This window comes from Cenococcum geophilum (assembly GCF_001692895.1).
Source record: "Cenococcum geophilum 1.58 unplaced genomic scaffold K441scaffold_5, whole genome shotgun sequence".
Lineage (NCBI taxonomy): Eukaryota > Fungi > Ascomycota > Dothideomycetes > Gloniales > Gloniaceae > Cenococcum > Cenococcum geophilum.
In genome coordinates, this window is record NW_027137563.1 from 544041 (window position 1) to 615553 (window position 71513).

The 71513-nt window shown below is 40.6% G+C and overlaps 8 protein-coding genes across 8 annotated transcripts; 5 read left to right on the forward strand and 3 right to left on the reverse strand.

Annotated features, from left to right (window-relative positions):
* Window positions 1-8570: 8570 nt before the first annotated feature.
* K441DRAFT_703011 (P-loop containing nucleoside triphosphate hydrolase protein) lies at window positions 8571-13785 on the reverse strand (the record flags this gene model as incomplete). The annotated part of the gene is made up of 14 exons (XM_067653441.1): window positions 8571-8926; window positions 9001-9456; window positions 9518-10136; window positions 10190-10305; window positions 10360-10431; window positions 10481-10604; window positions 10655-10990; window positions 11041-11203; window positions 11256-12046; window positions 12095-12328; window positions 12379-12658; window positions 12709-12758; window positions 12989-13517; window positions 13573-13785. 14 exons carry the CDS (start codon window positions 13783-13785, stop codon window positions 8650-8652), a joined length of 4260 nt encoding a protein of 1419 aa, XP_067508398.1. The 3' UTR covers window positions 8571-8649.
* Window positions 13786-15079: 1294 nt separating this feature from the next.
* K441DRAFT_603018 (cytochrome P450) lies at window positions 15080-16919 on the reverse strand. The gene is made up of 5 exons (XM_067645287.1): window positions 16875-16919; window positions 16601-16811; window positions 16244-16549; window positions 15827-16192; window positions 15080-15772 (listed from the first exon to the last, which is right to left on the reverse strand). The coding sequence occupies exons 2-5, from the start codon at window positions 16683-16685 to the stop codon at window positions 15129-15131; spliced, it is 1401 nt and encodes a 466-aa protein (XP_067508399.1). The 5' UTR covers window positions 16686-16811; window positions 16875-16919; the 3' UTR covers window positions 15080-15128.
* Window positions 16920-17882: 963 nt separating this feature from the next.
* K441DRAFT_703013 (uncharacterized protein) lies at window positions 17883-25782 on the forward strand (the record flags this gene model as incomplete). Its single annotated transcript, XM_067653442.1, has 7 exons — window positions 17883-18257; window positions 18313-18339; window positions 18394-18839; window positions 18902-23393; window positions 24783-24820; window positions 25006-25623; window positions 25697-25782. The coding sequence occupies exons 1-7, from the start codon at window positions 18190-18192 to the stop codon at window positions 25780-25782; spliced, it is 5775 nt and encodes a 1924-aa protein (XP_067508400.1). The 5' UTR covers window positions 17883-18189.
* A 2431-nt stretch (window positions 25783-28213) lies between these two features.
* On the forward strand, window positions 28214-31120 carry K441DRAFT_653257 (uncharacterized protein). The gene is made up of 3 exons (XM_067647513.1): window positions 28214-29910; window positions 29964-30449; window positions 30506-31120. Exons 1-3 carry the CDS (start codon window positions 28257-28259, stop codon window positions 31027-31029), a joined length of 2664 nt encoding a protein of 887 aa, XP_067508401.1. The 5' UTR covers window positions 28214-28256; the 3' UTR covers window positions 31030-31120.
* A 489-nt stretch (window positions 31121-31609) lies between these two features.
* K441DRAFT_603024 (branched-chain amino acid aminotransferase II) lies at window positions 31610-33251 on the forward strand (the record flags this gene model as incomplete). Its single annotated transcript, XM_067645288.1, has 4 exons — window positions 31610-31898; window positions 31997-32032; window positions 32092-32205; window positions 32287-33251. Exons 1-4 carry the CDS (start codon window positions 31868-31870, stop codon window positions 33249-33251), a joined length of 1146 nt encoding a protein of 381 aa, XP_067508402.1. The 5' UTR covers window positions 31610-31867.
* Window positions 33252-35145: 1894 nt separating this feature from the next.
* On the forward strand, window positions 35146-35531 carry K441DRAFT_653259 (uncharacterized protein; the record flags this gene model as incomplete). Its single annotated transcript, XM_067647514.1, has 2 exons — window positions 35146-35388; window positions 35461-35531. A coding segment is annotated over one exon (243 nt), but the record flags the coding sequence as incomplete, so codon positions are not given.
* Window positions 35532-50427: 14896 nt separating this feature from the next.
* K441DRAFT_703016 (FAD-binding domain-containing protein) lies at window positions 50428-52449 on the reverse strand (the record flags this gene model as incomplete). Its single annotated transcript, XM_067653443.1, has 4 exons — window positions 50428-50735; window positions 50784-50905; window positions 50968-51941; window positions 51995-52449. 4 exons carry the CDS (start codon window positions 52447-52449, stop codon window positions 50571-50573), a joined length of 1716 nt encoding a protein of 571 aa, XP_067508404.1. The 3' UTR covers window positions 50428-50570.
* Window positions 52450-54599: 2150 nt separating this feature from the next.
* On the forward strand, window positions 54600-55595 carry K441DRAFT_653261 (uncharacterized protein; the record flags this gene model as incomplete). The annotated part of the gene is made up of 2 exons (XM_067647515.1): window positions 54600-55004; window positions 55344-55595. Coding segments are annotated over 2 exons (183 nt in total), but the record flags the coding sequence as incomplete, so codon positions are not given.
* Window positions 55596-71513: the final 15918 nt, after the last annotated feature.

Sequence of the window (71513 nt, forward strand, 5' to 3'; positions counted from 1 at the left end):
GATTGACTGCACGACGTTGCCCATATCCACGCCAACGTCCTCATCTGACACCTCACCGTCGCTCGAATTGCTCTGCTCGTCGTCCTCTACCCCTACCTGCGTATTGACCTCTTCACCTACTCTTTATGCAGCTGCTTTTAAAGCCTTTGAATGAGCCGTTGCTGCCTCAAATGTAATAGTAGATGCCTCTGCCGTCAATTGCGCAGCGATCGCAGGCGCTTTGGCTGACTAAGCTTAAATAGGCAAGCGATAAGACCATCCGTCAAAAGCCCCCCAACCGTCAAAAGCCCATAAGCTACGTTATATAAGCGAGGTGACTCCGTCACTGTCAGGTGAAACCTGAGTAGATAGTTATATAGCCGCAAGGTACGGGCGACTCAGGGGCGACCCAGGGGTGACTCGCCCGTGAGGCACGTGCGCTGCACGTGCCTAGGGAAAACCCTTCCTTTTCCCTGTCTATACAATATACCCTATCTATATCCTTACCTCATAGTCACCTGATAAAAATAATAGTGTATATTATATATTATTATTATTATTATTATTATTATTATTAAGTTTAAATTTTTTATAAGAAAGTTATTATCCGTGGCCTATGTTACGGCTCCGTAACGGATCTAGTCAGGGGGCTCGCTTGAGCCTTGGCATATGTATATAGACGTGTCCTTTTCCACCTTCCGCTCCTCATCTTGATATCCGGGTCCATAGACATTCCAATTGTACAGGCTTGCATACGTTCTAAACGGCGCTCGTGCCTCGATTGACTGAGTCGCTGTGACAGCCTACGTAGCTGCGCCTTGACCACCCACTTGAAGGGTAGGTGGTGGACATCTAAATCGCTAGGACGCCTCAATCGCCAGGGTTTAAAAGAATTGATTATAGCACTACTATAGTAATAATTATAAGTCTTCCTGCTGCTCGCGCGCATTATCCTATTTACTGTATTTATCTATAGAGTTATTAAGAGTCTTAGGCTCTAGTGTTAGTGTTTTAACCTACTTTTTACGGCCTTCTTTTTATTAGCTATTTTTCTCTTTTTAGCCTATAAACAACCTTCTGTAACTGTAATTACCCTAAACTTCTGTATAACCTTTCTAGCATTAGCCTTCTGCTTTTAGCGTCGCTTATTCTTAGCCCTAGTCTCTTTTAGCTGCCATTTAAGAGATCTAAATGCTTAAAGCTAAATCTCTGCCCCGTATATATATTTCTATATAGCCTTATTTAGGTTTTTATTCTCCTACTCCTCTAAATTCTACCTAATATATTAAGCTAGGTCGCTTACCTACCTAAGTATTTTTAGTACTGTAATATTAATAGTTATTAACCATAGGTCCTTCTCTAGTATAGCCTTAGGTAGTAGAGGCAGTTTATTAAGTACCTTCTTTAGGTTAAATAGGTAAAGGCCGGTCCCTATAAATACCACTTTAATTATTACCTTCTTAAATATGCGCTTTCGTACGTTAGAAATAAGGTAAAGAAATTCTATCTTATTAATCTTAAACGTGCTAGTATGGTAAGCCTAGTTTACGGCCTTGCCGTACTAGTGCTTAAATAGCTAAAATATAATATAACCAACTACCGGTACTAAAGCTTACGCTACCTTATAACTTACTACCCTATTTCTTACGATTGTATATCTTACTACTTATTTCTATTACTTATTTCTATTACTTATTTCTATTACCCTTTACCGACTAAGTGGCGATGTCTACAGTGGCAATTATGGATTATCGTTGTTAGCCTTTTATAACTTACCTCGTGTATATATAGAGACTTTAGAGCTACATTTACAATTAAGTCGCTCGTTTAATTCCCATACTGCAAAATGTTAGCGACTTAGTCAACCGAGGCACGAGCATAGCAAGAGGGACGCGCAAGCCTGTACGATTGGTAGTCTATAAACGAGGATCTAAAGCTAAAGAAAGAAAAGGAGACGGAGGGTGGCGCTGCTTGACGTTATATACGATCCTCTAGTTATATAACGGCAACTATTTAGAACTATATAAAACTGTCTGCGACTATCTGCAACTATCTGCAACTATTTACGCCTGTCTATAACTATCTGCTATAATCCACCGATATCTATTAGTTTCCACCAGTGCTGTAATATTACCCCCCCCTTTGAAAAAGCCTGCCCTTAGGCTTTGTACGTCCGTATTATATCTATAGGGTATTTTTGTCTTTATGCTTAATAGGCAGCTTATTGTCTTCGCTATTTTAGTACTCTATTTACTCGTTAAGGTACTTTAGGGGTCTGGGTTTGTTAGGGTAACAACTATAGAATTTCTAAAGCTTATAGGGACTACCTATAAAGTTCTATATAGGGTACCAAGTGGGGTCTAGGTTGTACCCCTTCCAACTAATATAATATTTTAACGTTCCCCTTACAAGCTTACAGGCCAGTATTTCTTTAATTTCCTATTTATTGTCGCCATTGACTTAAATTAGCAGGGGGGGTTTATTCTTTTATCCAGGTAATAGGTTATTTGCGGCTTTCTATAGTTTATTTAAAGAGAAAATAGGGTGAACTTTAATTAAATCTGGGAGCTTTACTTTGTATACGTTGCCTATCTTCTTAAAAACCTTATACGGTCCTACCATCTAATAGTTTAGCTTACGGCTAGGTTGTTCCGTTTTTTAGTTCTTTATTATAACCTAGACTATATCTTCTACGGTAAAGTTAGGCTCTCGCCTATACTTATTCGCCTACTATTATATTAATTTCTAGGCCTTTTTTAGATTTATATGGGCTACTATTTAGGCTTCTTCTAAGCGCTTGGCGTACTACTAGGCTTCCTTATAAGATAGTTTTTTGCGTATAGTCTAGGGTCTTTTTAGTCTTTCCTAGTTAAAGCTTATATAGGGTAAGTAGCCCATTTCTAGCTGGATAGGGGCAAATCCTATAGAGTCGTAAGGTAGGGTCGCTTAGGCGTAGTTTATTAGGGGTAGTAGTTCGGCCTAGTTATTTTAGAAGTAGTTAACAAAGGGCCGAAGTCTCTAGTCTAAGTATTAATTTACAATTTCCGTCTAACTATCTATTTAGGGGTAGTACGCTATAGAAAGCTTTAGCTTAATACCTAAGATCTGGGTAAACTTATTCCAGAAAGCCAAAATAAATTACGGCCTATAATTAGATATAATAGTATCTAGTAGTCCGTAAATTTAGTAAACGTAATAGATATATAGTTGGGCCGCCTCTTTAATATTAATATTTTTATAATAGGGGATTAAGAACAGGCGCTTACTAAAGCGGTTAACTAGGATTATAACTATATTATATCCGTTACGGTCTATAAAGATATACTACTAGGGGCGTTCTGGTATTAGGAGTAGTTTTAATAGTCCTAGGGTCTTATCTTATAGAATTATAAATCTATAGCAGTTATTACAGTTCCGTATATAGCGGTTAATATCTATAACTATTTTAGGCTAGTAATAGCGGTTGCTAATAATCTTATAGGTCTTATTTTTTCTAGGGTAAGCCGTAAAGACCTGGGTATAAGCTTCGGCAATAAGCTAGGTCCGTAAGTTCTATTTCTTAGCTACTACTAGCCATTCCTAGTATTTAAGTAGTCCGTTTTTAAGGGACTATAGGCTAGTAATATTCTTTACCTTTTTACGGTACTCCTATAGAGAGGGGGTTGTTTAGTTAATCTATAGTAGTTTATTAATAAGGTTAAGTTTAGAGGAGTTAATAGGATATATCTTGGCGCCTAAGGAGTCTATACTTAGTTCTGCCCGTATTTAGGGGTTAAGGTATTTTAGTTATAGTAGCGTCTAGGTCTATAATAAGATCTTTATAGCCGTCTAGTTATCTAGGTCTTGCTTACGCCTTATAAGAGCGTCTATATAGTTTATAGCGCCTAGTCTATATATAATTAAGAAGTTAAACTAAGATAGGGTATCTACCTAGCGTGCCTACTAGGCCGTAAGGGCCTTAGTTATTATAAAGTATTCTAGGGCCTTATAATTTAAAACTACCTTAATNGGATTAGGGGTCCCCTCTAGCTATATACACTAGTGCTAAAAGCTAGAGATAATAGCTAGCATTTCTTTATTATAGATGTGGTAGTTTAGCTTAGCATCTATTATAGTCTTTAAATAGTATATAATAGGGTGCTATTCTCTGTCTAGTTACTTCTGGGAAAAAATATTAGCTATTACGCTATCTAAGGCATTAGTTTCTAGTATTAAAGGCCGTTTTAGGTTAAAATAGGTAAGTAGGGGAGCCGATACTAGCCGTTTCTTAAGCTTATTAAAGGCCTGCCTATATATAGCGTCAAAGTAGAAGGGCTAGTCTTTTCTAGTAAGACGGTTAAGAGGCTAGGCGATCCTGCTATAGTTCTTAATAAAGCGTTAGTAAAAGTTGCAAAAACCTAAAAATAATTGTACCCCCTTTACGGTCCGTGGGGGTGCCTACTAATTAATTACAATCGTCTTCTCTAGGTTAGTTTTAATTCCGTTTATACTAATAATAAAACCTAAGTACTTTATACGCTTAATACTAAACTCTAACTTCTTAATATTAACCTAAAGGCTAGCCTTACAGAGCCATTATAGGACTTTATAAACGTGCTCCTTATATTCTAGCTCATTCTTAAAGTAGATTATAATATTATCTAAATAGGCCATATAAAAGTTGTTAAGGTAGTTAAAGAGTATATTATTTATATACCGCTAATATATAGCTAGTCTATTAGTTAGTCTAAAAGGAAGTACCTTATATTTATACGTTCCGTAATAGGTCTAAAATATAGTAAGATCTTTAGACCTAGGGTTTATCCTAATTTAGTAAAAGGCCTAGTAGATATTAAGCTTTATAAAGACCTTAGCTCTACTTATTTGGGCCAGAGTCTTATTAAGTAGGGGTAGCGGATAGCGGTCCTTATAGGTTATATTATTTAGCTTATAGTAGTTAATACAAAAGCAGAGTCCTCTATTTAGCTTTTTAATAAAGAAAATAGGCGAGGCAAAAGGGGCTTAGCTAGGCTTAATAAAGCCCTTATTTAGGTTATTAATAAGATACTATTTTATAGCCTATAATTTAGTAATAAACTGCTTATAGAGGGGGCTAAAGCTAAGGGTGTTTTCCTTACCCTGCTTAATCTTAATCTTATAGTTATACGGTTAGTAAGGTAAAAGTATATTAAATACTACTTTAGAGAATATATCCTTAAATTTCTGGTGTTAATAGGGTAGCTTTTATTCCACTAGCTCCTTATCTATAAGCTCGCTTTCTTATCCGCTATACTTACTTCCCTTTTCCTTAATTATTTAATTAATTTTATATAAGCTTGTTATAAAGGTAACGGTATTAGGCTAAACCAAGTTCTAGTAGAATCCTACGGCACTAATATAGCAGATATTAACTAGTAGGAGGTCTGCTGGTTTCCTTATAGCCGTTTTTTAGACCATATTTTGCGGTCTAGGGTTTATAATCTTTCTTAGCTCCTATTCTATCTTCTATAAGTTATCCCTCTAATTTATTAGTTTAGTATAACGTCTAATATCCCTTACTGTTTTTTATAGCTATATAGGGCCTAAGCTCTCTATAGGGGGCTTTTTTAGGTTACTAATAACTTCCTAGGTCTTTAATGTGGGTAGTATAATATAGGTAGTTTGGGGGCGACGTAGTATACAGATCTATTATAAATTAAGCTATATATCTTTCTTAAAGGCCTAATCCCTACGTATAGCATTGGCCTAGTAAATAGTATTAATCTAGGGCCGTATAAGGTTTTCTATTATAATGCTAATTTCTTTTATAAAGGAAGGGGTTAAGGGTAGGGTTTCGGGCTAGATAAGCCGTCTACTCTATATATTAAGCTATAAGCCTAAATAGGCTAGCTATTTTTACCCTAAGATTATATTATAGCTACCTAGGTCCGTAATAAGGAAGGGGATATTATACTACCTTTATCCGTTAACACGGCGGTAAATTCGTAAGATAGTTGTAATGGGTAGCCCTATCCGCCCATTATACCCGCGGATAGGAATTAGTTTAGGCAGTTCTTTAATAAGTATATTTAGAAAGTCAGCTAGCTTTACGGTATACTAGGTATTTATTAAAGCAAAGGTATTTACTCTAAAGTTAGCTAAAGCAGAGGTTAAAACTTAGTATTTATTGCAGAATAAAGTATAAGGGATAGTGCAGCTTCTTCTACTAACTAGCCAACCTAGATTAATATCTAATATATTAATCCCTTTTAACCCTAGAGAGGAGTCTACCTCTAGGGTTCCTCTTTTTCCAACTCCGTGCTATCCTCCTAGATTAATAGAACCTTGTCCGCTTTTACGCCTATTAGGTAATTTTTTATATAGTAACCTTTCTAACTATAAGAGAAGCAAGCTCCTTAATTACTAAGGGCCTATATATAGGGGTTACTATATATAGGCCGAGCATTTACTAGACCTATAGCAGGACTAGCCGCGCGGCTAGCTACTAAATTAGCGGCGGGCTATATAGGTAGTACTATAGGGGTTGCCGATTATGCTAGGGCATTACGGGCCGTTCTTATATTACTTATAGTCTAATTTAAAGGGTTTCTAGCTTTATACCATTTAGCATATACCTTAATTTGGCGAAGGCCTTAGTTAATAGCTAAGCACTAGTCCGTAAGTTCCTTTAGCGTCTATATAGTAGTAAAAACTAGTAGTATAGCTCGCTATAAGTCTAGGGTAAGCTTATTAAATAGGTCTAGTATTAGATTTTTCTAGGGAATTTAAGCCTAGCCAGCTAGGTGTAGAAAGCAGGTCTAAAAGGCCAAGAAGGTCTCCGTCGTTTTTATATTTAGGCTTTTATAATTAAGTTAGGCGTTTTATACTTTAAAGGGGTCCTTATAAATAGAAGATAGGTATATAATTATCTCTTCTCTAGAGAGGAAGAGATCTATTAAGTCCTATATATATTATAGACGTAGGTACATCTATATATCCCCGCCGGTACGGCCAAAAACATAGGCTATTTTAGCCTAAGTAGTAGGGAAGTAGTCCGTATTAACTTTAAGCTTATCCTGCAATTAAAGCTTCTAATTATTAAATATAGGGTTAGTTCCGTCTATAAGCAATAGGGGGTCCGCGACCTTCGCGGACTATAATAATACTAATGCTATATATTGGGCTAGGGCCTTAAGAACTGTAGCAAGTCTCTAGGTATCTAATAACTCTTTACTAGGTATAAGGGGTTCTCTAGCTTTAAGTAGCTCTTAAAGTCATTTAATTTTAGTATTAGCTGCTATAAGCTTTACCTAGGAGTTTAAGTTAGTTGCTATTTTACTATTAGAGGTATTTAAGGGTCCTATAGCTGCTTTACTAACCGCTATAGTTCTTAGCATAGTAATATGGTTATTAGGGTAACTTCTAGTAAAATTCTATAGGGGTCCTAGTTTGTGCGTATTCTATAGGTCTTATTATTCTTTTCTATTCTTCTAGTTTTATTTTATTCTTTAAGTTCTAGTAATAGTCTTTAGGTCTATTTCTATATTCTATTCTTATTTATAGTCCGTAAATATTTTTTAAGTTCCTTCTTAGGAAGAAGAGTAGATAAGCTTTAGATAATATTAGCGACTTAGTTAACCAAGGCACAAGCACAGCAAGAGGGACGCGCAAGCCTATACAATTGGTAGTCTATAAACGAGGATCTAAAGCTAGAGAAAGGAAAGGAGACGAAGGGCGGCGCCGCTTGACGTTATATACGATCCTCTGGTCACGTGACGGCAACTGTCTGGAACTGTGTAAAACTGTCTGCGACTGTCTATAACTGTCTGCAACTGTCTACGCCTATCTACAACTGTCCGCCATAATCCACCAATATCCATCGGTTTCCACCAGTGCCGTAACACAAAAGCTTACATATAACTCTAGTAAGCAGCTATATCTTATACGTAAGATGCGAGGGAAAGTAGGCTAGTAAGATCTTCTAATTATAGTATTGCGTGAATTCTAGTGTCTTATAAGAGCTGTGGCCGTTAAGAATTAAGAGTCTATATATACCCTTTATCCAGTTTTACGTATAAAGATTAAAGTATTTAATCTATTTAAGCGTAAGCTCATTGTTTATATACGCCGTATTACTAATACTAATAGTATAGCTATTAGAAATTGTTATCTCCAAGTACTACAGTAGTATATCTAGTAGGTCTTGCCTTTAAAGATAATAAAAGGCGGGATAACGTGGCCATCTGCGTAAACTGTCTCTATAATTATAACAGATTTATAGCTAAACGCCTTACCCGCCTTACACTGTATGGCCTTATTATAAATAATAAGTACCTTATATATCCTTATGCTATATTGCATACTTCTTAATATCCCTCCCTAACGCGCTAAACCACTCTTTTATAAGAACCGGATCTTCAGCGGCCTATCTCTTTGCCTCTTTAATTCCCTGTAAAATAGAAGAGCCGGAATGGCACCTCCTAGAGCAAGCTAAAACGGTATATAAAAAAAAATTTATAAAAAAAACCCCCCCTTTATTCCTTGTGAAGGGGAGTAGATAATCTCTAAAATTAACTATAATAATATATACATTAAATACATTATAAACAGGCAAAATAAATCTATGCCCACAACTCCTCGCTATTTATGCAAATAAAAAAGAAACACCGACAATGCACTTATCAAATCTCAAACTCCAATAAAATACTCCTTTCAATGAAGTGAAACCGAGGACAGCAATGACAACACCGAGGTATGCCACGACATCCGGTTCACTCCCTTTTGTATTTGATACATCTCTTTAAAGGCCGAGTCGCGCGCGCGTAGGCGCGCGGGACTGTCAAATTCCACGAGCCGGCCCTGATCTAGCATCGCGACTGCGTCAAAGTCGGTGATGGTGTCGAGGCGATGTGCGGCCGCGATGATGGTGTAGTCGCTGAACTCGGAGCGGATGAGCTCCTGCATCAAGGCATCGGTTTGGATGTCAACGCTGTAGATATTTTGAATCAGCATGAACTCTTTTTTTGGGCCTCATTACGGATGCGCAGTGGGCCAGAAACTTACCTTGCAGTCGCCTCGTCGAGAACGAGAATGGACCCCTTGCGCACAATGGCGCGAGCGAGGCACAGCAGCTGGCATTGCCCGTGGCTAAGCATGTCGCTTGTGAGTTGCTTGTCGAGTCCGCCATCCTCGAGGAGATGGCTCAGCTCCACCTTGTCAAGCGCGTCGCAGATTTCCTCATCAGGGACATTGTGTAAGGGGTCGACATTATCCCGAATCGTACCGGCGAGCACGTAAGGGTCTTGCGGGAGCGCAATTAGCCGACTGCGAACTTCTTGCCTTGGGAGCGTTGCGATGTCGACGCCGTCGATGATAATACTGCCGCTCGATAGATCGAGAAGGCGTAATAGCGCAGATATGAGGCTACTTTTTCCGCTGCCGCTTCGGCCACAAAGGCCAACCTTTGCTCCAGGGGGGATGGTAAAAGAGATATCATCCAGGGTAGGCCGCGCGGATTTTCTTCAGTAAACATGTTAGCTAACCATGCCATCCGACAACAAACACAAAAAAAGGGCCATACTTATGAGATGCAGAGACATTCCGGAACTCAATGGCTCCGTAGCTAGGCCAATGTTCTGGTGGGCTTTGATCTTCACCCGACAGATTTTCTGAGTCAACGGTCGACGTGAAGCTTCGAATTCTTGAAAGGGCACCCATTGAAGTTTCCAATAAAGTCCAATTTGTGATCAGTTGTTTCAGCATCTGGCTGAATCCCACAAGGTTCACGAGCGCCAGGCCAGTCAAGCCTGGGTCCGTTTCCCCCTTGGTCTTCACAGCTATCGTGACGAGAATGATAGCTATGGTTCCCACTATGAGATCTAAGACCAGGTTTAACCATCTCTGAACACAATACAGCAAATAGAAGGGCTTCTGCGACCTCCGAAGCGCTACCAGGAACCGGGAGAGATGTTGGTTCTCCCATTGAAAGGCGCGGATCGTGACAAGACCGCTCAGGAGCTCGAGGAAATGCGTGAAGAGATATGACTTGGTCTCAATGTCTAGAATTCTGAGACGTCGAGAGGTGCGTAAGTAGAATTTTTGGACCATGTAGACGACTGCGATGCTGAATGGCAGCGCTGCGGCGATATACTTTGCCGACGCCATGAGAACGAGGAGCTGTGCAAAAAGCACAAATGCCACTTGATCAAAATCAGCCCGGTCTACATTATGGGAAATAAAATACTGTACGTACTCATAGCAGTGCGAACCAGTGCGACCGGTAGCTCCATATCGATGAGCTCTAGGTCTTGACTAAATCTGTTGGTGGTGATACCAGTGTCTGTGGAAGCAAAGAATGACATGGGGGCACTGGCAGAGAAGAGTTAGCTTGAAAAGGATCATGATCTGCGATAGGAGCCCTACTTCATAACAGTATCGAGCAAACGCTGATGTAGTTTACGCCCTGATTGTGGAACCATTTTCATGATTAGAACCCTTTACACGTCAGCATCTTCGGTCTCATTTGTTGTAAACAGGCACTTACCAACAAGCCAGAATAAGTGAAGCAAGTCCCAACGCGGCCAGAAATGTGTAAATAGATAAGTAGTACGCAACCTTCCTATTCGGGTGCTCACTGTTGTACTGGGCCCACCACTTGACCCAGACATCTAGCATAATTTGTCAGCAATTGCAATGAGGAAGGGAAAGGCACACGCACTTGGAAACGCCGTTCCAAAGCCATATAGACTGCAGAAAAAGGTAAAGATGATCCAGCGTTTCCACCCGAAAGTCCGAATATAGTACCCATAGATAGTCAGGTCCCCTACCGCAGTTTCCTCTTCTAACGAGCTGGAACTCTTTGAAGAAACAAGCGATGCTTTAAATCCTTTTAATGTACTCTTGGTATCGTCTCGCCTGTATATCGAACGGCCGGTCAAGGATAAGCTACTAACGTAGCCACCGAGCTGGTACAATTCGTCAAAAGTGCCTTGTTCTGCGATGTTTCCGTCATGGCTAAGAGCAATAACGTGGTCTGCCTGCGAAAGGCGATGTACTTAAACGGAGGTTAAAGAGGGAACTATATGTCAGGAATGAAGAACATACCTGCGTTGGTAACTAAGATCACAGTCGTGTCTACACCTCTCAACAGACCCTGATCGCCGAGAACTGATTCAAATATATGCTCTTCGGTCGAGGCATCTAAGCCACTAAACGCATCATCGATCATGACTATGCTCTTACGAAAGTATATTGCTCTCGCTACTGCCTGTTTCCGTCCTGTCAGAAATGAACAACCTTCCTGATTATAAGAGACCTACGACACGCTGTTGCTGTCCACCTGAAAGGCTAAGGCCTTTGCTTCCGACGATAGTATCATCTCCAAGCGGCAGTTGTGCGAGGTCTGTCTCCAGATCGCAAGCTTGGATGACTGTGTTGTACCACTTCGGGTCGTATTCTGCATCGTGAATAATATTTTCTTTCAGAGTTCCGTTCACAAGCCACGGAGTCTGACTGCAATAGGCTACTTCGGTCATGAATGATCGGTACAAGCCCTGGGTAGCTGGCGTCTCTCCCAGGAGGGCCTTTAGTAGTGTCGACTTGCCACTGCTTACCGGTCCAACGATCATGGTAAGACTGCCCTCCTTGATCTTGAAGTTGAGATTTTGGAGAACCGTGGGCTTCTCCGTATCCCATCCACAGCTAGCGTTCTCGGCCACGATGCAGTCTCTTTCGAGGTGCGAAAGCGTAACATCGTCTCCTATCTCGATCTCATCAAATCCCACATGCTTCTCATTCTGAAGCGGTGTTTCCTCTGGGATATCTGCAAGCTCGGGTTGCTGCGACGGATTAAGTGAATGTAGTTCGTCCGAAGGGGTTTCTTTCTTGACCTCAGTGATGAGATATATGCGAATGCGCTCAAAACAACCCAGGGCTGTGATAAGCCCTGAGAGTGATGTAATGAAGAAGGCCACCGGTTCAAGGAGAAGATTCATTAGAACCAGAGATGTGAGGGCTCTTTCTGTGTCCAAGTTCGGGTACCCTTTATATTTTGCTAACATAATGTACGATCCTAAGGCAACGACAGGGCTCAAAGATGTGCTTGCAAATGCTGGGCTCAAAATTAGTCTCAATGAAGAGTAGGAAGAGATGAACTTACAAAATGTGGTTATTTTCACTAATAAAGCGCGAAACGTTTCGGCGGTCTGGATTTCATTCTCACGGAGAGTCGTGATTCTCGATGCCAGATGAGGCGTGAGACCAGTCATCTTTATCCCTTTCATTGCTCCTAGCATAGAAGCCGTGGCATCAATTCGGGTCTGGATTCGATCGAGCCAGGTCTTTTGTGAATTTACCAGTTTAGGAGATAGGCCGATTGCTGCGAAAGTACATCCTACGGATTCTGTTAATGGGTGGGTGGAGAGAGGATGGGCTTTGACTGACCAAATATGACTACCAGCGGTGTCAACGCCGCCCAGCTTAGTTGTATATAGAGCAGCCATATAGACAAAGCTATTTCGAAAAAGCTTGCCCATAACTCATGGACTTGGCGGAGTCCAGTCGTTATCCGTTCGACGTCTGCGTTCATCAGGGTCACCGCTTCCGACTCCTTTAGCGCGGAAGAGCTAAGGGTCAGAGTTTTTCGATAGAGAAGGGCCACAAGTGTGCCTCGAAGTTTCGCAATACTTCGATAGGTTCTATGTTGGTGCAGAGCACCAGATAGCTGTTTAATAGTTAGCGAGCGTAGCGACTGAAAGAGGCCGATTCACTTACCGCAAAGCCACAGTATACGAGAACATACGCAGCAATGAGGCCGTAGCCAACTGCCTGGCGGTTTTCATAGTCGTTCTTGGTTAAGTAACTGAGTACACGTTGCAGGAGAAACGGCTGGCTGAAATTAAACCCGGTCGCGCATAACCTTGGTATGATGGCGGATGCAAAACTTCGCCCATGGTGTTTCGCCGCAACCATGAACAAGCTGTTTGGCCGTGGTTGATTTGGTGCTAATTTAGTTAGTGAAGCTAGTCAGGATGTGGAAATCACCATTACATACACTTCTCCCACTTTTCGTACAGAGCAAGTAGCTCTTGCTCTCCAATAAGCGATGACTGTACCTCAAAGAGTGAATTCTCTTGTAGAGGTGTTTTATACCCTCTGAGTAGTAAGGGGTTCAGCCACCAGAAGACCAATCTGTTGAAGAATCCACTCGTAGCCTCCGGTGCGCTGAACTCTTCTTTAGCAATCAACATCTCTCGTTTCTCTTTCAGTTCTAAAACAAGGAGGCTGCTCTTAATCACAGTAGCTATCAGGAGTATGATACCCAGTGGTCGGGCGTCGTCCGTCGCAAAAAGTGTTCGAACTCGAGCGGCATGAAAAACAATAGAAACGGTGAGGTAAATGCCAATAGTTGACGACGGCCGGGCGTTTCTATAATGCTCGAAATAGGACACCAGCGCAAGCATGAATGTCGCGATGAGGTCTACGACCACGCATGCAATTGCTGCTCTCGTTTTCACGGTGTCTGGCATGGACATGGCCCCTAAGGACAGGAGTTGAACCCCCCCATAGAGAGCGTAGCAAGACTAAAACGAAGTTAATAATGGTGAAAGACGCATATATTAGTATTTTCATTCTTACCTGTTTCGAGATATGCCATAGTCGCCCTTCAACTTTGATGCTAGCCTTGTACAATCTAATTAATCGGAGTATAAGGACAGGGAAAACGATCGTGAATGGTATTATCGAAAGGATAATTTCTTCAAAGAACAAAGTAAAGTCAAATCCACCATAACACCATGGGTTCGAAGGGCCGAAGCCCTTCTGGGTATCAATTGAACACCTGAGCGGCATGTTAACGAAAGACTAAGAAAATTGCATTCAGAGAGGAAAAGAATGGAAAAGGAGATGTAGTCCCCACGATGGATTTCGGATTGCAGTTGCCTACAACGCAGGCGATATCACTGTTATCACGGGGGTCCGACATGATTCAGAAGCTCTAAGCCAGCTTGCTGCGCAGTCTAAGCAACGCCCGCAGTCATTCACGAGGTGTACAAGCAAAATTAGAAGTAGGTCATAGCGAGCATTCCGTTCCGTCAGATTGGAGATGTTCGAGAAACATCTGACAGGAAGATTTGACCCAGTTAGAGGACGACATGGATCCGACCTTAGCGATGTTATATTTTCGCAAGTCTCACTAAGATGGGGCTCTAGCGATTATTTTTAAAATAAACGTTAAGCTTACATGTTGTGCATTTAGCGCTGTGCAGACCCCAGCTGCGCCCTGGCCCTGCACCACGCTCCTGGGCCCGCCCGGAAGCTAAGAGATGCGAAGCTAGTCGCCGATCACGGATAGCTTGCAGAAACTAACGATAATCATTTTGATCGCCACGTGGCGCAACCGTCAGCCCTGAGATAATTACCGTGCTATACACCCTCCTGTCAATTCCAGTTGTTAGCGCAGCCACGTCTGCACGGCCTTTTTGTAGGGGAAGTTTGGGTATTTTTGCTGTTTAAGTAAGGCCGTGCAGATGTGGCTGCGCTAACAACCGGAATTGACAGGAGGGTGTACACCACCTTGGCGCATCCGGTTGAAAGCGCGTGTTGATCGGGCAGATCAAACTACGTGGATTTATACCCCAAAATACGTTAAAATACGTCGAAATGGTCGTGCTTATTACTTTAAAGGTATAAAATTGTGCCGTTTGATCAGCGCGATCAACAAGTGCTTATGCGCCAAGATGGTGTATGTACAGTACGTCAATGCTTGCAGCAGGGAGTCGATCTGCCGGCTTTCCCTTTATCAGGATGAAACCTGGCTAGGTTGTGCGTATATTCTGGCACGACTTGCCTCATCGAAACGTCAGGCCGCGCCTTTACAATTGTACCCGTCGATCTGGAGAACTCGTGTATTGATTGATCTATGAAAGAAAAGAGACTATATATACATGATGTCGGTGCAGGACCAGCGGGGGGGTACGTAATAGGGAGTAGGTGATCGAGTCAAGCAGGGGTAGGTGACTGAGTCGAGGGGTAGGTAGTTGATTTAGGTCGACAGTACCATAATATTTTCTTACACGTAGTAATCAGAAAATAGTTCAGAAACGGATAATTTTTTAATAGAAGCTAAAATACACTAAAATACACAAGCAGATCTTAATTAGGTAACAGTATTTCTTAAGATATCCTAGGATATCTTAAAATGCGGCAACGCGGAACCGAAGTACAGGACCCTCCTTTGCAGCAGTCACATGATCCCTCAACTGGAACTCATCCGAGCGGTGCCTCCCATACTCTGCCCCCGGTCTACCTCCCGCGCGGTCACCAGATGCCAATTTGAAGTCTAATCTGTACAATACGACAGCCATCGTAAGCATCATCTCCACCAGAGCCACGCCCTTCCCAATGCAACTACGAGGACCAACCGAGAACGGATTGAAAGCCGTGTTTTGGTCCATCGCTTGTTGAGTTGTCCTATCTTTAATAGCCAGCCATCGGTCAGGATTATAATTGAAAGGATCGGGGAAATAAGCTTCCTTGTGTTGTATGCTGTAGATTGGGACTCCCACATCGCAGCCTTCAGGGATGAATTCTCCATCCACTATCGCACCGCCACTCGGTACTTCGCGAGAAAGAGATTGACCAACAGAGGGTGACATGCGCATTGCTTCGTCGATACAGGCGCGAAGGTAGCGGCAGCTGCTAAGCTTGGAACCACCCTTAATTTCCTCAAGATTTTCAAATGTCGACCGCACTTCCGCCGCAGCTCGTGCGTATGCATCTGGATTTCGGCTCAGGTAAAAGAAGATAGCCGCCATGGCAGTAGCAACGGTATCAGCCCCTACAGAACGCGTTAGAATCTACTGATGTGTAATCAAATACAAAGGTGACAAACCAGCAACCACCAAAGTGGTACTTTCGGAAATTATTTCCTCTTGGTTGAAGCCCAGTCCAGTTTCGGGGTCCTTGGCCTCCGTGAGGATTGCGAAGAGATCCTTGCGCTTCGAGCGATCATTCTTTTTGGTGTCCCTGAGAAGTTTTCCGACAAACCTAATAAAGAGGTTCCTAGCAGCAATAGCTTTAGGGAACAGAAGTTTATCAAGGCGAAACATCCTCAGGATTGGTGCTTGTAAAATAGAGCTGACACGAATGTTGGAAGTTTCAATGATTTTGACGACGTATCTGTAGGTTTCTCTCTCGAGCATGTTGTATCGTCCCGAAAAGATCAACGACGCCATAATGTCAAAAGCCAAGAAGTTGCCTATCACACTGGTTAGAGTGATATCCTTGTTCTTCTTCGGTCATCACTTACACCACTCGGCCATGTTCCTTGGGGTTTTCCAGGTCTGTTCTGGGGACGTCACAGTTTGGGACTCGTGATTTGCTTTGGCGCTCTCCTCTTCCGCTGTCTCAAGAAGACGGTCGCAGAATCGATTGATGATTTCAAGCATAGCTGGCTCGAAATTTCGAAGGGTTGAGTCGGAAAGCCCTTGACTAATGACTCGCCTTCGGCGGCCGTGGTCCTTCTTATCCCTAACAGTCAGGGTGTTAAGAGCTTGGTGAACCATTGCCGAATAGTTCTTGCTCTTGGTGAAGTTTTTGCCTTGCGAATAGATGTCTAGCTGATCGTTAGAATAAGAAATTGGAGTATTGCAAATGACCATCTTACTCTTGAGACCAGTGGCAGTATTTACATTCAGGCGATTTGGGGCATATCGGACGAAGTCGCCATACTTCTGGTGACATCGCCACATATCAATATGAATATCACCTTTCCAAGCATGGTAACCAGCATAAAGATCGGTGAACTTGGCCAAGAAAGGTCCAGGATATTTGGCTAGAGGATGGAAGAAAACAGAGTATATGAACGTGGCCAGAGCCTAGAAGTAATGGTTAGTCTCCAGCGATGGATGACTGAGTAACATGGAAGAAGGATCACATACATAGAGTGAAAGGACTAGAACCAGGCATGATGAAGCAACAACAATAATCCGACTCGCAGCAGTGGCGTGAGCCAAAGCAACAAAAAATGATCGGCTTGAAACAACGACTTGTGCCGTAGGTGGAAAAACATCAAATGAGCTAGCCATAATGAAAGAATGGGGTGAAACAGTGAAGGGAACTGAACTGTAAAGACGGGGATTCAGTGAGGAAACGTCTTCATTCTCTGGCCGTTCCAATATATACGAGCCCTCATCTTGAATGTAACTAAATACAGTCCCGGGCCGCCAACTACTTACTCAACCAACCGCTCACTCAACCGGCCAAGCTGCGGTCTTGCAATTAGCTCATACCTGGGCGGTGATCTGAGCGCAGCTCTGCAAGGTCGCATCATGATCTTGGAGACTGAGATAGAAGCATTAGCTTATTTTTGGCCTGATACCTGGGCGTGCAATCCTGCTAACACTCTCCCCTGCAGCAGAAATCTCGTTTTCGGAACAGGTGGCGACCTATTGGCGTATGAACATTTGCTGCGGCGTTTCTAAATCGGGTAATTCACATGCAAAGCAAGGTTGTCAAAGATAACCATAATTCAAAATGCATTGTTGGGTCAGACGTGTGTAGAACTTCAGGACTAATTCGGCCATAGACCGTATTGGACACGAGAAGCCGCTCCTGTGCTGTGAATATAATCAAATAATGTAACGTAAGCACGGCAGCTATATGCCGGGTGAACCTTTGGATCTGCCAGAGCCACGGTGAGCTCGGTCAGCTTGGGTTGAAGCATCGACTAGGCACTGTGCACTACCCTGGCAGTGCAATGCCGCCACGTGCGGGCTGAATGTTCCACGTGTGACGTGCATAGGCGAGTTATCGGCCCGCCGTTTGTCCTATTAATTCCCCGAACTGCGGCTGAAATCTAAGTCAGCACGCCCTGAAATAACACCAAAAGCGGAATAAAGTGCTGAAACGCTGAGCCTTGGCCGGTTGTGGCGGATTATGTACTTCCCGTCGGAGTTAGCGCGATCAAGACTTCTCAAATTTAGCGAGCTTGGTGCCTGGCAGCACCCGGCGGTGCAAAACCCGGTCAATGAGTTCATTCGGATCAGATGTTTATTTCGTGACTTATATCTTCAGTTTATTTCTGTGATCATCATCAATCTTTGTCTCCCGTAGTCCTCAGTCCCTCTTTCAAATCGCCCCTCTCTTAAATCGTCCCTCGCTCAATTAAATTATTGCATACTTATCTCAGCCGTCTGTCCCGCACTCTAGCATCAGATAACGCGTCCGGAGCAATTGCTTCGAGCCAAGTCAAAGATGGAGGCTTACCAAAGCGTATCGAAACAACAAGAACTATGTCATGTTCTGCTCATAGAACTTCTCGCGTTCGTCTCTCAATCAACCGTGTTCCAATAACCACTGACGATTACATTTTTACAGACACCAATTCTGTTCAGCAGTGCGATGGTACGTTAGCAAGCCTCTCATTCATATCCGACTTGTGATCTGATCCGATTCCAGGACCGAGACTCAGGACTTGCTGCTATCCGAGTTCCAGACGAAAAAGACTGTGGAGATCGGTCCGTCGGAGACGCTGACAAATATGATGAAAAGAACGCGCGATCTCGTTTACCGTCCTTTTGATACTGCGAACTCCATTTCGAGGGATTTTCTCTCGCTCAAGCGGAATAAGCAGGATATTTATTTCGCTGCGCCGCGGGGAGAGCCGGCGGTGACGGCGGTTACGTCAGTCAGCGCGACACCCCCAGCTGCGCCACACCAACTAGCAGTACAACCGACAGTGGAAGCCCTCCCACCATCAACAACCCCTGCGCCTATCACTGCAGGTCCTGTTGAAGACGCTCCAGTATCTGCTGCGGATGTGATTAGGACCATTGTTGCCATCGCCTTGAAGAAGAGTGCGAAGGATGTCTCTTTTGACAGCTCGGTCAAGGCCCTTTCTGGAGGTTAGCCTCAACTTTTAGTTTCCCCCTCCTATTCATGATTCGGACGACTGACATTTAAGTAGGACGGTCTACCTTGCAAAATGAGATCACCGGTGACCTGGACGCCGAGTTCGGGTCTGCGCCTGATGGTGCAGAGGAGATCCCGCTGAAGGAGCTTGCTGCTATGCTACAAAAGACCTTTTCTGGCCAGTTGGGACGACGTACAAAGTCTCTGGTAGACAAGTTCTTCACGTCTAAGATGCCTGGAGGTTTCAATCTGACCAAAGTTCGAGATATGCTCGAGCAAGAATACGGATTCGCTGCCGGGAGACAAGATTCTATTCTCTTGTTCTCCCTTCAGACGCAACCGGCAGCCCGCTTTGATTCGGAAGAAGAGGCAAAAGGATATTGGTCCAGTATTGTTCAGACATACATTGCTACGACCGGCATTGAGATCCGAAAGTCGGCCACAATGTCTAGCACTGCCGTTGCCGGTGCCCGCATCGATCCTAAGGCGCTCGATGCTTTGAACAAACGCTCCAACGACTTTCATCGAGACGTTTATCAGGCCTATGCGAAGCATCTCGGTGAAAACTCTGGTTCTGGTTCCGAAGAGGTGGTGAAATTGCGGAGCGATTTGCATCACATGCAGGCCGAACTTGACCTATGGAATCTCGAGCACGGCAACGAGTATGCGAGAGGCATCAAGCCGTTTTTTGATCGCCGGAAAGCTCGTCTATTCGACTCTTTTTGGAACTGGGCTTTACAAGACCTTTTCTTGATCTACCACGGAATTCGCCAAGGCACCCTTAGACTCCAAGATGAAGATCTTGCTCGGCGCCGACGTGCACTTGTGAATCGGTCGTGCCAGAGATTGGTTCTCGTTCTTTCCCACATGTTGGTGGAAATCAAGACGCAGAAGCCGCAGTCCGCCGACATGGAGGACTGGTTCGCGGAGCTGCTTGTGGACTGTAAGGCCGCTCTCAAACAACCACCAGCGTATATCGGATCGAGCAAACCCACAGCACCACGGACTACCATTGATGCCAATGGATCTATAACATTCGTTGAAGAGCCGTGCGCCCATCCCCCTGTCCGGACCTTTGAACCGAACGCCTTCGAAGCCGCACTTGTTGCCAAGGAATCCAAAAACAGTGTCAGAATTATTAATCAACCGTTCCTGAACGCCCCCCCTACCCCCGCTATGACCCCCGACCTTNCCCCCGCTTTGACCCCTGCCATGACCCCTGCCATGACCCCCAGTAAAACGCCTAACTTCGACGCATCATCCATTCCAGAAGTGCCTGGTGTTCACAGCAGATACTGCCCCCAAATTCAGCAAAAGTCGGGAGGAACATGGAAAGACTCCAGGACCTTGACCGATGAATACGTTAATGTCCTTGATAGTGCAGTCTCGGCAGGTTTGGCGTTCCAGGGGAAGAATGTGCTGCTCACAGGTACCGGCAAAGGTTCTATTGGCTCTAAAATCTTGCAAGGCCTTCTCTCTGGAGGGGCTAAAGTCATCGTTACAACGAGCTCATACTCAAAGACCACCAGGTACTACCAAAACATGTATTCCAAATTTGGATCCAAAGGGTCGAGTTTGTTGGTTGTGCCCTTCAATCAAGGCAGCCAGCAAGACACGGAATCACTCATCGAATATATCTACAGCATTGGCGACGCGGAATGGGATCTAGACCATGTCATTCCATTTGCAGCAATTTCGGAACACACCAATGGCCTCGAGATTGATTCGAATTCAGAACTAGCCCATCGCATGATGCTCACCAACACTCTACGACTGCTTGGGGCTATAAAGAGAGCGAAAGAGAGCCGTCGAATTTCTACCAGGCCCGCCCAAGTTATTCTGCCTTTGTCCCCTAATCATGGTGTTTTTGGAAATGACGGACTCTACGCAGAGTCGAAATTGGGCCTTGAAGGGCTTCTGAACAAGTGGCATACAGAAGATTGGCCTGAATACCTATCCGTCTGCGGCGCAATAATTGGATGGACGCGCGGAACGAAGTTGATGAATGATAACGATATCGTAGCCGAGGGTGTTGAATTGTTGGGCATCAAAACATTCTCGCAAGACGAAATGGCCGTGAACATCCTCGGTTTGATGACTTCGCCCTTACTCGAAACTTCACAAACTGAGCCGCTCCTCGCTGATCTGAGTGGGGGCATGAGCTCGTTCCCGAATTTAAAGGAAGATGTCGCAAATATCCGAAGCGAGATTTCCGAAATCAGCTCGAGTCGGCGTGCTCTTGCTCGTGAACAGCGAGCCGAATATGGTATCCCCAGCACAATCTCGGGATCCAACACGTTCGCTCCTTTCAACCAGCGGGCAAACATCAAGTTTGACTTCCCCAAACTTCCTGACTTTTCCTCGGAGGTTGAGCAGCTGTCCGCTCTCGAAGGCATGATCAACCTCGAAAAAGTTGTCGTTGTGGTTGGCTTTGGTGAAGTTGGACCACATGGCAGTTCACGAACGAGATGGCAAATGGAAGCTCATGGCGAATTGTCTTTGGAGGGTTTCATAGAGATGGCCTGGATGATGGGACTCATCGAATACCAAAGTGACAAAGGCCTTTCTTACAGTGGATGGATCGAAAAAGAAAATCGCAAGCCGATCACAGACGCCGAGATAAAGAGAAAATACGAGGAACACATCTTGAAGCACAGCGGAATCCGTCTATTAGATGCTCGTCCTCTCGACGGAAAGGACCCAGCAGCTCGACAAGTACTCCATGAGATCGACCTGCAACATGACTTTGCCCCTTTTGAGGTATCAAAAGATACGGCCAATGATTTGCTCAGAGAGCACAGTGACAAAGTCACGATCACGAACGTTGAGGGGTCAGATCACTGTCTAGCCATCCTCCGAAAAGGAGCTCGTTTGATGGTCCCCAAAGCGTTGACCTTTGATCGAACAGTTGGTGGTCAGGTCCCCACCGGTTGGTGCGCCAGAACCTACGGCATCGATGAGGAAATCATTAACCAAGTTGATCCCGCGACATTGTATGCTTTAGTTTGCACAGCAGAGGCTCTACTGTCAGCCGGTGTGACAGATCCTTATGAGTTCTACAAGTACATCCATGTGTCCCAGCTCGGTGTGTGCGTAGGATCCGGATTCGGTGGAGCTGCATCATTACAAGGAATCTACAAGGAGCGATTTCTGGACAAATCAGTTCAGAACGACGTGTTGGCTGAGTCTTTCATTAATACAGGCAGTGCCTGGATTAATATGCTCCTATTGTCGTCTTCCGGACCAAACATCACGCCCGTAGGTGCATGCGCCACCGCCCTTGAGTCGCTTGATGTTGGTTATGAGGTCATCTCCAGTGGTAAAGCCAAAGCTGTCCTTGTTGGTGGATATGACTACCTCGCAAAAGACGTTGCTTACGAGTTCGCCAACATGAAAGCGACCAACAACACTGACGAAGACTTCGCACGTGGAAGAACTCCACAAGAAATGTCTCGACCTGCGACTACGACTAGAAGCGGATTTGTCGAATCGGAAGGCTGTGGAATCCAAGTGCTCACCAACGCAAAGCTTGCTCTCGAGATGGGTCTTCCCATTCACGGTATCATTGCGATGACACGAACAGCTAGCGACAAAGCCGGCAGATCGCTCCCGGCACCAGGCCGTGGCATCATCACAGCTAGTGGCGAATCCAAAGGCACCTTTGACTCACCCCTCATGAGCATGACTTATCGCAAACGACAAATCGACCTCCGCAGGGCTCATATCAACCAGACGGAAGAATCGGAATTGGGGTACCTCAATGAGGAGATATCCTCCTACAAATCTGACGAGGTCGATTTTGATATTGATGCTTATCGCAAGCACCGTCAAGATGCAATTACGGCAGAAAGTCAAAGGCAGCGACAGGAGGTCTTGAATAGCTACGGCAATGAGTTTTGGAAACGCGACACTAGAATCTCACCAATGCGCGGTGCCCTAGCGACTTGGGGTCTTTCGATTGATGATGTACAAGTAGCATCTTTCCATGGAACATCGACAGTGAAGAATGAGCTGAATGAATGTGGCGTCATTCAAGAGCAGATGTCGCAATTAGGCCGAACCAAAGGCAATCCTGTTATGGCGGTCTTCCAAAAACACCTCACAGGCCACCCTAAAGGAGCCGCCGCCGCTTGGATGCTGAACGGATGCCTTCAGATTATAGACTCTGGACTTGTGCCTGGAAACCGAAATGCCGACAACATTGACTCCGAATTAGAAAAATTCGACCATATTGCGTTTCCTAATGAGACAATTCAGACGGCGACTGGCGTGAAAGCATTCATTGTCAGCTCATTTGGATTTGGCCAAAAAGGAGCTCAGGCTATTGGGGTTCACCCCAAATATCTCTTCGCTGCTCTTGGAAAGGCAGAATATGGTGTCTATCGCCAGAAAGTGAAGAAGAGGCAGGAAAAGGCATACCATCATTTCCACAAGTCGATGATGACAAACACCATGTTTAGAGCGAAAGATGCTCCACCGTATTCTGTAGATCAGGAGACGGCGTTCTTAACGAATCCGGATGCAAGACTTCCCATGAACATGGAACTGTAAATTTAGGGTACGATCATTTGTTTTGGGAGTAAGGTTTAGATTTTAAATCAGCATGTTTAGGCGTTGCTAGGGTAGAGTGTCATCTGTTATACTATTCCCGTGTAGATATGTAGATATGTAGATACTTTAAAATGTTGCTTTTAGGTTAATTTTAAAATGTATTATTTCAGCCCCATTAATATCTTTTCCCTCATAGTGAACGTGCAGCTATCGCTCGGACCTCAGAAGTATTACGCATGCCTCACACTATGCCTGAGTAATTTTCATCACGCCTGGGGTAGATTTGAAACTGAACCCGTATCTAGCAAACAAATGTACAGTAAATGCACAAATTCATTTTTGAATTGAAGAAGTCCAGGTCTGGTTAGTTTGATAAGTCGGATCACAGGATCACAGCAAAGGGAGTCTAAGGTAACTCGACAAAAAATGTCATACTCTAATTTATTGAAGATTTTTGTCAACATTGGAGGAGAGTGCAAGAGCTAAGAAATATTTCTATGCATTTATCTGCACTGTTTGCTCAATATCGGATCTCGGGAGCTGAGGGGAGGAGATGAAGTTTCGAGAAGCATTCAAAAGGCATTTGAAGAACCGATAGGCTCTCCCCTCAAACACTGGGATAGGTTTGTAAAAAGATCGTCCACGTCAGACCTACTTTCTCACTGCCCAGGTCGCTAGGGATCCAATGGAACCAAGGCTAAAAATTCCCTGGCCACTCAGACCTCTCAGACCTCTCGGGTCTTTCTGCGGTAATTGTTATTCTTAGGCTTAAACCTTTAATAACCTCTAAACGTTAGGCGGAGTCTGGTTAGGCGGAGTCCAACGGCCCAATCACGTTGAAGCCCCATCCCACTTGAGGCTAGTGGTGGTCACACAGCCCTGTCGCTCAGCCTTTGCCCTTGTACACCCTCCTGTCAATCCCGGTTGTTAGCGCAGCCACGTCTGCACGGCCTTTTTGTAGGGGAAGTTTGGGTATTTTTGCTGTTTAAGTAAGGCCGTGCAGATGTGGCTGCGCTAACAACCGGAATTGACTGGAGGGTGTACATACAATATTATCGAGCTATTTCACTATGCACACCCATGCAAGCCTGCTCCTCAGCCCGGTAATGTAATAAAACACGTAATATTACCAACCGAGAAGACCAAGGCTGGTAGCACCGCCGCCATGAAACATCCTGTTATAGCACGTCAGCAGCCCTACATATGACCGAAATGATTTGCTTAGAAGGCCCGGAGGCGCTGCAAAAGCACCTTTTATCTATAGAATTGCAATTCGCTCATTTCCCCTCTCAGCCTTCTTGCACACTTGTTGCGTTTTGCACTTCGCTCCAACGTTCTTTCCTTCCTTACTTACAATAATGGATGCGCCTGCATTTTCTCTACAGCGCGCTCCTGACGACATCAACATCGCAGCATCCAACGAGTCTTTAGTTGAGTGTTTTCACAACGGCTGTATTTTCCAGTTAGCCATGCCCGATCATTTGAAGGAGTTTGCGGTTCGAGTGCGAAACGATTTCCTTACCTGTTTTGCCCAGAAGACAATCCAAGAGCCATGTTCAGACTTACAGTTTCTGGTACAATTTTTGAGATATATTGCGGGCCGAGAAGATGCGGCAACGGCTATGACTTCAGAGGTTTTTTCGAAAGTGGTAGAAAAGCTAGGAAATGAGCATTTACGGGGCAAGGACATTCACACGCGGGCAGCTGAACTATCAGCCGACTCGGGATTATCCAGCAAGCAAGAAGTCATTAGATCGTACTACGAAGCCATGGGACGGGGTGCTGGAAGTCGAGTACCGCAACTTTTTGCAACATCTCATCCGTCCGAGCAAAGACCCATCTTCACAGTGTTTGGCGGCCAAGGGAACACTCAGCACTACTTCGAAGAATTCAGAGATCTGTACGCGACATACGGCCGCTTACTTGACGATATTCTGGACTATGCATCCATCATATTTGACCAACTGCTTTGTGACGAGACAACAATCAATCAGTACCCGAATGGTATGGATTTCTTTACTTGGCTGAGGAAACCAGACTCAACGCCGGAGCAAGAATACTTGCTATCCGCCCCCGTGAGCTTTCCATTGATCGCACTAGGCCAGCTGACCAGCTTTTACGTCACCTGCAAGATCTGGCAGCTTACCCCAGGCGAGGTTGTCGATAAATTGCACGGATCAACGGGCCACAGTCAAGGAATTATCGTGGCAGCAGGGATTGCTACGTGTAAGACCTGGGACGATTTCGAAGGCGCATTCAGATCATGTTTAATAGCTCTTTTCTACACGGGTTGTCGCAGCCAACAACAATTTCCCAGGAAGACATCGTGGCAAAAGATGGTTCAGGGCCCAGTGTCCAGCTCGGAAGACGAACCTTCACCCATGATGAATATCATGCTTCTCTCTCAAGCGGATGTAGAGCTGCAAATTCATTCATTCAATCGACATCTTCCAGAAGACCAGCAAATAGCTATCGCACTCGTAAATGGACCACATAATATCGTTGTCGGTGGCCCACCGGAGTCATTGCGGAGTTTCAACTCGTGGCTTCAAAAGCTCCAAAAGCCTCAGGCGAACGGAGAGCAGTATAAATGGAAATCGTTTACGACACGCTACCTTCCGATCTCTGCGCCATTCCATACCTTCTATCTCGCGGATACCAAGTCCATCATTGTGAATGATATGGAACGACACAACATTATGATCAAACCTAGCGACCTGCTTATTCCCGTGTATGACAGCAGAACGGGTCGAGACCTAAGAGAAGTGGAAGAAGAAGCCCTGTTTCCGATACTCACAAACGCAATCACGACCGAAATGGTTGATTGGCCACGTGCTACTATGTTCCCGAATCGCAGTTGCATCATTGATTTCGGGCCGGGTGAGACGTCAGGGGTCGGCATCCTTCTACATCGTACGAAAGAGGGAACAGGAACTCGAGTTATCCTAGCCGGGCCGCTTCAGGGTGCACTACCGCATGTGGGCTACAAGCCCGATTTATTCGAATCGCCATCTCCAACTTCTACCCAAAGATCTACTGATTGGTTGCGGGACTTTGCGCCAACTCTGCTCTCCGACGCATCAGGGAGGACTATGGTCAGCACAAAGATGAGCCAGCTGTTGGGGGTTCCACCACTGATGGTCGCGGGAATGACCCCGACTACGGTTCATCCCGATTTTGTCGCCGCTGTCATCAACGCAGGCTATCACGTCGAATTAGCCGCCGGAGGATATCATCGCGAAGAATCACTAGTCCAGGCTATCAAATCCATCGAAAGATCGATCCCGGCCGGCAAAGGGATCACAATAAACTTGATATACTCCGCGCCACGATCTATACAATGGCAGATACCTTTAGTCAAAGATCTTATCGAAAAGGGTCACTTGATTGATGGTATTACATTGGGCGCCGGAGTGCCCTCGCTAGAAGTTGCCACCGGCTATATTGAGGATCTTGGTCTGAAGCACATTTCTTTCAAACCAGGGTCTGTGGAGGCAATCAAACAGGTCATTGTGCTTGCAAAGGCGCACCCCGGCTTCCCGATTTTGCTGCAATGGACAGGGGGGCGAGGAGGGGGGCATCATTCTACCGAAGACTTTCATGAGCCAATACTGCAGACATATGCTAGCATAAGAAGATGTCCTAACATTATCTTAGTTGCTGGCAGTGGTTTTGGTGGTGTCGATGATACGTACCCTTATCTGACTGGATCCTGGTCAGAGAAGTTCGGTCAACCTTGTATGCCCTTCGATGGCTGCCTCTTCGGGAGCCGCATGATGATTGCAAAAGAGGCACACACTTCTCTGGCAGCCAAACAGGCTATTTCCTCGACGGAAGGGGTCGAAGACGCGTTTTGGCAGTCTAGCAAAGGTATAATTACGGTTAAGTCAGAGATGGGCCAACCAATTCACAAGATTGCCACTCGTGGGGTCCAATTGTGGGCTGAGATGGACCGCAAAATCTTTTCGCTCGACAAAAGCAAGCAGCTTATCGAAATCAACCGTCAACGCAGCTACATCATCGAACGTCTTAACAAGGATTTTCAAAAGGTCTGGTTTGGTTACGATTTCGCCAGTGGAAAACCTGTAGAACTCAAAGACATGTCTTATGCGGACGTTGCGAGGCGTATGCTGGAATTGCTTTACATTAAGAGGGGATCGCAGTGGATTGATCCATCCTATGTCACGCTCTTCGGGGATTTTATCCGACGTATCGAAGAAAGATTGCCACTCTCCAACTCAGAGCTGTCACAACCGATTTTTTCGAGTTACGCCGACTTTAACGATCCATTTGAGGCATTACGCAACCTCGCTCAAGCATACCGAGGAAGCCAGGTGCAGCTCGTCAATCAGGAGGACCAGGAGTATTTCCTGTCAATTTGTCGACGATCGGGCCAGAAGCCAGTCCCATTTATACCCGTTTTGGACGAGAATTTCGAGACTTGGTTCAAGAAAGATTCCTTATGGCAGTCCGAATTCGTGGAAGCTGTGGTAGATGAAGACGTACAACGCACGTGCATTCTCCAAGGCCCCGTCGCTGTTTCCTACGCTACGCCAGAAAATATCAATGAACCTGTCAGAGTTATCTTGGACCGGATTAATGACGGCCATGTTCAAAAAATCCTCCGTGATTCCTATGGTGGCCAACCAGAAACAGTTCCTTTTGTCGAGTTTTTTGGCCACCATGCTTCAGAATCTACCGCATGTCAAGATAATATCCAAATTACTACAGGACCAAGCTCTGCGACTTATAGTATACCCTCAGACATCGAAGACCTTCCACCATCAGAGGCGTGGTTCAATCTTCTAGCCGGGAACAAGCTCTCGTGGAGATATGCCGTCTTCAGAAGCTTAACAGTCATGAATGGAAACCAGATGGTTCCGAACCCCATCCGTCAAGCATTTGCTCCAGCTCAGGGGTGTTCTGTCACGATCACGGATAAGTTACGCCACAACTACGTCTCTATCACCATGAGCAACAATATCTCTAGCAAAACTGATATTTCAATTGCCACCGAGCCGGGAAATAAGATCATCCTCCGCATGTTCTGCTACGACAACGCATTGAACGAGCCTCTACCTCTGGAGTTTCGATTTTCCTATCACCCAGAGTCCCCTCATTCATTACTACACGAAGGTATTGAGGGCCGTGATGAGCGTATTTGCAACTTCTATCGGAAACTCTGGATCGGCAAATCCTACAAGACTCCGTTGCCAGCTGGGAAGCTAACCTACAAGACCAACGGGGGAGAAATGGTCATCAGGCAGGGTCTCGTTGAAAAGTTTTTGCAAACAATTGGCGGCGGCATGAGAAACATGGACCGAGATGGCTTGGTCCCCATGGATTTCGCTATCGTGGTTGGTTGGAAAGCTATCATGAAAGCCCTTTTGCTCGTTCAAGGGGATCTTTTGAAGCTAGTTCACTTATCCAACAAGTTTCGCATGTATCCGGGCGCCCGTCCTTTAAGAGTTGAGGAAAAAGCCGAGAGTTTTGCGAGGACGACCGCCGTCACAATTCAAGACTCTGGAAAGGTCGTCGAAATATGTTGCACAATCAGTAGAGACCGCGTTCCAGTTATGGATGTCATATCTCAATTTCTCTACCGTGGGACGTATAGCGACTACTCGGAGTCGTTCCAAGCATTCAACGAAGATACTAGACAAATCGAGTTCAGCTCACCAAGTCAGGCGAGTCTCTTGATATCGAAAGAGTGGATAACGTTCCACCATCCGGTTACACCAGAAACTCTCTGTGATAAAACACTCGCTTTCGAGCTCGAGACTTTCTCTGCGCTGAAGTCGAGATCGTTGCACAGTCGCATACGAACAGTTGGCAAAGTGTTCGCGAATTCGCCGTCGGCGAGAGATCCTATCGAAATTGGCACGGTACACTACGATTCACTTGCCTCCCCAACTCCAACACTCGTGGACAACCCAGTTATAGGTTACCTCGAACGTCATGGGAAGGTTGTTCAACAACGAGTGATGCTGGAGAGTCCAACCTCCCTCAATCATGGGGATGAAGGCTTTGTTTTTGCCGCACCAAACAGCAACTCCGAATATTCTCGGATTTCGCAGGACTACAACCCTATTCACATCTCACCCGCCTTCGCTCGATACGCTGGGCTTCCAGGCCCTATAACGCATGGTATGCATACTAGCGCAATCATTCGTAGCATATGCGAAATGCGTTGCGCAGAAGGGAACCTGAACGCTATGAGAACCTTTAGTGCTTCATTTAGCGGTATGATCCAAGCAGGAGATAAAATTGAGGTCCATCTGGCGCAAATAGCCATGGTTGAAGGGCGCAGAGTCATTTCGATTGAAGCACGGAATGTTGCTACGTCGGAGAAAGTCTTTGTGGGAGAGTGCGAGATCGAACAAACAGAGACCGCCTATATCTTTACTGGGCAAGGCAGCCAAGAAGTCAACATGGGGATGGACTTGTACGAAACAAGTGCGGTTGCGAAGCAAGTTTGGGACCGAGCTGACAAGCACTTTGACGAGACATACGGTATAAGCTACGAAATCCTCAATGGTTTGGAGAGGAGCTAACGCCTGCGCTAGGTTTCCGCATTACCGACATCGTCAAAAAGAATCCAAAGCAGCTCACGATACATTTCGGTGGAAGACGAGGGGCTGCAATACGCCAGAACTACCTCAATATGACCTACGACTCTTACGATACAGCCGGTAACAAAACAACTAAACGCTTCTTCGACATCCATGAACGTAGTCCTTCGTACACTTATCGGCATCCGAAGGGGTTGTTGTTCTCTACGGAGTTTGCACAGCCCGCACTCACGGTGATGGAGAAAGCAGCTTTCGAAGACATGAACTCTAAAGGACTTATTTCCGAGGGCAGTAAATATGCTGGACACTCCCTTGGAGAATATGCTGCACTGGGCGCAATTGCCAATATAATGCCTCTGGAGCAAATCCTCTCCATTGTGTTCTACCGCGGCCTGTCGATGCAAGTGGCTGTCGAGCGTGACGAAGAGGGGAGGTCAGACTTTGGAATGATGGCCGTCGATCCTAGTCGAGTTACTAAGTGTAAGCAAAATCGCGTGTATCAGGGATCTCATGGTTAATTTCTAACCTTTTTGCAGCATTTGGAATCGGGGAGCTTGAGTCTACAGTCTCTACGATTAGCCGGGGGACAAACTCACTTCTCGAGATTGTCAACTACAATGTTTCCCAGCGACAATACGTGTGTGCTGGAACATTGCGTAACCTTCAAATCCTTACCGATGTCCTCAACGAACTTGCCATGATATCAAATCCGACTGTTTCAGACCCTATGGATGACCTCATCAAGAGGCACGTAGCTCGCAATAGCTCTCAATCAAATCCAGTGACCTCCCTTGAACGGGGCAAAGCAACAGTTCCTCTCGCCGGAATTGACGTCCCCTTCCACTCCAGTTTTCTACGTCCCAACCTTGCAGCATTCCGCGAAGTCCTGGAGCAGAATATTCAACCGTCGTGGATGGATCCCGACAAACTTATTGGGAGATACATCCCGAATGTGACTGCGAGACCCTTTGATATTACGAAGGAAGCATTTGAATACGCGTGGGAAGTTACCAAGTCAGACCGTTTAAGAAAAGTTTTGGATAGTTGGCAGGAGGTTTAGTGTGGGGGTCAAATCTGCTCTCCAGTAGGCGGCGTTTTATGGGTCGGTTATGGCGCATATATAAATATTTTACGATGTATACTAGCCAGTGATATAATCACATTGTCTCGATTTTGGTAGATAGACAGTGAATTTGATTCTCATGTTAATATCTCTCCCGTCTTGAAAATTACATGTGTAACTCCTACGAGGCCTCACTAAAACTCCTTCCCTCCGCGCCTTCAACCGAAAATGGGTAGTCAAAGTCCCATGATTCCCAGTTCTGTGAGTCGTGGCGACATCAGCAACAACTCGCCGCTTACGTGAGAGCGCAGCCGGCAGGCGCAGCCGCCTGTACAAACTTCACCAAGCCACGAAACGATTAATTACCGTAAACACGTTTCCGCCATTCCTGTCTCCCTCACCGCTTCAATAATTTTCTTTGCACGCCCCTGTGTAATACGATAATTTACGAGTCAAAATCCTAGGCCGCAAAGCCAGCTAGATCCAACAGACTAAGAGCGGGAATCCTACAAAGCTTAGCTAGAAAATTGGTAAGCTGAGTAAGTTCTGTGACCGCAGCGGGACGTACCTTTTTTCCAATTGATTGCTAGAAGACAGCTACCTTAGCTGCGGCTTGGGTCCATGGTATTGCTAAGATTAGAATTTTGTCCATTAATACTCTTTCGGGCAGTTGGGCCACGACCAAAAATAATCCTTAACATTTGAAGCTTCTACTTTTTATTTCGCTTCTTTCCTTCAGCATCTAATATAAAGTGTCGCCTGTAAAATTTTACAATTCCTAGCATATTCTTCTTGAAATCTTCGAATCAATAAGCAGCGAATAGGAACCAGCAAAATGTTTCCACCGTCTCCACTTGAGTCCATCGGTGAGTACTTTCCTCCACCCTTCAGTCTTGATGGTTTCCCTTCTTTATTCAAATCACGGTCTATACAACATACTAATTGGGTCACTATTGCTGTTTAGACTGGAACCGTCTTGGCATAGCAATTCAAGACAGTGGTAAGTGCATCCGATCCAACGCTATTTGATACAAACATTTTAACTGATGGTACCTCGAGTCAACGGTCACGTGGAGTCAACATATAAGGTTTCGACTGGGGAGTGGAGCGCTCCAAAATTTGTTCAAGACCCGTACATACGGGTTCACGGCCTTGCACCTGCTCTTAATTATGGTACGTCACGCACTCTAGTTTTGTTCTGCCCAGTGTGGAAGTCTGTTCTTGCGCCGTCAAAGTTGCTTACTCAAAAATCAGGGCAACAAGCATACGAAGGACTTAAGGCGCACCGCTCGCCTTCAGGAGACATTCTCCTCTTTCGTCCGACGGCCCACGCCAACCGTCTTAGTCACAGCGCAAGCTACGTCTCAATTCCTCCAGTGCCAGCGGAGCATTTCTTGAAATGCGTCAAGCTCGCCGTGGGGAGGAATGCGGAGTGGGTAGCTCCTCACACAACTGAGGCTTTGCTATACATCCGCCCACTCGTTTTCGGAAGCAGTGGTCACCTCGCGCTGACCGCGCCGACCGAATTCACCTTCGCCGTCTACGTGCAGCCCGGAACGACGTACCACGGTGTGCAGCCTCTTCCCGCCGTGGTGATTGAGGAGTTCGACCGCGCAGCACCGCGCGGCACTGGCGGCGCTAAGGTTGGAGGCAATTATGCTCCTGTGATCCGCTGGACCGACAAGGCGCGGAGCGAGGGCTTCGCGGTAACTCTGCATCTGGACGCTCAGACGCGGACGTGCGTTGAAGAATTCTCGACCAGCGGGTTCATCGGGATCAAGAAGGATGGAGAGGCTGTAACAGTCGTGGTGCCGGACAGCAAGAACATCGTCGAGAGCATCACTTCCGACAGCTGCCTGGCGCTGGCGGAGTCTTTCAATTGGAAGGTTGAGCGGCGGGAAATTCCCTGGAGTGAGTGCAAGTCCTTTGGCGAAGTTATTGCTGTGGGAACTGCGGCATCGTTGTTGCCCATCAGATCGCTCTCGAGGCCAGGAACGGGGGAGACGTTTGTTTACGGCGACAAGACCGGCGAGTGCACTCTTAAGCTTGGAACAGCGCTCAGGAACATTATGAAGGGGAAGACAGAGGACCAATTTGGTTGGACATCACAGGTCCGGGAGAGTGATCTGCTGCTGGACAACGTCGCTGCTGAAGTAGCCAATGGCGACACTGCCAATGGTGTCAACGACGAGCTCGAACATGCCAATGGCTCAGAGTAGGTTGACGGGACTGAGAAATCCAACGGCGCTGGTTAGGTTAGAATAGCTGTGTAATTTACATTAAGGTCTCCAATAATTATACACCCCCCAAACGATACACGGCCACCCCATCTCATTGGTTTAACTCATCCTCAGTGTTTTTATCAGTATTCGATACTGATTACACTTATTGAAATATTGAATATTGACATTCAATATTCAACACCAATATAAAATGTTCAATACTGAAAGTTATTGAATATTGAATATTTTTGGAATTGAGGTAGTAGAAATACGGCCTAGAGGCTCGGTAAATGACTCTTAAGTCTCTTAATAATACCTGCTTATTTTAAATTTATTAGGTAACCCCATATAAAGTTAAAATTACTAAATATTAAACCTGGGTTTACAAGTCATCGCACATAGTATCTTTAAATTTTGCACCCCTATACTTTCTCCACCTTTGTAATCAACACCATGCCTTCCTTACCTTTTAGTATTACTAAGTGTTTTTAGGGAGCCGTTGAACAATTACATGGGACCGTATAAAGCTTGGAAGTCTAAATATTAAACGTACGGAGTGCTTACAGAGTTGGTTAAGAAGCCATATTACCGCCGGCGGTAGACTTATAGCTGTGGACGTAGTAGCTGAGACTCTTGAGCGTACACGACTCTTAAGCAATTAAATACAACACCAAGCCAAATCACTACGCTGACGATATTGGCAGTGATCTACTTGGAGCGGGGTCTATTTGGGGCTCCAATATGGATTCGCCTTCGATGTGGATTTGGATTGGGCCTTCTGGTTGGTGGATTGGAGTGGATCTACGGTTGATTTGACTCTTGGAGCTCCAGATCTATACCCAATTCGAACTGCGGCTGAGGAGGAATAGAGCGCTGAGAGGTCAGTGCAAAAGAAGAAGCCAATCGGCAAGTCTCTTAACTCTACCACTGACTCACTGTCTAATAAGTAGTGTATTAGCCATAGAATCTAGGACACCTAGCCATCCTGCCACTGCTGCCGTTGCTTCTGCTGTTGCGGCTCTGCATCTACACTTATTATTGTGGTATTATATTCGACTTTCCTACCTCCGCGATGGAACGATTTCTCTCAGTACGACCTCCACCATTTGACGACGTTATCCTTGCCCCAAAATCAATCAATTCAAAAGCCGACGACAAAGGAGGTGGTTAAATTCAAGCTGTAGGGCAAGAATTACATTCGATGTAATGCCCAGGGCTTCCATTAATATTCAATATCAGTATAAAGCCGTATTGATATTGATATTGAATAGTAATTCAGTATTGAAAAGATATTGAATATTAAATTTTTGTCAAGCCTCCATACAAATATAGGCTGCGAACCGTGCATAATTAAGGCCTTAGCATAAACGTACGCCCAAAACGGACACCTTACATCCATAATAGCCACCTTATATTGTCCTATAGCCTTTATACACCTTATTATACTCTACTGCGTATAGCAGAGTATATATTTCTAATACTCATTATAGCAGAATCCATAAAACTGGCTATTTTATGTACTTTTATATATTCTCTTTCAATATTCAATATCTTTCAGTATTGAACATGTCGTATTGATATTGATATTGAAAGTTCAATATTCAATATTCAATATCAATAAGCAATATTTAATACTGATGGAAGCCCTGGTAACGCCCTAACGAAGAAACCGAAGCATATGAAGTAACGTACGTTACCTATATGGCTTTGGGGTGAGGATCTTTAGCAGCTGTAAGATTCTCTTAGAGGACCGTTGCTCTCGCTTGCAAATGGATATTATTAAGGCCGAGTGCCTCCGCCACTGGTATGGGCCTCCGCGTAAGGGCACGTTTGATAATATAGATGTTGGAGTTACAGAGGGAGAGCCTACATAAATGGTATTACTAAAGGAGGCTTAAAGGCTCAAGTTACCGCGTATAAGGAAGCTATGGAGGAAGTCGCAAAGGCAGCAGCAGAGGCAGCAGCAAATGCAGTAGCAGAGGCACCTCTGGGTGGGCTAGGTGGGCTGGGTGAGCTAGTGGCTATAGAGCCAGATGATGACGAGAGTGAGAGCCACGATGAGGGCGTATATGCTGCCTTTGAGGAGGCGATTGAGGTAGAAGATCAGGAAGCTTCTTGTGTAGAGGCTTTGTGATTTGGGGTTGATTGGTACGTTCTTCCTTCCTTACCTTTTTCCTCATCTTCTGCCAAGACTTACTATTTATAGTATATATTTGATCTGGAGTCATGTTGGAGTCCTGGAGGTCCACCGCCTCCCCGGCGTATGGAGTGGATTTGGGGGTCAAATCCACTCCAGTCCAGTCCAATAAGATCACTGGATATTGGTGGGAGATTGGTCGAATTTTAAAGCTCCGCAGAGCCCAATTTTTATATGCTAAGGCTCTATATATTAGATTCAATAATCAATAATTAATATTCAATATATTTTTAGTATGAGTCAGCGATTTAATATAAATATCAATACGACCTTATATTGATGTTGAATATTGATAAAAACACAGAGTACCTTCCTAGACCTCTACGCGTTATAGATGTATTTTTATAGTAGTAATAGCGCCTATTTAGTGGAGCGCTTCTTTCTTGCCCTAAAGTAATTTAAAGGTAGTAGTCTAAAGGTCTCTACCGCGTAAAATATTCTCTTGGTAACTATAGACTTTAGTATTTTACTTAATATAGATAGTAGAGAGATAGGCCTCTATATCCTTACCCTTATATAGTCTCCTTTATTTGGCTTTTTGGGCGGTATAATCTTAGCATTTCTCTATTAGTTGGGAAGGTTGCCCTTATCTAATAAGGTCTAAAAGAAGAGCAGAACTTTACCTTTTATTACCGGCTATATTTGCCTCTACACTATTGCTAGTAGGCCGTTATCCCCTAGCGCTTTCTATGGCTTTACTATTAATATCTTCCGTTTTACCTCTTCCACTATAAGGCGCGGTATTAGTATTAGCGTTTGTTAAGGCCGTAGGCCCTTATTCTCTATTCCTGCTAGCAGCGGGGGAAAGAACGTAGTTAATAGCTTCGCTACTTACTTATCTTTACCTTCTATAGTAAATCTATTTATTTATACTAATAGTGGTATCTTATTAAACGCTAAGTTGCCGCTTAGGTTAAGGTATTTTGCTACTTGCCAAATATTTACGTTATTAGCTAGGAAGTTATTCTAATATATCCTTTTCTATTTCCGTATTATATTATAGTATTCCTTTAAGGCCTCCTTTTACTCGTTATTTTAGTTTTAATAGTATCTAGCCTACTTAGCATTAGTTCTTTACCTAGTTTCTCTAATAAGTATATACCTAGCGGAGCTTTATAAGGTCTGTTATTTACTACCCTTTTATATATAGTAAAGGTCTAGCTTTTAGAGTTAATATATAGACTACCTCTAGCACTATATTAGCGACTTAGTCAATTAAGGCACGAGCACGGCAAGAGGGACGCGCAAGCCTATATAATTGGTAGTTTATAAATAAAGATCTAAAGCTAGAGAAAGGAAAGGAGACGGAGAATAGCGCCGCTTAACGTTATATACAATCCTCTAGTTATATAATAGCAATTATTTAAAACTATATAAAACTATCTATAACTATCCGCTATAATCCACTAATATCTATTAGCTATAATCTACTAGTTTCCATCAATATTTATTAATTTCTACTAGCGCCGTAATATTACCCCCCCTCTAAAAAAGCCTGCCCTTAGGCTTTATACGTCCGTATTATATCTATAAGGTATTCTTATCTTTATGCTTAATAGGTAGCTTATTATCTTTACTATTCTAGCACTTTATTTACTTGTTAAGGTACTTTAGGGGCTTAGGTTTATTAGGGTAACAGCTATAAAACTTTTAAAGCTTATAGGGACTACCTATAAAGTTCTATATAGGGTACTAAGTGGGGTTTAGGTTGTACCCTTTCTAACTAATACAATATTTTAATATTCCCCTTATAAGCTTATAGGCTAGTATTTCTTTAATTTTCTATTTATCGTTACTATTAACTTAGATTGGTAGAGGAGGTTTATCCTTTTATCTAGGTAATAGGTTATTTACGGCTTTTTATAGTTTATTTAAAGAGAATAGGGTAGACCTTAATTAAATCTGGGAGCTTTACTTTATATAAGTTGCCTATTTTTTTAAGAACCTTATATAGTCCTACTATTTAATAGTTTAGGGCTTCATGAAATCGGCCTCTGCACCTCCACGCGGTGGAGCCCGGGAACCTGGCAGTACTATTGATGTTCCGTTAGGATCGTGTCAATAGACTACCAGAGCAAACGCAGAGACGTCCGTACGGCTGCGCACCGCTGGCGCTGCGACGGGTGATCGCGAAGAAAGAAGTTTCTGTTGGGAGGGTGAGCCCCAACAAGGCCTCAGGAACACGACCAACTTATCTTCACATACGGTCAACCTACTCGAATCACGGCATCTAAATCGGCGTCCTCCTTCTACACAGCATGGTACGCCATGCTGCACGACCCTACACAGTATATACGTACGCCTTGCAGGCTAAAGCCCGCGATAAGCCTCTTCATCCACCTACCTTCCGAAAGCCTCTCGTCTATTGCCTTTTAAGGCCTCTTATCTACCCGCCTTTATTATCACCTAACAGCTTAGACCTGCCGCACGCGGCATATATCCTCCTTTATATTACAAAGGACCTAGGTTAGGGCCCTAGGAAAAGACACCTAGCACCAATTACTATCCCGTTGTTTTGGTTTTAAAAAAAGGTTATATAGGACTAGATATAAATGCATTATATAGGAGGGCAGTGGATTATACTAGAAGGTATAATAATAAGATTAGATTATGCTGTAAGTAGGGAAGCTGTAAGTAGCATATATATATGCATACGGGGCGGAGTAGGGGAAGGGCAGGTATATAATTCCACATAGGCAATAATAGATAGGGAAAGTGGTTCAAAAGGCAGATAGGGTAAGATAGGCATTCGAGACACCTTCCTTAGGGGTCTCTAAGCAGTAACCTGACGGTGTTTTTCCCCCCGTTAATATAGTACGAATGCTATCTAGAAGTATTACCTCTCACGTTTCCCTTAGGGGTTTTTTGTTCACCCAAAAAATGGGTTTTTCTCAGTATGTATATTAAGTTTTTACTATAGGAATTAGTCTGCGTGGACCCATTAGGGGGACCGGGTCGGATGGTAAATTGAATTTATTATTTAATAGTTTAGCTTATAGCTAGGTTGTTCTATTTTTTAGTTCTTTGTTATAACCTAGACCATATCTTATATAGTAAAGTTAGGCTCTTACCTATACTTATTCGCCTACTATTGCATTAATTTCTAGGCCTTTTTTAGATTTATATAGGCTACCATCTAGGCTTCTTTTAAGCGCTTAACGTACTACCGTACTTCCTTATAAGATAGTTTTTTACGTATAGTCTAGGGTTCTTCTAGTCTTTTCTAGTTAAAGCTTATATAGGGTAAGTAACCTATTTCCAGTTAAATAGGGGCAAGTCCTATAGAGTTGTAGGGTAGGGTTGCTTAGGTATAGTTTATTAGAGGTAGTAGTTTAGCCTAGTTATCTTATAAGTAGTTAATAAAGGGCCGAAGTCTCTAATCTAAGTATTAATTTATAATTTCCGTCTAACTATCTATCTAGGGATAGTATGCTATAGAAAGCTTTAGCTTAATACCTAAGATCCGGGTAAACTTATTCTAGAAAGCTAATATAAATTACGGCTTATAATTAAATATAATAGTATCTAGTAGTCTGTAGATTTAGTAGATGTAGTAAATATATAGTTAGGCCGCTTCTTTAGCATTAATATTTTTATAATATAGGATTAAGAACAGGCGCTTACTAAAGTAGTTAACTAGAATTATAACTATATTATATCCGTTACGGTCTATAGGTAGCTTATAGAAGTCTATAGAGATATACTGCTAGGGGCGTTCTAGTATTAGGAGTAGTTTTAATAGTCCTAGAGTTTTATCTTATAAGATTATAAATCTATGGTAGCTATTATAGTTCCGTATATAACGGTTAATATTTATAACTATTCCGGGCTAGTAGTAGCGGTTACTAGTAATCTTACGGGTTATATTTTTTTCTAGGGTAGGCTGTAAAGACCTAGGTATAAGCTTCGGCAATAAGCTAGGTCCGTAAGTTCTATTCCTTAGCTACTACTAGCCGTTTCTAGTGCTTAAGTAGTCCGTTTTTAAGGGACTATAGGCTAGTAATATTCTTTACCTTTTTACGGTACTCCTATAGAGAGGGGGTTATTTAGTTAGCCTATAGTAGTTTATTAGTTTAAAGGGTTAATAGGATATATTTTAGCGCCTAAGGAGCCCGTACTTAGTTCTGCCTATATTTAGGGGTTAAGGTATTTTAATTATAGTAGCGTCTAGGTCCGTAATAAGATCTTTATAGCTATCTGGTTATTTAAGTCTTATTTACGCCTTATAAGAGCGTCTATATAGTTTATAGCGCCTAGTTTATATATAATTAAGAAGTTAAACTAAGATAAAGTATCCGCCTAGCGTACCTACCGGGCTATAGGGGCCTTAGTTAATATAAAGTATTCTAGGGCCTTATAATTTAAAACTACCTTAATTAGCTTAAGGGTCCCCTTTAGCTATATACACTAGTGCTAAAAGCTAGAGATAATAGCTAGCATTTCTTTATTATGGATATAGTAGTTTAGCTTAGTATCTATTATAGTCTTTAAATAGTATATAATAGGGTACTATTCTCTATCCAGTTGCTTTTAGGAAAAAATACTAGCTATTACGCTATCTAAGGTATTAGTTTTTAGTATTAAGGGCCATTTTAGGTTAAAATAGGCAAGTAGGGGAGCCGATACTAGCCGTTTTTAAAGCTTATTAAAGGCCTGCCTATATATAGCATTAATGTAAAAGGGCTGGTCTTTTTTAGTAAGATAGTTAAGAAGCTAGGCAATCCTGCTATAGTTTTAAATAAAGTGTTAGTAAAAGTTACAAACCCCTAAAAATAATTATACCCCCTTTACGGTCCGTAGGGCTGCCTATTAGTTAATTATAGCCGTCTTCTCTAGGTTAGCTTTAATTCTATCTATAATAATAATAAAACCTAGGTACTTTATACGCTTAACACTAAACTTTAACTTCTTAATATTAACCTAAAGGCTAGCCTCGCGGAGCCGTTATAGAACTTTATAAATATACTCCTTATATTTTAGCTTATTTTTAAAGTAGATTATAATATTATCTAAATAGGCCGTATAGAAGTTGTTAAGGTAGTTAAAGAGTATATTCTTTATATTCTGCTAATACGTAGCTAGTCTGTCAGTTAGTCTAAAAGGAAGTACTTTATATTTATATATTCCGTAATAGGTCTAAAATATAATAAGATCCTTAGACCTAGGGTTAATTTTAATTTAGTAAAAGGCTTAGTGGATATTAAGCTTTATAAAGACCTTAGCTCTACTTATTTAGGCTAAAGTCTTATTAAATAGGGGTAATAGATAGCGGTCCTTGCGGGTTATATTATTTAGCTTATAGTAGTTAATATAAAAGTAGAGTCCTCTATTTAGCTTTTTAATAAAAAAAATAGGCGAGGTAAAAGGGGCTTAGCTAGGCTTAATAAGCCCTTACTTAGGTTATTAATAAGATACTACTTTATAGCCTATAATTTAGTAATAAACTGCTTATAAAGGGGGTTAAAGCTAAGGGTATTTTCCTTAACCTACTTAATCTTGATCTTATAGTTATATAGTTAGTAAGGTAGAAGTATATTAAATACTACTTTAAAGAATATATCCTTAAATTTCTGGTGTTAATAGGGTAGCTTTTATTCTACCAATTTCTTATTTATAAGCTCGCTTTCTTATCTACTAAGCTTACCTTCTTTTTCCTTAATTATTTAATTAATTTTATATAAGCTAGTTATAAAGGTAATGGTATTAAGCTAAATTAAGTTTTAGTAAGATCCTATGGCACTAATATAGTAAATATTAACTAGTGGGAGGTTTGCTAGTTTTTTTTATAGATATTTATTAGGTTATATTTTACGGTATAAGGTTTATAGTATTTCTTAGCTTATATTCTATTTTCCGTAAGTTATCTTTTTTATTTATTAGTTTAGTATAGCGTTTAATATTCCTAGCTTTTCTTTATAGCTATATAGGGCCTAAGTCCTTTATAGTTAACTTAGCTAGGTTACTATTAGCTTCCTAGGTCTCTAGTATAAGTAGCGTAGTATAGCTAGCCTAGGGGTAGTATAGTATATATTACGGCACTGGCAGAACTTAGTAGAACTTAGCAGAACTTCGCACCGGCAAGTTGCCACAGATTGCCGCATATTACAATTACGTGACGTAAAGATTTTATAAAATACTAAACGGCGCTGCTCTTTTTCTCCTTTTTTTTCCCTAGCTTTAGATTCTTGTTTATAGATAATCTAATTATACAAGCTTGCGCGTCCCCTTTGCTGTGCCTATACCTTAATTAACTAAGTCGCTAATATTATCTAAAGCTCACTCTACTCTTTTTTCCTAAGAAGGAACTTAAATATATTTACAAGACTATAAATAGGACAAGAATATAGAATAGGACCCTAAGGATATTACTAGGACTATAAAAATAGGACCTAAAAAAAAGAATAAAACCCTAAGGAAAGGACCTATAAGACACGCATAGACTAGAACCCCTAAAGAAATTACCTAGAATTACCTAATACCCCTACTACTATGCCACGAAACACAGCAGCAGGTAAAGCAGCTGTAGGACCCTTAAATACTTTAGATAAAGAAATAATTAATGTTTTAACCCCCTAGGCGGAGCTTGCGGCTACTAATACTAAAATTAAATAACTGCGAGAGCTGCTTAAAGCTAGAAATACCCCTATATCTAATAATAAGTTATTATTAGATAACTAAAGACTTGCTATAGTCCTTTAGGCCCTATCTTAGCGCCTTAGTAAATCTACTAAGGCCTATATAGCACCGAAGCTATTAGTAAAGGTTATAGATCCCCTATTACTTATAGACGGAACCAACCCTATATTTAATAATTAGAAGCTTTAATTATAGGATAAGCTTAAAGTTAATATAGACTACTTCCCTAGCGCCCGAGCTAGAATAGCCTATATCTTTAGCCGTACTAGCGGAGATACCTAAACGTATTTACGCCTATAATATACTAAAGACTTAATAGACCCCTTTATCTCTAAAGAAGAAATAATTAAATACTTGTCTTCTATTTATAAAGACCCTTTTAAAGTATAAAACGCCCACCTTAGCTATAAAAGCCTAAACATAAAAATAACGGAAACCTTTTCGGCCTTTTAAACCCGCTTTCTACACCTAGCTAAATAGGCCTAGATCCCCTAGGAAGACCTACTACTAGACCTCTTTAATAAGCTTACCCTAGACCTATAGCGGGCTATATTACTAGCTTATACTACAGTATAGACATTAAAGGAACTTATGGATTATTACCTAGCTATTAACTAAGGCCTCTATTAAATTAAGGTATACGCTAATTAGCTAAAAACTAAAAACCTTATAAACCAGGCCGTAAGTACTATAAGTATAGCCCGTAGTGCCTTAGTATAATTGGCAACCCCTATAGTTAACCTAGCGGCTAGCCGCGCAGCTACCCCTACTGCGGGCCTAGTGTACACCTAGTCTATATATAGCGACCCCCATATATAGGCCCTTAGCGATTAAGAAGCTTACTTCTTATACGGTTAAATAGGCCACCCTATAAGGAACTGCTTAATAAAGGTAAAGATAAATAAGGTCCTGTTAATTTAGGAGGATAATATAAAGCCGGAAAAAGAGGAACCTTAGAGGAAGACTCCTCTCTAAGGTTAAAAGGAATTAATATATTATATATTAATCTAGGTCGGCTAATTAGTAGAAGAAGCTGCACTATCTCTTATACTTTATTTCGTAATAGATATTAAGTTTTAACCTTTACTTTAGCTAACTTAGAAGTAAATACCTTTACCTTAATTAATATAAAGTGCGCTATAAAACTAGCTAACTTTTTAAATATACCCCTTAAAGAACTGCCTAAACTAATCCCTATTTATGGTTATAACGGATAAATAAGGCTACCTATTATAACTATCTTGCAGATCTACCTCCGCGTTAACGGATAAAGGCAGTATAATATCCCCTTTCTTATTATAGACCTTAGAAGCTATAATATAATCTTAAGAAGAAAATGGCTAGCTTATTTAGGCTTATAGCTTAATATATAGAATAGGCAGCTTATCTGGCCCAAAACTATACCCCTAACGCCTTCCTTTATAAAAGAGATTAGTATTATAATAGAAAACCTTATACGGCCGTAGATAGACACTGTTTACTAGGCCAATATAACGCGTAGGGACTAGGCTTTTAAGAAGGATATACAGCTTAATCTATAACGGATTTGTATATTACGCCGCCCCTAGACTACCTATATTACACCACTCGCATTAGAGACTTAGGAAGTTAATAATAGCCTAGCTAAGTCCCTAATAGAAAACCTAGGTCCTATATAGCTATAAAGGAAGGCTAGGGATATTAGATAATATACTAAACTAATAAACTAAAAGGATAACTTATGGAAAATAGAACGTAAGCTAAGGAAGATTATAAACCCTATACTGCAAAATACGGCCTAATAAATATCCGTAAAGAAATCTACGGACCTTCCACTAGTTAATATCTACTATATTAGCGCTATAGGATTCTACTAGAACCTAGTTCAGCTTAATACTATTACCTTTATAACTAGCTTATATAAAATTAATTAAATAATTAAAGAGAAAGAAGCCTTAGCCTAAGAGAAAGGCGAGCTTATAGATAAGGAGCTAGTAGAACAGAAACTACCCTATTAATATTAGAAATTTAAAGATACCTTCTTTAAAGTAGCGTCTAATATACTCCCGCCTTACTAACTGTATAACTATAAGATTAAAATTAAACCGGATAAGGTAGTTACCCTTAGCTATAGCCCCCTCTAATAGTAATTTACTACCAAATTATAGGCTATAAAGTAGTATTTTATTAATAACCTAGATAAGGGCTTTATTAAGCCTAGTTAAGCCCCTTTTAACTTACCTATTTTCTTTACTAAAAAGCTAAATAGAGGACTTCGTTTCTGTATTAACTACTATAAGCTTAATAATTTAACCCTTAAAGACTACTACCCACTACCTTTACTTAATAAGACTTTAGCCTAAATAAGTAGAGCTAAGATCTTTACGAAGCTTAATATCCGCTAGGCTTTTTACTAAATTAGGATAGACCCTAAATTAGAAAACCTTACTATATTTCGGACCTGTTACGGAATATATAAATATAAAATACTACCTTTTAGACTAACTAACGGACCGGCTATATACTAATAATATATAAATAATATACTATTTAACTACCTTAATAACTTCTATATAGTATACCTAGATAATATTATAATCTACTCTAAAAATAAACTAAAATATAAAGAGTATATCTATAAAGTCCTATAACGGCTTTAGGAAGCTAGCCTCTAAGCTAATATTAAAAAGTTAGAATTTAGTATTAAGTATATAAAGTACTTAGGGTTTATTATTAGTATAAACGGGATTAAGGTAGACTTAGAAAAGACAGCTATAATTAACTAATAGGTACCCCTAAGGACCGTAAAGGGGGTATAGTTATTCTTAGGGTTCTGTAACTTCTATTAACGCTTTATTAAGAACTATAGTAGGATTACCTAGCTACTAAGCCTACTTACCTACAAGGACCGGCCCTTTTACTTTAACACTGTATATAGGCAGGCCTTTAATAAGCTTAAGAAATAACTAGTCTCTACTCCCTTACTCGCCCACTTTAACCTAAAACGGCCCTTAATGCTAGAAACCAATGCCTTAGATAGTATTATAGCTAGCGTTTACTCCTAAAAGTAGATAGACGGAGAATGGCACCCTATTACTTACTATTTAAAGATTATAGTAGATGCTAAGCTAAACTACCTAATTTACGACAAAGAAATGCTAGCTATTATCTCTAGCTTTTAGCACTAGCAAGCCTAACTAGAAGGCACCCCTAAGTCTATCTAGGTAGTTTTTAATTATAAGGCCTTAGAATATTTTATAATAATAAAGGCCCTTANNGCCNNATAGGCGCGCTAGGCGGANACCNTATCTTANTTTAACTTCCTAATTATATATAGGCTAGGCGCTACTAACCGTACAAACGCTTTTATAAGGCGTAAATAGAATATAAATAACTAGATAGCTATAAAGATCTTATTATAGACCTAAGCGCTACTATAACTATAGCACCTTAACTCCTAAATACGGGTAAAACTAAATATAGACTCTTTAGATGCTGAGATATGCCCTATTTGTTACGGCACTGGCAGAACTTAGCAGAACTTGGCAGAACTTCACACCGGCAGATTGCCACAGATTGCCACAGATTGCCGCATATTGCGATCACGTGACGCGAAGATCTTATAAAACACCGAACGGCGCTGCTCTTCTTCTCCTTTCCTTTCCCTAGCTTTAGATTCTCGTTTATAGACAATCCAATCGTACAGGCTTGCGCGACCCTTTTGCCGTGCTTATGTCTCGATTAACTAAGTTGCTAACACTATTAACTCTATGGAACTAAACCTTATTAATAAACTACTATAGGTAAACTGTATAGCCCCTTCTCTATAGGAGTACCGTAAAAAGGTAAAGAATGTTTCTAGCCTATAGTCCCTTAAAAGTGGACTACTTAAGCACCGTAAATAGCTAGTGGTAGTAAAGAAATAGAACTTACGGACTTAGCTTATTGCTAAAGCATATACCTAGGTCTTCACGGCCTACTCTAGAAAAAATAAAACCTATAGGATTATTAGTAACCGCTATTACTAGCCTAAAATAATTATAAATATTAACCGCTATATACGGAACTATAATAACTACTATAGGTTTATAATTCTACAAGATAAAACCCTAGGACTATTAAAACCCCTTCTAATACCTAACCGCCCCTAGTAATATATCTTTATAGACTTTTATAAGCTACCTCTAGACTGTAACGGATATAATATAGTTATAATCCTAGTTAACCACTTTAGTAAGCGCCTGTTTTTAATTCCCTATTATAAAAATATTAATGCTAAAGAGGTAGCCTAACTATATATTTATTATATCTACTAAATTTACGGACTACTAGATACTATTATATCTAACTATAGGCTGTAGTTTATATTAGCCTTTTAGAATAAGTTTACCTAAATCCTAGGCATTAAGCTAAAGCTTTTTATAGCATATTACCCCTAGATAGACGGTTAAACGGAGATTATAAATTAATACTTAGACTAGAGACTCTGGCCTTTCATTAACTACTTCTAGAATAACTAGGCTAAACTATTACCCTTAATAGACTACGCCCAAGCGACCCTACCCCATAACTTTACCGGATTTGCCCCTATTTAACTAAAAATAGGTTACCTACCCCGTATAAGCTTTGACTAGGAAAGACTAAAAGGGCCCTAAACTATACGCAAAAAACTATCTTATAAGGAAGCCTAGTAGTACGCTAAGCGCTTAGAGGAAGCCTAGAAAGTAGCCCGTATAAACCTAAAAAAGGCCTAAAAATTAATAAAATAGTAGGCGAATAAGTATAGGCGCAAGCCTGACTTTACTATAGGCGATATAGTTTAGGTTATAATAAAGAACTAAAAGATAGAACGGCCTAGCTATAAGCTAGACTATAAGATAGTAGGACTATATAAGATTTTTAATAAAGTAGGCAACTTGTATAAGGTTAAGCTCCTAAACTTAATTAAAGTTCACCCTATCTTCTTATTAGATAAGCTATAAAAAGCTATAAATAACCTACTGCCTAGATAAAAGAATAAACCTCCCCTACTAATTTAAGTTAATGGCAATAATAAATAGGAAATTAAAGAAATATTAAAATATTATGTTAATTAGAAAGGATATAACCTAGACCCCACTTAGTACCCTATATAGAACTTTATAGGTAGTCCCTATAAGCTTTAAAAGTTTTATAGCCGTTACCCTAATAAACCCAAACTACTAAAGTACTTAGATAAGTAGATAAAATACTAGTATAATAAAGATAATAAGCTACTAGAAGAATATAAGGATAAAAACGCCTTAGAAATTTCTTAGTTATATAAGGTGTTAAGATATTTAGAAACTTTAACCAGCAGTTAAAGTTATCTAATTAGTTAGATTCTCTTACTAAGACTTTTAGCAACAAAGCCTAAGGGCAGACTTTTTTAAAGGGGGGGGTAATGTTATAGCACTGGTAGAACTTGGCAGAACTTAGTAGAACTTCGCACCGGCAAGTTACTATAGATTGCCGCATATTGCAATCACGTGACGTAAAGATCTTATAAAACACCAAACGGCGCTACTCTTTTTCTCCTTTCCTTTCCCTAGCTTTAGATTCTCGTTTATAGACAATCCAATTATATAGGCTTACGCGTCCCCTTTGCCGTGCCTATGCCTTAATTGACTAAGTCGCTAATAGTATACGGATCCGTTACGGGTTAAGCTATATATCTTTTTTAAAGGCCTAGTCTATATATATAGCATCTACCTAGTAAATAGTATTAATCTAGGGCCGTATAAGGTTTTCTATTATAATACTAATTTCTTTTATAGAAAAAGGGGTTAGGGGTAGAGTTTTAGGCTAGATAAGCCGCCTACTTTATATATTAAGCTATAAGCCTAAATAGGCTAGCTATTTTCTTTTTAAGATTATATTATAGCTTCCTAAGTCCGTAATAAGAAAAGGGATATTATATTACCTTTGTCCGTTAAAACGAAGGTAAATCTATAAAATAGTTATAATAGGTAGCCTTATTTGCCTATTATACCTATAAATAGAAATTAGTTTAAGTAGTTCTTTAATAGGTATATTTAAAAAGTTAGCTAGCTTTATAGTATATTAGGTATTTATTAAGATAAAGGCATTTACTTTAGAGTTAGCTAAAGTAAAGGTTAAAATTTAATATTTATTACAGAATAAAGTATAAGGGATAGTGCAGCTTCTTTTACTAACTAGCTAACCTAGATTAATATATAATATATTAATCCCTTTTAACCCTAAAGAGGAGTCTTCCTCTAAGGTTCCTCTTTTTCTAACTTTATACTATTTTCCTAGATTAATAAGACCTTATTTACTTTTATATTTATTAAGTAATCCTTTATATAGTAACCTTTCTAACTATAAGTAAAGTAAGCTCCTTAATTACTAAGGGCCTATATATAGGGGTTACTATATATAGGCCGAGCATTTACTAAACCTATAGTAAAACTAGCTATATAGCTAGTTACTAAATTAGTAGTAGGCTATATAGGTAGTACTATAGGGGTTACTAATTATATTAGGATATTATAGGCCATTCTTATATTGCTTATAGTCTAATTTAAAAGGGTTCTAGCCTTATACTATTTAGCGCGTACCTTAATTTAGTAAAGGCCTTAGTTAACAGCTAAGTACTAGTTTATAAGTTCCTTTAGCGTCTATATAGTAATAAAAACTAATAGTACGGCTCGCTATAGGTGTTACGGGACTTACACGTTCTCACATCTTTGCGCGTTTTAACGTTTTTAACCCATACTTACGTTCGTCCCAAAACACCTACGCACGTTCCCCTACAACCCCTATTTATACCTATACCTAACCTATTCTATTCTATTCTATATCTAAATATCTTTATATTAACTATGCATAGTTACGTATATATAGCCTTCTTTAATTACTATCCCGTTTAGTATATTATATTCTAGCTCGTGCCTACTTCCATAACAATAGGTTTAAAGTAAGTTTATTAAATAGGTCTAGTATTAGATCTTCCTAAGGAATTTAAGCCTAGCTAGCTAGGTATAAAAAGTGGGTCTAAAAAGCTAAGAAGGTCTCTATTATTTTTATATTTAGGCTTTTATAATTAAGTTAAGCGTTTTATACTTTAAAGGGGTCCTTATAAATAAAAGATAGGTAAATAATTATCTCTTCTTTAGAGAGAAAGGGATCTACTAAGCCCTATATATATTGCAGATATAGGTATATCTATATATTCCTACTAGTACGGCTAAAGACATAGGCCATTTTAGCCTAAGTAGTAGGGAAATAGTCTATATTAACTTTAAGCTTATTCTATAATTAAAGCTTCTAATTATTAAATATAGGGTTAGTTCTATTTATATCAATATTACTTAAGTGCACTTAATTGGCCTATTAACTATTAATTTGTTTATTGTCTAATAGGTAAAGAAAGTAGAGGATTATAAGGATTGCAGTGCCTAAGTAGGGGGCTGATAAGTTACCATAAGGATGACTAATTAGACACGTGACCACGTAACCTTTATCCATATATTCCTGTCTATATATTCCGACAATTTATAAGTAATAGGGGGTCCGCAACCTTTACGGACTATAATAATACTAATATTATACATTAGGCTAGGGTTTTAAGGACCGTAGTAAGTCTCTAGGTATTTAATAACTCTTTACTAGGTATAGGGGGTTCTCTAGCTTTAAGTAGCTCTTAAAGTTATTTAATTTTAGTATTAGCTGCTATAAGCTCTACCTAAAAGTTTAAGTTAGTTGCTATTTTACTATTGGAGGTATTTAAGGGTCCTGCAGCTACTTTACCGGCCGCTATAGTTTTTAGTATAGTAGTATAGTTATTAGAGTAACTTCTAGTAGAATTCTATAGGGGTTTTAATCTATACGTATTCTATAGGTCTTATTATTCTTTTCTATTCTTTAAGTTTTAGTAATAGTTATTAGGTCTACTTCTATATTCTATTTTTACTTATAGTTCTATAAATATATTTAAGTTCCTTCTTAAAGAGAAGAGTAAATAAGCTTTAGATAATATTAGTAACTTAATTAATTAAGGCATAAGTATAGTAAGAGGGATGCGCAAGTCTATATAATTAGTGGTTTATAAATAAGGATCTAAAGCTAGAGAAAGGAAAGGAGATAGAGGATGGCGCCGCTTAACGTTATATACAATCCTCTAGTTACGTAACGGCAATTGTCTAAAACTATATGAAACTGTCTGCGACTGTCCGCTATAATCCACCGATATCCACCAGCCACAATCCACTAGTTTCTACCGATATCCATTAGTTTCCACTAGCGCCGTAACACACTATATCTATAAGCTGGTCTATTTACTACTATACTTTACTAAATATATTAAGCTAACAAATAAATCTGATCTATCTTATTATTGCTATCCTAATTATCATAAAACTAAGGATATCTCGAGGAGTATTCGTGTTGTGGTCTTGGCTTGGTTCATGCCATATCGGGCAAAATATTTACAAAGAACAATAATCGACGATCAGACAAGTCCCTCAAACCCTGCACAACATGTCTCCAACCTCCTGCCAGCCTTCATTTCCCACACAGGGGTGGCACCAGAATACGTCGGTCGGATCGTACGCCTTCTTGATAGCAGCCAGCTTGGGATAGTTCGTGCCCCAGAACGCTTGCTGAAAGTCAGGTTCATCCTGATTGGCCTTTACATGATTAGACCCCACACTATCAAAAGCAGCAAGTATACATACCTCGTTGAGATATGATCCCGAGTTTGGGAGCAAGTCTCTCAGATACGTAACCCTCTGCTCCATAGCTGCCACCGCCGATGCCTTTGCTGTTGCATTGTTTGCTGCCCAAACTGCACCGGTAACTATTCTCTTGTTAGCCAAACTTTTTCTTCGCCTTGGTATTCTCCCTGTTGGATACACTTACCGAAATGCACCACAGTTTTCCTCCACGCGGGATTAACGGCGTCACTCCCACCCCTGGGAACAGCATCCCATATCCCCTTACCGCCGAGCAATAAGGGCCCACAGCCAAACTGGCTACAGAAACTCTTAACAGTGCGTGTCAAGGCAGTAAGATTCCCAGTCAAGGTCGGCGCATCCAGCAGTCTAGACCCAAGCCTGAAGTTGTATCCCGGGGGGGCGGAATAAGCGGTTGCGAGGAAATGTGAGTAGAATGTTGGATATGAGGATGTGGTATAGTTGAGGCTGGCTGCCGGCCAGGTGCTCCGTATGTGTGAGATGATGGGCTGCATGGCTGCTGACAAGTAGGGGACGACCTGCGGGGAGATACTGCGGAAGTCGGCTGTGAAATATATTGTTGTGGCGTTTCCAGAGGAACTGGTTCCAATTTCTGGGTAAGCGGTGATAGTCTTGTTGCTCAGATAAGGATATTGGGTTAGGATGTATGCTATCATGTCCCAGATGTCATCTGTGGCGGATGACATCGTGAGTTGGAGGGACAGGAGAGAGACAGGAGGTGTGGGATATGTTTTGAGCGTTACGTTGGTCATGATGCCAAATGTGCCGCCTCCGCCTCCTCGGAAAGCATAGAAGAGGTCCGTATTTTGGCATTCGTTGACTGTGAGCATCGAACCTGACGGGGTGATGACAGAGAGTTCGAGTATATTGTCGGCTGCTATGCCATAGGCCGAACTTAGAGGAGAGTGACCGCCACCAGTCAGATAGCCACCGATTCCGACGGTAGCTTCCAGACCCCCTACAATAGTCGAGTTATATGAGTCTGTCGCAGCGTAGAGATCGAGTAGGTTGTGGCCCGCTGCTGCGGTGACGGCTGTGGTTGGAATGCTGTAGTTGCAGCCTTGAGGCTGGAAAGTGCCGTGAAAGTTGATACCTCTCATGTTGTGGGTCCAGATTGAGAGAGAATTTGGACTGGCTGATCTAGAAGAGGGTCAGATTTGAGCCAATGGCTGACAGGCCTCGGAAACACTCACCTTCCCAAATAATCATGTCCTGTGGCCTTTACAATCAAGCGTATATTGTTCGCTGCTGCAAAATTGACCCCCATAGCAACATGCTCAGGAGTGGTAGCGTTCACAACGTATACTGGATATCCCATTGAACTGCAGGGTTGTGCTGGATCAGGAAGACAAGTATCGTTGTTGGTATTGTCCCAATCGGTGCTGACCGGATTATCTGCGTGAAAAGTGTAGTTTGACCACTGCTGTGCAATTACAGCGCAAGTTGCATTATTGTATGTGGGCTGATCAGAATGGCATACAGCACCAGGAGGAGTGGGCTTGATCAATTGACCCCCTAGAGTCTGGTTCAGGGCGTCCCAGTCCGCACTTGATGGCCAGCCTGCAGATCCAGGTATAACCTTACACTCCGCGTTGACAGAGGTGAAGGAGATGGCTCCCAGGATGAGAAACTTGAAAAGGGACAACATAACTTTGCTAGGCTTGGTCCGCTTGGAGAATTACAGGTGGAAGAAAGAACTGAAGGAAGAAATGGTGTTGATCCTTAATCGGCGTAGCAGGTACGGCTGTAGTACTTTTATACGGGGCCAAATAATCTGCAGTGGGGCTCATGTAGAAGGGTTCACCTAGCAATGTCATTCCCCTACCAACGCCGCAGACATGGGGTACTGCCCCTGTTTATTAAATACCCCCGTCCTGTTACTATCCAGGATGCCACAAGTTCAAGCCCCTCCTGTGGCATACAAGCCTGAGTCCGGCGTTGGGGAGCGACGTTGCTAGGTGAACCCTTCTATATACCTGGCACTAATACGAACCAATACGAACCGATAAAATATCGGTTATCGAAATATATCGGCAATATAATATTGCCAATATTGGTAAAAAATAAAAATAATTAGCTTTACGCAGCTTTATATTATAATAGAGCTTTACTACTTTATAAAAAAGCCTTTTTATTAGGTAAAATATAGATAGGGAGTTTAATTAATAAAACAATAGGGTATATTATAAGAATAGACGAATTCTTAAGGAAAAGGAGGTATCCGGCTATGAGGGCACGTACAGCGCACGTGCCCTATATGCGAGTCGCTAGCCGAGTCGCCGAGGTTTTAGGCCTCTTTAGGGGGCCTTTAGCGGGTCTAGGGGTATTTTATCTCATGAATCAGACGCTCCGCAAAAGATTTGTTCCGTGACACGGGATAGCGCATAGACCCTCCTGCTAACTTTTGGACCAATTAGAACAGCGCACTAATTCCAGCCCCCTGCGCACCCCTATCACCTAACAAAATCCTCTGCGGAGCGTCTGAGAGCTTATGGGCGTTGCTTTGGTGAGATTTGAATATTTTAAAAATTAAATTTTGTGTATTTTTACGAGCGACGTCCTTACTATAAGAGTTATTATATATTTTATTGATGCAATAGATTCTTTAGGTAATCATATCTATATATTTATAAATTATAACCCCCTACTAAGAATACTAGGGGGCGAGATACATCGTCGCGGAACGTAAGTTAATTTTCAATTTGAATGTTTAACTAAAACCAACCGACTACCTATATCTAACTTCTTATAAAATAGAGCTATAATATCGCTATAACGTAGAGGCGATAGAGAGGATAAAGAGCTTTTACCTCGTAGTATTTTAGAGATAATTAGACCTAGAGAAGTATGTAAGGCATAGCAGTGAGGCAAGATTGCGATGAGAAAATGCGACCGATAAAATGCGACTGATAAAATGCGACCAACAAAATGCGACTGACGCAACCAACTATAATATAGCTACGACGTTGTTATTTAATGCAATAGATAGAGAAATTAAAGAGCTCCTACCTTATAGTATTTTTATAATAACTAGACGTTATAAAAGTGTTAAGATACGCGTTGTGGTGGAAGAGTTATCGCCTAATAAAAAACATTGAGTTCTCATATAAAGGGCGCCCATAAGCTCTCAGACCCTCGGGGAGAAATTCCTCTTGGTGTAATATAATTGGTCCAGGAGTCCACAGGACTAGGGTAGGGTCCACAAGCGTAGCGCTAGTCCTTCCACATCGTAGCGCAATTTCTCCCCGGGGGTCTGATTTATGAGATAAGGGGTATTGGCTCTGGGAGGAATCCTTGTAAAGGTTAGCAGGGGAGCTAGAACGGATTCCCTGCCCAACGTTATTACTATCTTGATAGGCTGGAAGAGGTAGCTGTATTTAAGGCAGCAGGCATTAGCAAAACTTTTATATATAGATGACGGGGAAACTGTAACCGATTCTAAAGGGGTGTATGCTCCGGCTTACTTAGCGGCATACTTAGGGCTTAGCTTAGGTTAGAGTAGCGACTGCCTAAGTCTAAAGACAGAAATGGACTTTAGTAAGGTCAGTTTTGTGGCAGACTTTAGCGGTTAAGGGCGTGCTGTAAGGGATCTTTTGGCCCCTTACTGGCTGCATCGCCTAGGAGCTCTTAGGGGTAGCCAAGGCCTAGCCGAAGGCTAGGCTTGGCACCTCCTTATAAGCTCCTCGGGCTTGTAGCCCTTCCCTTATTGGTTCGTCTCTCTCTGTACTCAGGCTATTGCCTACCCTTATTACCATATTGTCCCATCGACTCTCCTTGTGACTTATGCTCGGCTTGCCTGCTCCCTACCGTACACCCTGGCAATATGCCTTACATCCGAACCGATCCTATACCCTTCCGGGTGGTAGCCTGCAGCAAGCCGAGGGCTTCGCCCTCGAGCAATTTTACGATCCTCCATTTTTACCTAGGACGATCGCGTTCACTGCGACACAGCAGGTACACCAGCAGACGACTGGCAGATCGCATCCGCATAACGGTGTTGGAATACGGATCAGGTCCTCTACCTACCTAGGACGATCGCGTATGCTGCAGAGCAGCTACATCAGCAGACGTCTGGCAGATCGCATCCGCATATTATGGTGGTAGATACGGATCAGGAGACAAGGGAGACGGTAGCTACCTGGCCAAGGGTCGGGGCTATCCGGATCGTACGCGATCACCTTGGCGATTGGTATACAGTAAAAACTGGTTAGTACGATATCTGATTACAACGATATACTCTATATTACGATATACACCCCTTAATCAAAGTGTTTTTGGTGTAATATTACGATATTCTGACTTTTGATGATATCGTTAAGTCTCCCCCACCAAAATCGGTATAACCAGTAGAGATTTTGTATGGGAGGGAGCCTAATTTAGCCGGTAAGGTGGACGCCTTAAGCCTTTTTAAGTATGGGGCCCCACCTTTTATTGCTTATTAACCCAACACGTGACTCTTTATATAACAATACCATTGTTATAACGATGCGCTCGGCCGTACAACCCGTATCGTACTAACCAGTTTTTACTGTACCTGCATACGATCGGCAGTGCAGCGGTGCAGCTCTGCCCCGACGGCGACCCGAAGGCGATTCGATTGCTATCCGAAAGCTTTCTGGCAGGAGTTAAGGGGGATCCTACGCGATCAAGCTTGCAAATACTTAATAGGCTAACCACGGTTTACTTGCGACAGAGGTCCCACCAACAGAGATTGGAAGGTTAAACGTCCTTAAAGAGATGCAGCTACCCTGGAGGCTATCCGATTGCTATTTAATGGCCATCCGAAGAACCGACTATGCGCTTTCAGATCAAATGCAATTAGGGCTACGGCCCAACCCGGAAAGTTTCCGGCTGTCAGCCATAGAGCTGCCGAGACTTAATCGTACGCGATTGTCTCTTCTAAAGTTACAAGCTTAGCTTAAGAGATCCTATTGCGGTTAAATGCTATCCTTAAGCTATAGCTACAGCTTTAAGAGCTACAGCTCGTCTAAGAGCTACGGCTCGTCTTAGGGCTACGGCCCGACCCGGAGACTCTCCGGCTGTCAGCCTGAGGGCTGCCGAGACTAAACCGTGGGCGGTTGTCTCTTAGAGCTACGGCTCGTCCAAGCAGTGTGGTTTTCGATCATGCGATAAGCGAGTATAAAATATCCTTTATCCAATAGAAAATGCATAAAATATCGCAATTGATAAGGATAAAGTGCCCTGTGCGGAGCTTTTCTACCCCAACCAGGCAGACGGTTATTAGTAAAGTTTAGTAGATATTACGGATATTACAGATACTGCGGATACTGCAGATATTACGGATATTGCAGATATTGCGGATATTGCGGATATTGCGGATATTATAGTAGGAATAGGTAAACATATAAGGTATTATAGGGCCTCCCCCCTAACTATATAATAGCTAAATACTTAAAGAAAAATCCTCTATTTCTCTTGTAATTATTCTCTAATGCTAATTCTTTAAACACTCTGTTTTCTTAAGAGTTTTAGGATCTATCTATATTCTGTCCTATAATACCATACAACGTCCTCCTAAAAAGACTCTCTCTGGGTTATCGCTTATTGCTAGAATTAAGAGAATTTTAATTGCCATAAGCGAGAGCCGTGGCCAGCGCTTTCGTTGCTATTCTTAAGACCACTACTAAAGCGCTATTATTAAAAATTTATACGGTGTCTTAAAGATAAAGTCCTTATACTCGTCCTAACTTTTTAGTCGAAATATTATACTATTAAGATCCTCGGCGATCTTATTAAACTTATTAAGGTCTTAAGCTAGGGCTAGCTTTTTATATAACGACATATTTTTAGGCATAAAACTCCTATTCTAATATCTCACCCAAAGCTCTTTAACACTGTTAAGTATAGGCTTACGCCACTCCTTCTTCTAAACCTGCTTAATATATCTTATATAATGGGCTAGATAAAGAATAAGCGCAGCGGCGTAAAGGGGTAAGTTATCCGTTTTATAGTAATACCTATTAAAGGTATTCTAGGCATTTTTAATGCGTTTGGAGAACTCCTTATTAGATATATACTCCTTTTATTATATATTAGCTAGGAAATAGAGAAGTAAGATAGACTAACCTAGGATTTATTAAGGTGCTTAATTATAACGTCTATTATAAAGAGTATATTCTTAAGCGTTACTTTATATCCCTAGCATTTTAGAGTTACCTAATAGAATTTTTAAAGAATTTTTTTTATTATACAAAGAGCCTCCTAGTCCTTTAGACTAAGATAGTCCTTTTTAAGTATATTAAGGTTACGCTTAGTATATATATTAAGGGTAAACTCTTTTTAAATTGCTATACTAAGTATAAGATACTAGCTATTCTATCTTATATAATTATTAAGTAGAATTCTTCTCCCTATAAGACTTTTAAACTTACTTATACGACTAGCTAAGCTATAGGTATATATAGTAATATTATAAAGCTTTCTAAGTACTGTAACGGAACCTTATAGCAGGAACTACGGTGGGCTTATTATTAGGCTAGGTGTGTAGGAAATGCAAATATAAAAGTCAATAACGTAATAATAACTAGTAGAGTAGTTGCTTAACAGATTAACTCTAATTATATTCTAAGAATTACTACAAGGAAGGAACTATTTAGGTAGGGACTAAGGGTCCTTAAATACACAACTATACTCCTATAAAATCCTTCTTGTATATAATATACGTACGCTCTATCTACTCTATTATAGATTATATAGATCCTATAGATTATACAGATTACGTTATATAACCTTAGTTACTATTCCTTGTTATATAGTTTTACCAGTTCTATCCTAGACTATACTTAAATTAACTAACTAGCTTCTTCTAACTCCTCTCTAAGTAGTTATAACATTATACTTAAAGCGTCCGTAATACTATCTCCCTTCTTTTTATCTTTATTCTTAAAGATCTCTAATATCTCTAAGTTGTTTATTAAAGGTGTAATATCCATCTAATTAATTTGGTTAATATTATTACTTATTATACCTAAAGTAATTTCTTTTTCTTTAACCGCTCGTCGCGTTCGCACTATTACTATAATATTATCTCTTAGTAAGATTATACCGTCTCTATATTCTCGCTGTTTAAAAGAGGGGTTGGTTTATATTATATTAGTAAACCTATTTTTACAATAACCGTCCTCTTACTTAGAGTGCACTAAAGCGAATATTTATTTATCCTATAATGTTCGCTTTATCTTTAATACTAAATATACATAACTTATTACTCTTAATAGTTATCTAGTTCCCTAATTAATTTATCTTAGGGTTTTATATTTAATCTACTGCTATAAAGCTAGATAATAAGCTATCTGTTATTTTAATAGAGTTATACTGTTCTTATAATATAAAATAGGAGGCTACTAATACTTAGTAACGGGCCCTTAAGTCTTATCTTATAGCGTCTACTTAGTTAATTTATCTTAAGAAGGTGCGTAAGAAGGTTTATTTTAAGGAGTAGAAACTTATAGAATAAGGTTTATAGGAACTTAGTAATAAAAAAACGGACTTTCTTCTAATAGAAAAGGAAATAGATCTAAGTAGCTTGGTAACTACTCTTCTTAGGTCCCCTTTAGGTAACTTATTCTTTAGTAATCCTTTTTTATTAATACTATCTAACCTAATCTCTTTTAATACTCCTATACCTTTCCTATAGCGTTCTTTAAATTTTCTAGTAGTTTTTAGGTAGTCTTAGTATAGCCTATTTACTTAACCTTATACTATATTTTATTGTTAATGTTCTTATAGCTAACAATCTTTAAAACTTACTATTTATCCTCTTTTTATCCTTTATACGTATCTGCCTTATAAACTAGTGGCTTAATATTTCCATATACTAGCTTTAGCATTACGATATACTATATAGGGTAAATCTTTATTTTAGCTAGTAGGTTTAACTTAAATATAACTGGTGAAATCCTTTATATAATTTTAAAAGATCCTAGTCTAATATAGTCCAATTTCTTGCTTAGTTATTAACTCTTAAAATTTTTATATAGTAACTGTACTTTATCTCCCTCTTTAAGATCTAGTCCCTTAGATCTCTTAGTATTATAGTACTTTTTTATTCTCTTTTATACTTTCTTTACTAATTCTATAAGGTCTATATAAAGATTTATTAACGTCTTTATTCTTTCTTTAGCTATGCTACTTATTTTCTTTACTTATTATAATAACAATAATATTCTTAGCTTATATCCGTATTTACCTTAAATAGTAATATACCTATCCCTTTTTATAGTATTATATTATATGTAAACTATATAACTAGTAATAACAATACCTAATTATTCTATACGTAATTAATATAATGCCTTAGATACTATTCTAGTATCTAATTTAATCTTTCCGTTTAACTATTTATCTGTAAATAATATATAGTAAAAGTTGCTGCTCTAACTCCTTATTCCACTAAGAATACCTTTTAAAATGCTGCTATAAATCTTAGATCTCTATTTAATATAATTTTACTTAATACTCTATGTCTTATAAACACTTCTTTAATATAGATTCTAGTAATATCTTTCGCTAAGATTTCTTCCGTGCATGCTATAAAGTATCCCTACTTTATAAGCTTATCTACTATTACTAAAATCGCGTTATAATCTCGTCTAGTAATAGGATCTCTTAACTTTAGTAACTTAATAATAAAGTCCTATAATATAACCTCCTATAGTCTTTCTAGTATTTTAATAGGTTGTAGCCCTCTATATAGCTTATACCTTATTAGTTTATTCTTTTAGTAATCTAAATATTTCTTAGTAACTTTCCGCGCTAAGCCCTAAATTCTATTAATAATATACTCCTCCTAGAGTCTTAATACTAAGCCTATAGCTCTATTATATCCTTAAGTTATTCCCTTATAGAATTCTTCTATAAATTGCTCTACTATACTTTTTAGGATATACTTTACTTTTTAATTTTCGTATATATCCGTTTATAGATCTTTTAGCTATGCCTTTAGAATTCTTTATACCTAAAAGCTTTCTAATAACTTATAAACTCTCTCTAGTTCTTCCTAAGTTACTATAATTTTTAGATAATTATACCTAATTAATCCGTCTATAATAATAATAATTCATTGCTTAACGTCCGATTCGGATCCCTATTGGGCCCACGCGGACTACTCCTTATTTACATATGGGGAGAAAACTCTATTTAAGAAAAATGAGAAAACCCCGTGATCCATCTCCCGGCCTTTTGGGACTCGCCTACTTAGCGCCTACGAGTCGCCTATAGTGCTCTACTACCTTACTGTTTGACCTCCTTGGGAATCACTGCTGCCGTAACAAGCCTACGGACGCGCTAGTATCACAAACTATTACTCTACTACTGTAGAGTTACTAGGGGGCACCTACTGCTCGCCCCCTTGCCTTCTATTACCATTTCCCTTGCAACCTAGAACTGATTTAGCATATTTTGACTAATAAGCCACTAGGTGACCGCCTTAAGGCCTTTTTGTATTAAGAGCAGTGTATTATAGTTCTCTGTGCCAGCTGCTAAGAGTATTGTTTCTCGATTGGTGCGTAGGGGGCATAGCAGTATTACGTGTTTTGGTGTCTGTCTTGGCCAGCCATATTCGCATCTATTAATCCGTCTATATCTTTTCGCAGTAAAGCCCCTAATGGCTTCTTATTATTTTATAGTTTAGCCTTTTAACTTAGAGTATCTGCTTACGTATTATCTATACCCTTAGTATACTAAATCTTAAAATAGTATTTTATAAGTATCTCTACTTATCTAACCTATCTTTAGTTAAGTTCCTTTATTATTAAGAATCTTATTAAGTTCTTATAATCTATTTTAACTATAAATAGTTTCTTTATACCTTATAAGAATACTCTCTATTTCTTTAGTACTATAACTACACCTAATAACTCCTTATTATAGATATTATAGTTTAACTCTAATAGTGTTATTTTTCGACTATAATATACTACTAGGTGCTATCTATTTTAATATTTTTATATAAAGTACGCCCCTAGTATATAGTTTAATACGTTTATCTCTATAACCGTTTCTAGTCCTAGTTAATAGATCTTAAGAACTAGCTCCTAGGTAAACAGTTCCTTAACTTTTTTAAATAATTCTTATTACTCCTCTCCCTATACCTATAATTCTTTTTTCTTCGTTAATTACGTAAATAGCTTAATATCCTTTAACTACTGCGCTATAAACCGTCTATAGTAATTGCAAAACCCTAAAAATAATTTTAATTACGTAACGTTCTCTAGTTTTTACTAATTCACTATAGCCTTAATCTTCTTTAGATCTATACTAAGTTAGCCTAGTTTAATAATAAATCTAATAAAATCGGTCTTCTTAGTAAAGAACTCACATTTTTTAATTGCTACTAGTATCTGTTCTTCTTATAGTCTCTTTAAAACCTATTTAACATGTTCTCTATACTCTTCCTTAATTATTAAGTAGATAATAATAATATTAAGATATACTATAACAAATTTATCTAAGTGTTCTCCTAATATATTATTAATACGCTTTTAAAATGTCGCTAGTATGTTTATAAGCCCGAATTATATAACTAATAGTTTATATAGTTCTTCCTTTAACCTAAAGGCTGCCTTTTATTTATTACCTTCCTTAATTTTAATCTAATAGTACGCCTATCTTAGATCTATCTTTATAAAGATTTGCGCATTACTTATCCTGTCTTAAATTTTGCTAATTAAGGGTAAAGAATACCTATCCTTTTTAGTAATGCTATTTAACTATCTATAGTTAATACATAGTCTTAGTTTGCCGTTATTCTTTAGTATAAATAGTACTGGATAACCTACTAATAACTACGATAGTCTAATATATTCCTTTTATAAGTTCTTCTAAATAAACTCTTTTAACGCTCTACCTTCTTCTTTAGTAAGCTTATAGATTGGAAAGAACCTTAAACTTATTTCTAGTTCTAATTCTATTTTATAGTCCTATACTATATACTCTAATAGCTTTTTACTTTCTAGTGACTATAGTTTCTTACCGTATTTATAGTATTTTTTTAGTATATAGCTTAGTCCCCTTTCTATTTCTTTATAGGTTGCTCCTACTTAATACTATACTAACTTAGCTTACTATTATATCTTACGGCGTTAAGTATCCTTAATATTAACCTAACCTATAACCTAATTAATCCTTAGATTGTATTCCTATAACTAAGGTATTTTTAATACTACCTTATCCCGTCCTAATGGTAGGATATTAAAAGACATCTTAATTCGTTTCCCTTTAATGGTTAGCTAAATAGGTTCTATTTCTAGATTAATAATGCTTCCTCTATAAGCTATTAGATCTCCTAAAATTATAACTAATAGGTAAAGTTGTTCCTTCTATCTATAAGATAGTCCTATTCTCTTAACTACTGCTAGTAAAATATGGTTTCACATTACTCTACTATCTATTAGCGCTTAAACTATTAATCTTACTATTTAACTTATAAATTTAGGTATTGTCCTTAAATTCCTTTAAGGGTCTAAGGCTTTATTACTAGTTCCCTCTAGTCCCGTAGGCCTCCGCTTTTCCTAACTATTAGCTACTTAATCCTATTTATACTTAGTCCTCTTTTAACTAATACTTAGTTTATTTTTTGTTTTTAATATGCTATAGATATATATTCTCTAGGTATTCCCACTACTATTATCTATTTAAGCATTCTTCTATAAGGAATCTTCCTGGTTAAAGTATTAAGTCCCCTAACTCTTAAACTTCTACTAGGTGCTAACTATATATATACTTAGCATTTCTATATTTCGCCTCGTCTAATAACTAATATATCCTTACTAGGTACTTTTAGTTCTTATTTTTTAGTACTCTATATATATTGCACGTATTATCTATATATGCGATTTATACCAATATATAATATACTTAGTGTTTTAGGTTAACTCTTAGCTTATCTTTATCCTTAAGTTTAAACCTCTCTTATATTAATCTAAGCGTTATAACTTTATTCGTAGGTACTATAATTTATCTCTCGCTTCTCTAGTCCTCTAATTATTCCTTTAAATCTTTTAATATTATAATTAAGGCTCCTTTAATATAACTGTATAATTACAGCACCTATTATACCAAACGCGTGCTTACGCGTTTACGCGTTCAGTGCACTAACTACTCACTTATGCGTCTAGTGCACTTATAAAGCACTAACTAATTAGGGGGGAGGTGCATCAGTATATAGACCACGTAGTCTGCTTTATATAATTAACAGTCACCATCTAAACAAGTATATAATACTACATGTATTTCGTGCCCGTGGATATAACTTACTTATGCTATTAAGTTAGTACGAACACTGATCAGTAAGCGCGTACAAATCAGCAATTACTCGATACCTCCCCCCAAGCGATACTCGACAGCAACTACCCGTTTAGACTCCTAGTACGACCTACTAGAAGGTCAGAAGTCGGGGATTACGGACTTATCTCCAACTCTATATACTTATTTAAGTCTTAGTACGGTTTACTAGAAGTATAATAGACGTGAATACAGACCTATACGAAACCCCCTACCCTTAAACCTCGAACCCCTATCCCTACTACACCCTCTTTTAATACCTCCGACGTCTTTTTAGACCCCTTATAGAGACCCCCTACCCCTCTATAAATTACTACGGACCTATTAAGACCCCTTATAGACACCCTTACCCTTTTATGAACTATAACGAACATTAACCGCCTTTACGGACCACTATAAGACCTCTTCTACCTACTGCGTACTACACTACACTATACAGTATGGCAGACCTAAGGAAGCAAGTTAATAAAGGCCAGGAAAAGTAGAGGTAGGGAGCTAACCTTACGTCTATACCTAACGTCAACAACTACATTAAATTTAAAGTTCTTAAATATAAATATTTTAAGCTTATAAACGTCGACCTATAGGAGCAATACTAGGAAGACTTTGCAGACTTTATGGAAGCTATCTTTAAAGCATATAACCCTACTACCATCCGTAACCTACGGACCCTCTTACGTAACTAAGGTGTATAGGTTAAAAGGAATAAACGAGTTACTATTACATAGTCCTTATACAACATAATATACAAGAAGGACCAAACGGAATAGACTAAAGAGGAAATCCTAGACCAGTTCTAAGAAACTAAAGAACTCTTTACTTCTTCCAAACTTAATATAATTGCTAGCCTTATACCTAACCTACTTAACTAAATTCGTCCTATAAACCTAAGCAGTTTTGGAATTAATCTTATAGGCCAAAGCACACCTAGTACTTAAGTTACGGACCACAATACCCCCGTAAACCAAAATACGGACCAAATTACCCCCGTTATTTAAGTTACAGATCCGTAAGCTATATATCCACAAACTATAAATCCGTAAGTTATAGATCCGCAACCTACCTAACTAAAGACCTACGGCAAGGAGCTAGCTAACCTAGCTAAGCTCTATACCGATAAATCTAAGTACAGCGGCGAAAACGATAACTTTAACTTTAAACTAACTATCTTTACGGACCTCTACTAGAAGGCTAATATTCCTAAACAAGAGTTTAGCCAAGCCTACTCTACCATACTACGCGGCCTAGCACTTGACCACTACTACACCAACCTTAAGAGCAACCCCCTTAGTGTTTCTTTTAATAAGCTATACGAAGCTATACGTAACTACTTTAAAGGACTAGAATATAAGCGTAATATCCTTACCTAATAGAATGCAACCAAGCTACAGACCGTAATAGACAAGAACACTAAAAAATCGACTATAGAGTGCCTACAAATCCTTATTAAAGACCTCCGCTACCTATAGTACGGTTTTAATATCAAGCTTTAAATAGATAACTTCCTGCACAATAAACTTATTACGGCCTACTAGGAAGTAGAGCCCTATAAGTACGCCTACTACAAGCCTACAGATACCTTAGCTGGCCTTATTAATAATCTACGCTCCTCTATTACAACGTATAAAGTCTTAAACCCACTAGGCAGCACTTAAGCCTTTATTACGGATATTTAATATCCGCAAATAGACTCAGACGTCTACTTTACGGACCGCCGCTACTGCTAGCAGCACCTATACCAACCAAGTCCTACCCGTAACCCCCGCAGCAACCCCTATATAAAAACATACCCCCGCAAACAAACTAGCCAGAAGTGCTTCGTATACGGTAAGGAAGAATGTTGGTCTATAAGGCATACCTAGGAAGAACGTAATAAGTCCAGGAAGAGACTTAATAGCCGTATTAACCAGTTTATTTTAGAATACAAAGGAAAGGAAGTAGAAGAGCCCCCTAATAAGTTAATAAAAGCCCTTATAATTAACTTTAACTTAAACACTTAGGAATAAGAGACCTTAGAGACATTCCTAACCACTTTCAGACCTTTTATAGACAGCTAAGCCTTTAATATTACGACCGTATTAGCCGACCGTTCCTTTATACACTTAGTTACGCCCAAAAACCATTCCATAAGTACCCCTATTACGGATATTATAGATTATAAGTAGGATCTATTTGCATATATTACTACAGAACGCTATACCCCCAAGGAATTCTACGGTGTTATAATCAACACAGGCGCCTCTAAGAAGTCTACTGTAGGCTACGGATAATACCTTGTATATAGGACCACCGCAAATAACAATACGGACATTAATATTACGCAAACTAGGGCCGTAAACGTCCAATTTGGCATTAGCTCAACTGCATTAATTAGATTAGTTACAGTTAAGACCCCAATTAGCCTAGTTAACTTCCACATAGTAAAAGCAGACACCCCTTTCTTACTTTGCTTTACGGACATAGACAGGTTATAGGTTTACTATAATAATATTACGGACACCTTAATCGGCCCCACAACTGCCCCAGAAAGCAAGCATATTACCCTACTAATTACACAACGATTTAGACACCCGTTCCTTATATAGGGAGAGACTTTACGGACCTACATTTAGGAATCTTTTAACTATAACCCATGCTACCTTACTAGTACGGAGATCCACCGTCTATACCGCCGTTTCGGCCACCCGTCAGCCGAAAAGCTATATAGAGTCTTTAAACGCTTTAGACACGACGACGTCAATAGGAAGGCAGTTAATTACCTAACCAAATACTGCTCCTTTTACTAGAAATACGGACGTTCCCCAGGCCGATTTAAGTTCACCCTTTATAAGGACCTTAACTTCAACCACTTAGTGTATATAGACATTATGTATATTAACGGCAGCCTAGTATTATATATAATTGACGAGGCAACCCACTACTAAGCCGCCCGTTAGTTGCAAAATATATCCACAAAGTATACTTAGGATATTTTACGGACCTGCTGGATTAATACGTACGTTAAACCTCCTAAGTATATCACCTACAACGCTAGTAGGAACTTCATTAGTAAGGAATTCCAGTAGTATGCTACGGCCATGGCTATATTAATAAAAGCTGTTCCAGTCAAGGCGTATTAGTCTATTAGGCTTATTAAGCGAGCTTACTTAGCTCTACGGAGAGCTTATTAGATTATTACGGACAAGTATAAGGATATTTAAAAGGAACTAGCTTTATAGATGGCCGTAAAAGCTATTAACAACACCGCTAGCCCTAACGGACTAGTACCCACCCTCTTGGTTTACGGAGCTTACCTAAGAATAAGTAACCTAGGCCCCCCTGCCCTGTCTATTACAGAACAAGCAGCTATAATATGGAAGGCAATAGCCGAAATAGTTAAATTACGGGCTAAATAAACTATTAATAACGCCCTATACTACCGCAACGGACCTAATACAACCTTAGTACACAACCTCCCGCTTAACTCTGAAGTCCTCATATAGCGTGAAAGCGGTAGTTAGAATAGACCTTACTGTCTACTAGCCGTAGAAAACAAGACGTGCTGCGTATAGCTTCCTAGCGGGCTAACTAGCTTTAGAAGCACGTCCGTAAAACCCTACTTTTAGCCTGAAAACACCCATGACATTAAGCTAGACAAACTAGAAGCAACCGCCGAACTAGACAAACTAGAAATGACTGCCGAATTAGATAAACTAGAGGCACCCTTACCTACCCTAGAGGTCCCCTAGAAACCCACTAAACCTACTAAACCTGCCGTAAAGCGTGGCTGAGGACGCCCCCGTAAGAATCCCGTAACAAAGAACTACCTAACCTCTACAGGCACATCCGTAAAGCAATCTCCGCCTATAGATATATTAGTTCTAGTATAGGAAACCCCTTTTATAGACTTACGGCGTAAAGAGATTAACGGACTACTTAAAAAGGGTATCTTTATAATTATAACGGAGAGAGACGTTCCGTAAGGCGTCCGTATATTTAACTTATACTTTATTAATAAGATTAAGCACCCTAGTACTAATAAAGCCTTTAAGAAATTAAGGCTTATTATATAAGCTTATAACGACTAGGTAAAGGACCTAGTCCTTATATAATTACCTATAATTTAACGGGTTAGTTAACGGATTATACTCGCACTTATGCCTAGACTACAGCAAACTAAATCCGTAGCCCTTTACTTACGGGATATCTTATAAGCCTACGTGCAGTCTAATACCTACCTAAGTAGGGATATCTTTATACGACTACCCTATAAGCTTAACCTATAACTAGGAATAATTTTATAGGTTATAAAACCTCTTTACGGAGTACTAGAAGCCGAAAACTATTAATTTAAGATATACTACTAGCACTACGTCAGTAAACTTAAAATAGAACAATTAACCTACAACCCCTGCCTCCTATACAGCCCATTAAACGGCCTTAGTATTATTAGACTCTAAATAGACAATACCCTCTTCTTAGCAGACTGGACATTTGCGGACGCTAAAGAGACTAAACTATAAGAAGTTAAGTTCCTAGCAAAGCCGCGAGAGCAATTAACTAAGTAGACTCTAATTAAGTTCAATAGAGGCTTAATTATATAAAAGGGCAACTTAATCTAGCTAACTTAGGAACGCTAAGCTTAAAACCTAAAGCTTATTATAGCAAAGCCTACGGACCTTACTAGTTCCCGCGGAGAGACCTATAAGACCGTAAATACAAAAGACTAATACGCTGCACAGTGTGCAAGAGGCGCCTACATTGCCACAATCTGCTAACCCGAATCTGCCTACGACTTATCCTTTATAGCCTAGGTAGTAGATCCGCAAGAAGAAAATATTAAGCAGCTTAATAAGCGCATTTAGTAGCAAATTAATAATATAGCAAGGGGACTTACTTTTATACCACTAGACTTAAGTTCCCTTAGCTTACTGGTATTTACGGACGCCTCCTTTACCAATAATAAAGACCTATTATCACAAATCGGCTTTATAATTGTACTTACGGACCGTAATTAGGACGCAAATATACTGTACTAGTCTTTAATTAAGTGTAAATAAGTAACCCGTAATGTACTAGCTTCTAAACTATATACACTAGCTTATAGATTTAATATAGCAGCCGTAATTAAATTAACGGTCTAGAAGATTCTATAACTAGAGCAGTTACCCCTAGTTTTATGCACCGATTTAAAGTCCCTTTATAACTACCTAGTTAAACTAGGTACGATATAAGAGAAGAGGCTTATAGTCGACCTAATGTGCTTATATTAGGCCTATAAACGACGTAAGATTATAGAGGTTAAATAGATCAGCAGCGGAGATAACCTAGCGGACGCCATAACTAAGGCAAAGCCGTGTTAAGCCCTTAAAACCCTAATTAACACGAATAAGCTTAACCTAAAAGTTATAGAATAGGTAGAACGGGACTAATGGAGTACCTATAGTACGCCTACGGCCCGTTAGAAGGCCGTACGGCTTATTATACGGCCTATTCTACGGACCGTAAGCTATTAGGTAGAAAAACGGTAGAAAGCTGTAATAGAACTTAGTAGACTCACGTGACCTGCCAAATTCTGCCATATTCTGCCACAGTAGTTAAATTAACCAATTACGATTTTCCATGCCGGGTATAGAAAATCGCCATTAGCTCGCTTAGCACTAGCGCCTTAGCGGCCCTTAAAATCTGACTTACTGCCCATTAAAAGGCCGTACGGTTTATTTTATGGACCGTAAGTAGGACTTACGGCTAGCTTAAGGTACCGTTTAAAAGGCAGCCTAGACGGCACCTCAGGGGAGATTTTCTATATATTTTCCTTTGTATTCTATAGTTTTATTAAAGTAATTATAGAGGCTGTACACAGGTAGTTTTATTTTTTAAGTACTGCTAGTGTATAATTACAGCACCTGTTATACCAAACGCGTGCTTACGTGTTTACGCGTTTAGTGCACTAACTACTCGCTTACGCGTCTGGTGCACTTATAAAGCACTAACTAATTAGGGGGGAGGTGCATTAGTATATAGACCACGTAGTCTGCTTTATATAATCGACAGTCACCATCCAAATAAGCATACAATACTATATGTATTTCGTGCCCGTGGATACGACTCACTCGTGCTATTAAGTTAGTACGAACAATAACTTATAGCCTTTTCTATAATTAGGTGGTTTTAGATAACTTTCTCATCTAACTATATATAGAAATCTTCCTACTTATCGTTATGTCGTTGCCTATACTACTTTTAGTATAGCCCTTTAAGTATATATAGCTTATCCGTAAGGAAGTATCTTTTTATTACTATATTATAATAGCCCTTTATATATCGTTCTTTAAACCTAATAGGGATCCCTAAATCCTTTTTATTCTCCAGTTTAATAAGCTACTTAGTTCTTAGTATACCTACCCTAGGCCTATTAGTAATTCTTTATACTAATACTCTGTCCCTTATACGTCCTAATATACTAGATCTCTTATTTAATTTCTATTCTTACTATATAATAATTCTTTACCTAAATTCTTCTATAGTTTTTTTTAGTTTACGTCTTATAGCATCGGGAAAATATTCGCAGGATGAGATTTAAGTAGACTTTGGTTTTTGCGTTTCGCGTAATTAACATATAATTTAACTAACTTAACACGCAATTAACTAACTTAATACGCAGTTGACCTACTTAATATACAATTTAACTAACTTAACACGCAGTTAACCTACTTAACATGCAATTTAACTAACTTAACACGCAGTTGACCTACTTAACATACAATTTAACTAACTTAATACGCAGTTGAACCTACTTAACATATAATTTAACTAACTTAACACGCAGTTAACCTACTTAACATACAATTTAACTAACTTAACACATAGTTAACCTACTTAATATACAATTTAACTAACTTAACACGTAGTTAACCTACTTTAACATATAATTTAACTAACTTAATACATAGTTAACCTACTTAACATACAATTTAACTAACTCGATATGCAGTTAACCTACTTAACAACTTTAAAAGCTAACTGTATATTTCTTAACGTGCGATTAAGGTAAAGTTATATACTATATATTTAACTATTATATATAATCTTATATAATCTTATACAATCTCATACAATCTTATAGTCTTATTACTTGGAGGCTCTGCATAAGGCTCTACCACGAAGCTCTACACGAAGCTCTGCGTACAGAGGCTTTGCACGAAGCTCTGCGCATAAAGGCTCTGCACCCAAAGCTCTGCACGAAGCTTCGCATAAGGCTCTACACGAGGCTCTACACGAAGCTCTGCGTACAGAGGCTCTGCACGAAGCTCTGCACGAAGCTCTGCACGAGGGTCTGCGCGAGGGTCTGCGCGAGGGTCTACGCGAAGCTCTGCGTACAGAGGCTCTGCACGAGGCCTCTGCGAGAAGCTCTGCGTACAGAGGCTCTGCACGAGGCTCTGCGCAAAGCTCTGCGTACAGAGGCTCTACACGAAGCTCTGCATCGGGTCCCCACTATATTCCCGATAGGCCTCTACACGTGCCTCTACCCCTATGTAGCCACCTTATTTTTTACCCTTCCTTCCTTCTTTATATCCCCCCTACCTAGGGAGGCCACCAGAACGGCAGCCAGCAGAGGACCGTTACTAAGAACTAGACGACCGTCGCCAGAACCAGATGACCGTTTACTAAGAAACCAGACGACCCATCGCCAGCCAGACGCACCGTCGCCAAGAACCAAGACGACCGTTGCCAGAGCTAGACGATCGTCGCCAGAACCAGAACGAACCGTCGCCAAGCTAGAACGAACCGGTTACCAGAACCAGACGACTGTCGCCAGAACCAGAACGACCGTCGCCAGCCAGACGACCGTTACCAAAACCAGACGACCGTTGCCAGAGCTAGACGATTTGTCGCCCAGAACCAGAACGACCGTCGCTAGCCAGACGACCCCGGTTTAACCCAGAAACTAGAACGAACCGTGTCGCCAGCCAGACCGGAACCGGTTACCAGTAACTAGACGACTGTTGCTAGAACCAGACGAACCGTTGCTAGCCAAACGGACCGTTACTAGAACCAGACGACCGTCGCCAGAACCAGACGACCGTTACCAGAACTAGACGACCGTTGCCAGAGCTAGACGACCGTCGCTAAAACCAGACGACCGTCGCCAGAACCAGACAACCGTCGCCAGAGCCAGACGACAACGACTAGCCAGCCAACACTATAAACGATTCGATCAATCGATCGAATTAAGGTAGCACAGACAGGTAGGCACAAACAGGTAGATGCTAACGGGTAGGTAGATATAAATAGGTAGATAGATGCAGACAGGTAAGTAGATATAGATAGGTAGGCAGATATAAATAGGTAAGTAGATACAGATAGGCAAGCAGATATAGATAGGTAGGTAGATACTAACGGGTAGGTAGATATAGATAGGTAGGTAGA

What these genes read in the sequence shown, in the direction of transcription:
- K441DRAFT_603018 (XM_067645287.1), bottom strand. Translation starts at nt 16,685, where the DNA reads ATGTGGCGATGTCACCAGAAGTATGGCGACTTCGTCCGATATGCCCCA. An exon ending in TACTGCCACTGGTCTCAAGA is followed by an intron (nt 16,550 to 16,600) that starts GTAAGATGGTCA and finishes ACGATCAGCTAG; the next exon opens with ACATCTATTCGCAAGGCAAA. An exon ending in AAGGAACATGGCCGAGTGGT is followed by an intron (nt 16,193 to 16,243) that starts GTAAGTGATGAC and finishes CCAGTGTGATAG; the next exon opens with GCAACTTCTTGGCTTTTGAC.
- K441DRAFT_653257 (XM_067647513.1), top strand. Translation starts at nt 28,257, where the DNA reads ATGAATGGAAACCAGATGGTTCCGAACCCCATCCGTCAAGCATTTGCT. An exon ending in GCACTTTGACGAGACATACG is followed by an intron (nt 29,911 to 29,963) that starts GTATAAGCTACG and finishes CGCCTGCGCTAG; the next exon opens with GTTTCCGCATTACCGACATC. An exon ending in TCCTAGTCGAGTTACTAAGT is followed by an intron (nt 30,450 to 30,505) that starts GTAAGCAAAATC and finishes ACCTTTTTGCAG; the next exon opens with CATTTGGAATCGGGGAGCTT.